The sequence below is a fragment of the Leptosomus discolor genome, chromosome 8 (genome assembly GCF_034619465.1).
Source record: "Leptosomus discolor isolate bLepDis1 chromosome 8, bLepDis1.hap2, whole genome shotgun sequence".
Classification (NCBI taxonomy): Eukaryota; Metazoa; Chordata; class Aves; order Leptosomiformes; family Leptosomidae; genus Leptosomus; species Leptosomus discolor.
This window is the reverse complement of record NC_141398.1, coordinates 56,228,966-56,301,054: the sequence shown is the minus strand read 5'-3', so window position 1 is coordinate 56,301,054 and position 72,089 is coordinate 56,228,966. Positions and strand designations below refer to the sequence as shown.

At 38.3% G+C, this 72,089-nt stretch overlaps 1 protein-coding gene across 1 annotated transcript; it reads right to left on the bottom strand.

Annotated features, from left to right (window-relative positions):
• Positions 1–22,973: 22,973 nt before the first annotated feature.
• CDYL2 (chromodomain Y like 2) lies at positions 22,974–53,583 on the bottom strand. The gene is made up of 7 exons (XM_009946952.2): positions 53,308–53,583; positions 46,564–47,158; positions 38,351–38,568; positions 31,150–31,322; positions 26,298–26,508; positions 25,427–25,570; positions 22,974–23,158 (listed from the first exon to the last, which is right to left on the bottom strand). The coding sequence occupies exons 1-7, from the start codon at positions 53,581–53,583 to the stop codon at positions 23,000–23,002; spliced, it is 1,776 nt and encodes a 591-aa protein (XP_009945254.2). The 3' UTR covers positions 22,974–22,999.
• Positions 53,584–72,089: the final 18,506 nt, after the last annotated feature.

The following is a 72,089-nucleotide window of genomic DNA, read 5'->3' as shown; positions in this document are numbered from 1 at the left end:
ATCTGGTGTCTTAATTCTTAATCAGACATTAAGAATCCATGGCATTGTTTTAACAGGAAAGATGAATTCAAATTATAACCAAGTGTGAGCTCTTATTTCTTTTTCTCCAGTCCTCCCACATGAGGTTTTGGAGGAAACCTGGGTATGAATGAGTGCGAAGTCTCTCCACAGGGCTGAACCATTCAACCAGAAGTTAAGTGAAGCTACTGTTTGCCTCTGCGCTGGAGCGGCAGTTGTTGGGCTGAGTATCCCCATCAGCCCTCTGACACTTCCATCCACAGCAAACCTGTTCCATTTTTTAAAGCTTGGGAGCAACGTCCTTAAACAGCAATAAATGAAGCATGTTCCTTTATGCGGCATGGGCTATGGGGGTATAGCATTCACTGCTTAAGCTTTGAATTCTTGATCCTGTTAGAAGGCAAACCAGTAGCCAGTCTGTTATGAAAATTCTTATGAAAACTGTTGTTGCAAGAGTTCAGCACACGCAACATAAAATACGCTTAAGGCAGGTAAAAAAATTGACAGATTTTCTTAGATCTTCATCATCCTCTTTGTTGTCATTCTTTTGTTCTTGATTTTCTTTTTCAGAAAATGTCTACTGCACAGAGCTTGGAAATTAAAACTTGGATAAATGATTATAAAGTACAGCAGAAACTGATGTATTAAAAATGATGGAAGCAAGTATCTTTTACTAAAGCAGAGTCTTTTGTGCAGATCAGAGCAGCTGAGGTTGGTTATTTAGCCTTTCAGAGAGCTGGTTTATATTTTATGATGGGAGATTAGAAGCATTATTGAAATGTGATAAAAATCAGCTGCATGTTCTGAAATTAGTGACGCTGTTTCATCTGGCTGCTTTGTTTTTCGTAGGGTTCAGTACCTTCTGCAGTGTAGTGCACACTAGAGGACCTTCAAAATGAAAGCATCCTAGATTTGCTATTTGTGTCATAACCAAGGGAAAAAATATTTCCATACAAGTATACAAAGATTCTCCGTGGATACAAATTATCGCAGCTCCATTGATTTTAGTAGATCATGGTATATAATGTACAAGTTGGGGATCTTGTTCTAATAATATTCCTTACAATATTTGATGCTATGAATATTAATGTCTATCTTTCTTGAAGCCATGATAAACTAAACAACTTGCAAATATCTACATAAAAAAAAACCAACACCAAAACATGGTTATTTCAGCAGTTTGTGAGAGGAGAAATAGCCAATCCAAGTACTGTATTTGAGCTTCACGCTTTGTTCATGCTCTGAAAATGACAAAAGTCTTAGCTGGGATCATATATTGGTTTTAAAACTGAGTAACCTAGTTTGAGAAATTGATGTGATCTCAGCTTCCTGCTGTGTTCACTCACACCTGTAAGAGCATATTGAGTGTCAATGTGCTTGGATAGATTAGTGTTATTTTTGGCAGATGATACAGACTGGTAAAACTCTAGTATTGTTTCTTACAGATCAGTAAGAAACAAGAAATTGGGTTAGCAATTTTTTTTTTTATATGATGTGTTTTGACTTTTGTTGTATAAAAATGTTATGACAAAGTACTGTAGTTACTCTCAAATAAACTATCTTCTATAATGTCATGCTCATCTACACGACCTTTCAAATTCTGAAGTAAAAAGTAAAGAATGAAATAAGTGAAATATGTAAACTGAGCTGCCCTCGTGATCTTGTAAATACCACAAACAGCTCCGATTCTTCTCAGTATATCTGTTTGAATATTGGTGCCTCCTCGTAGATCTGATGAAGTGCGACTGTAACAAGAGGCTTTGGGTTCATTCTAAGTACTGCCAAAAAGACCGTGAGATTGGAATACAGGAAGCTTTAGGGCATGTCAGAAAGAGGAAGTAAAAATCTTATATTACATGAGGACTAAGGAGGCTAAAAAAAAAAATTCAGTTGAATTTTATGTGTGGTTATAGGCTTTGCTACAGTAATCCCTGCACATGAATGCATGCATTCACAGCTGTTTTTTAATGTACATAAGCAGTGCACTTTTTCCGTTCTGCATTGTGCTGCTGCCTCCTCCTTTCAGCAGTAGTGAAAACTGTTCTTGCAAATGCTGGTAGTACCCATGTACAAAGACTGTAGTAAGGAAGCTGGGGCTTTAGGTAATAAATACGTGCTTATCCAGTAGTGTGTGTGTTTTCTAAAGTACTTAGAGTTCAAAAAGAGTAAGTTATTTTTGGAATTTTCAGTGTTGCTTTGTGGTTAATTTCTTCTCCGTAACAGCAAGAATTCATCTGTAGTTCTTGCCTCACATGTAGCGAAATGAAAGGAACAGTAAAATAAGCTCTGTTAAGCAAAGTGTTGTCATTGAGGGAGATCTGCTATGTAAAGTTCTCTGCAGCCTATTTTGCCATGCTCAGAAGATGAGTGAATTTCAATATGTGCATGCCTGCATCAAAAAGCTGAAACTTTGATTGCTGGTTTCCAGTTTATTGTAGGTTTGTATGTCGGCTGGGTTTAATGTCGTGTGTGGTATCCCTTCCGTAAACGTTTTATGCAAATTGCTGAAAGCACGTTGTCAGATTTGCTAGAAAGGTAGCAATTTCGAGAGTGAAATTCATGAATGAACTTCCTGTACATTAAAATGGCCAGCAACCTGGTATTGTGTTCTTGTCTGATTTTTCAGGTAACTTATGCACGACATTCACCCTCAACCATGTAGACAAGAAGATTAATTCCTTCAGAGGCTTTCTTGTAGAATATGGTTTTTTTTGGTAATCGTCAGGGTTTTTCAAAACAGTCTGAGAGATGTGTGAGTACTATCCCCATTTTACAGGTAAAAAACTGAAGCAAAGGAAAATGAGTGGTGGTTCATACTAATGCTGATTGCCTGAACTGAGACACTTAAAGTTTCCTTTTTTCAACCACCATGTGGTACCTATACTGTATGATCAGGGAGCAGTGTCCATTGCAGCTAGTCAGTATTCAGAAATGTACCCAAGGGTCTCCAGTCAGAAGCTCTGAAATTGTGGAATAAGTTTGATTCAAAAGATTTTCCAGCTATGAGAAAGTAAAGCAGAGATGAGGATGAAATCCCATTCCACTGTGCAATATTCAGGTGTCCTAACACGAGACTGTCTTCCTTTTGCTTGCCTTTCTCTTCCCACTGCCTGCCATTTTGTTTCAAATCTGCTTGCAAACTTCAGCAATAACATGGGAGCCTTTTTCTCTAAACAAACCAAGCCCAGCACGTGTCCGTTCTGAGCAACAGGGAGTGTGGAAAAGAGGAAGATGGAATTACATCATCTAGGGCCATATGATACTACATAATGTATGGGATGTTTCCCCAAATGCTAGTTCTGCTGGCACCTCACATAGCACCTCCCAAGTTCTTCCCTTTCGCTTTCCCCTGCAAAGTCTTATCCTGCCAAATGCGTTTTAGTTCTCTTCCCTGTTTATCTGCTGTTCTCCTCCATCTAGACAGACTACTGGCAGGGACGTTTAAAGTCTGGCGCAGACGTTATCGACTGAACGCAGAGCTGCTGTGTGGGGCTTTGCCTTGGTGGGGCTGCGAGGCCAGGAGGATTTCTGTAGCCTAGCTGTAGCTTACTGAGCTGCTGCCACCAACACCCAACCATGTCTGTGTGCGATAGGCCTCATGTAATAGTTTGTTGACTTAAAGTACAAAGCAAATGACCAGGCTGAGTACCGTTCCTAAATGGAATCAGGGTAACCTTGTGTAACCTCTTACTACTTTTTCTGATAAAAACTTTTAAATAGACGGGCTTGCTCTGTGAGATGATACCTCGTTCTGGTGGCTCGCCCTGGAACAAGAACATTTGATGTTAAACAAAGGTGCTCTTAGAGTGTGGAAGACAAGTTTATTTCAAGATGTCAAAACCCCAGTCTTCACTGCCAAGTCTGTGTGGTTATATGTTGTTGTACGGTCTCGTACATAAAACATGCTATGTGTTGGCTCTGCATATGTGTATCAAATAAGAGAGCTTAGTTTAAGCTTTGGCTATACTTCTATCCCTCTACTTTCTTCAGTGCGTAAGAATAACTAGGCATCCTATCATTTTGTTGTTAACAGCAAGTTCTCTACCCACTCTGAGGTTTTACTGTAGGTTGTGACCATAGGAAAAAAATACAGTGTTTCTGTGGCCACTGTATAGCATTGATGGAAAAACTGTATTGAAGCTTTACTCAGTGACACAGAGAGAGAATTTTTCTATACAAATGTCCTTTGGCAATTATTGCTGACAGATGTAACAATAGAAAATAATGATATTTTAATGGAAGTTAATATTTCAAATATATTGATTACACTGTGGCACTAGTGACTTTCTGCAGTTGTCCACAGAGCATCCCAAAGGCATATTTAAGGTGCATTAAGCAAGAACTATTTAGTGTTTATTTTAAAACACTTATGAAAGGTAGAGCACAATAGAAGAGAACCTTGTCCACGATCTGTGGTTTCATTGGCAGTATGTTCAACAGACAGTCTTGTAGTTTGTGTTTCCCTTTTCTGGAACAAATTGCCTTTACTTGTGCACTTGCAAAATGGGCAAGTACAGGTGAGCATCTGTAGTCCTCATGTTTTAATTTGTGGACATTTCTGCTTGTGTGTATAAGCTGGGAGCTGCAAACTAAAACTCAGAGATTTATGTGCCCAGTTTTGAAGACATATATGCAGTTTTGATGGTATCAATACTTTTAAAGGTAACGGAGAAAAGAGGGGTGAAGTTGTTGAAATATGTTATTGGAAGGGTAGAAACGTTGAGGGCTGTGAATAGCTTTACTTTCTTTCCTCCATGTGGGTTACGTGTGTCGTAATAAAAGACCAAGTGTATGTTGGGATGAATGAGTAATTGAATGAACTGTCATATCTCTCCCACTCGCCAGCTTGTGGCATCCACAGTTAGAGACCGTTAGCAGTGATCTCAGCTGCAGGGCAGTAGATGTGAAGTTCACAGCTAATCTAGCACACTCACAGTTAAAAATGTTTGCTTATGGCTTCAAAGGCATCACTGTGAACTCTCACACTGGGATGCCAGTAGACCTCATAAAAAGTTACTGTTCGTGAATGTGCAAACACAAAAGGGAAAAGGCTCAGTAAATAAAACGGCACTTCAGTCTTGCTAGTAATTCTCAAGATATTCAGTGTTTGGTTTATGCAGTTGATATTTTCAGGTGTGTTCTTCTCAAGTGTAACTTCCCTCATAGGTCATAGCAAAAAACCTGAAGCTTTTCAGTTCAAGAGTTAAAATAGCTTGATTCAGCAAGGGAGCAAAGTTTTGAGGTTTAGAATCACAGTCTGGATGGAGTAAGTAATTTCTTCTAAAAGCAACCTTCCCCGGGTGTGATGTATTTTAAAGTGTGTTTGGTAATGAATGCTATAGTTAAATTTAGACTTGCACAGTAAGCCTGTTTTATAAACTCATTTCTTTTCAGCAGATTTTTTTTCATCTTAGAAGATGATTTTGTATGATTTTAGATTTTGAGGAAGACGGCAAAATCTGTCTTCTCTTCTCTCCACGCTTCATATCTACGCTCAGACCATATAATAATTTCTGAGTGTTTTTAGTATTCATCAGGGTCACAAACCAAACCACACTACTGATCTCTCTGGACATTTTGTTTGCCCAGGCTTCACCCCCTTTCAGTCTTGGGGCCTCCCTCCTTGTCCCTGCTTTCGTTGCTCTCTCCCCAGGGAGGCCTCTCTCTGTCTTGGATACGTTTCTTCTAAACTGGGAACTGATTTTACCCTTCTGTGAAAGAAAAACTGTAGAGAGCTTAGAAATTCCTTAGCTATGTAAAAATGCAAGCCAAGGTTTAGAATGCCTTCAGTGATATAACTGATGTCACTTGATTCTCTGAAGTTTCCTGACAAGGACAGGGAAATGGGGTCTTCGTATGCCAATAGTAAAATAAAATGTTTTAGGAAATCTCTGCTTCCCTGTATGCTTTTTTTTTTTTTCCTTCTTACTTTGAGAGGCACATCTAATATTGTTGAGAAGTACTAAAGGGCAAAAAGAAACTTACTCTGTATGATTCAGCCTGAAAAATTGTGTGATATTTTAAATTCATGATCCCTGAAAGTGGAGACTGCACTCATTTAGTGTTCCATTAATAAGAAAATATGTAGGTTTTATATATCTCAAATGAGCACATAGTTCATATGTTTAAGGTAATGCTTTCAGTGTTCATGTGTATATACATTGAAAAAACAAAAAGAATTTTATCCGTTAACATTAACAATATTTCATGAACAGAAGTTTGATTGATTTAATACTGATATTTTCTAATTTCCTGCTCTTCTGAGAATCACTTTTAAACAGGATATTGATTCTGTTGACAAAAAAAGAGGCAGTTTATTAATATAAAATTGGAGTTGTGCCCAGATAGAAATATGTACTCTCTTGCAGCTCTCTGCCTTATATTGGAGCTAAATGCTGAGGTTCACCTACCATCCACAAATAGTATCTGTCTTTACAGTAAAGGACTTTTGGGACTTCTTTCTCTTTTTAATTTTTCTTTCTGTGTATCCTTGGTAGATTTCCTGTAGAGATTGCATGAGTGCTACCTGCTGAGGGTCTGGTCCAGTGCAAATTAAGAGGTCTTCTCAGTAGCAGGTCCAAAGCTCTAATCCTGACCGGTGGAAATTGGCCTGTGTTTTATCACTGGTCTCAGTCCCTGTAGAGTTATGCCCTTTCCAAAGAGATTTGTTGATAGCATTCATGCAATATATATTATTTATTTACAAATATACTTGTTCAGTGACTAATTTCTTAGCATGTTGCATTTACTGAACTGTGGCGCTGGAAATTTGAGTTTATCTCCTGTGAGGATGAATGGTTAGTCTGTGTGAAGATGTTTGTTTTTCAGAGAAACCTTAGTATCTCAGAAAAAGACACTTCACACCGAGTGGAGCGCATGTATAGAACAAAAATCTGTCTCCATTCCCCTCTGGTATCTAAGCTTTTAAAAAAGCTTATGTTTTTATTGTCTCTCTCTTGGCTTGATCAGTTGAGCACAGTTTTGGAGTTTAGCGTGATAATTTAGATGGAAAGGGAAGCTGATGGTGGAGTGAGGTGCTTCATTGATGCAATCTGGTTTAGGGGATTTCAGTGAAAAGTACCCAAATATCCTTGCAGATTGTGACCAAAAGCAGTTCATGTGTCACACCACATGTTTTGCTGGAGCGGAGAATTGAACCTGGATTTTGTATAGCTTAACCTACCACCTTAACCTGCTTACTGGTTTTCTCTGTACGAGCTGGCTGATTCCTTTGAATTCATTTGACCTTCATTTGAAGTACAAGCTGATTCATTTGAATGATTTGAATATACTGATTCATTTAGAAAAGCACATATGACCACGAGAAAAATAAATGGTAGATTGCAACAAACTTATATTGCAAAGAAGGGAGAGCAAATTTGCTCTGCTGTGATGTGTCTGAGTTTGGCTGTATTGACTGGAGTTTAATTTGGGGAAAAAATAAATTTCTTGTAAATATGATTAAACAATGCAATAGAGCATCTGATATTTTTCTGGTAAATGACTGGTCATGTACGAAAACCTCTCAGTCTTCCACCCTCACAAATCATTTAAATTCCATCATTCCTTGGGGTTTTAAAATTACTTCCAGTATTTTTAAAAGGGGCGGTTGACTAGAGATGAGTAAGCAACCCTTCTCTTGAGATAAAATAGACTCTTTGGTTTGCAGTCCCTAATTAATTTGTCTTGCTATCAGTCACGGCAGAGGTATCTTTATATTTTTTGAATCAAATGTTGTTCATAACAATGAACTTGAAAATCAGTCATGTCATAGCCACTAACTGCTCGTTTGCTTGTTAATCTCATTGTGCGCTCTGAGAACACTCAATTCCCAGTATCCTTACATTTCTGTGGTTATTTTAACAGTTGTTGTTTACAAACTTGGAAATACTGTGTACGTTAATCAGTGCACCACTACATCCCTCATGGTTAGGGTAGTTCGTATCTCCCTTCAGATCACTAAAAGCTCTCATATCTAATACCTTTCACTATGCGGGCTGACAACAAATCCATAGAGGCATTGAGTAATTCCAAGCCTCAGTTTTGAGAGAAACATTTTATTTTCCCTAATTACCTTTATGAAAAAATGTACTCAGCCATCCTCTGTTCTTGTAGTAAAGCACCATTTTCAACTTCTTTTTTTTTGTGCTTACCTCCTTAGTTTCTAAGCCCTGCATTCATGAAGTTGTTTCACAGTTCTCCTGGAGTTGTAAGGATTTGTGTCAGCTGCTAACCTGTGCTTCTTCCTCTTGTCTTCTGTCTCATTGTCTCTTGATCCCCAACCTCAAAACCCATTTTTAAATCTCATACAAACTTACTGTGTCTCTTTCTGCTTCGTATTGATCCCGGAGACCTCCCTCTAATGTGATGATTGAAATAAATGAGACTGTGCAAAGGCTAGGTAGAGTCTGATGAGCAAAACTGGCATATCTCCCATCTCTGGGCTTGATCCTATTTCCATTCAAGCTGGTAAAAAAATCTCTCATTGATTTTAGTACAGCAAGGTCAATATTAAATTTCCATGTATCTGTATTTATAACTCTTCATTTCTGATGGTGAATTTTCTGCCTTCCGGGGCAGGAGCTATGTCTTTGTCTGTGTTACCACAGCAGCATCTTGGCAACTGAGCCAAATCTGGATTTGGGATCTCATCTCTATTGTAATACCAACATCAAAGAGTGGGAAAGAAAAAGAGAAGGGAAAAGGTTTTGGGTGTTACTGATCACCTTGCTGCTGCATTGGAACCAGTGAATTTGCCCACTCTGGGTTCAGTTTTATGAATTCTTAAGTGAGAGTTTTCCTTTTTGCTTGGCTATACTATCCATGTATGAACACTGTGTCTGATCTCTAACTGTGTGTATACCTATTATCATGAATCTTTTGTCAGTTTGTAGTGACAATGCAGTATAATGCTCCTACTGTTTTGGTTTTCTTTTAATTACATGACTTAGTGTAATTTACTAATCAGTCTGGGAAGGTTCCCTGAATTTAACTTACACTGCTGCATGACATGTAATATCTTGCTTTGTAGCTAAGCAGTGTATAATACCACATGGAATAAAAGGAGACACAATTGTCCTAAAAATATAACACAGAATTCTGCAGAAAATGAACTTCTGGATTCTGGGGGCTTGTCTCGCAAATCAAAGCTTCCTTCTGTAAAAATTGAAGAACTGAGTCTGTGGACTAAATGTATATATATAAAATTTAGGTCTTGCATTGGCCAGCGTTGCAATGTCTGAGTCTTAAGGTTTACGTGATGCACAGCAAGTTAGGTGCTGAAGTACCTAAACGGGTTAGAGCAGAGGATCCACAACCAAGCTGGAAACCTCAAGAAAAATGTAAGAAGGCCAATGAAGAGATGTTATCTACTTCTATCTGGTATCATGTTTTTTGCAGAATATGGAATGTGGGAGGTGTAGCTGTAATGCCCTCATCTACTTCATGGGTTTGAATCTACCTCCTGCAATATCCAAAAGTACATCCCAAGTGACGAACAGGATACTTAGAAGGGAAGGAAGGCTTTCTCAGTGCCTCCCATTGAATCCGTTCTACTTTGCAAAGAGCAGGTTTCAGTAGGCCAGTGAGAGAGGGCAAGCATGTTGCTGTGACTTACTGGTCAAGGCACTTGTCTGGGAGGATGGGAAGGATGTTCCTGTCCTGCTTCAGCCGTGCCGCTTTGTGGATCAACACAACACCTGGAAAACAAGCTTCTGTGCATATTGTGCAAGGGGAGTCCTGACTAGTGTGTGGTGACTAAGTACAAATGGGTTTGAGCAAAAGCAAGGTGCAGAATTGAGCAGCAGCAGATGCAATGTAATCTTTATTTCTTGGCTAGTGCTGCTGCTCAGCGGTGTCCTTGATGACTCAGTTACATGGTGAAATCAGCTTTCTGAATCCAAAGAAAAAAGGGGCTTTTATGACAAGGGAAGGTTCTTTCTTGGGAATCTGTTCACAAAGTAGAACATTAACCCGCTGCAAATCACACTGCCATAATATAAATGTCATCTTCCTTAATGTTCAAAGCACAGGTTTTACACAGTGAAAATTGGGAGGTCTTGCAGAATAGAAATGAGAACATTTTAGAGCATTAATTGACTTACAGGGTGAGAACCTCACCCCAAGCATGTGGGTTTGGCTTTTTGTTCTTGGTTGGTTATAATTCTTTTTATATCAGTTGAAGATGACCTATTTTTCTAGTCGTAAGATTTAAATCTCTAACAAATGTACCATTCTTGTCAAGTGAACAAGACCTTCCTCCTGTTTTAAAAAGATAGCTGTTTTCACGCGTATAACCTGTGGTCAGCTGCTTTAATTAAAAAACCAAAACTGTGATTTAGTGGTTTTGTAGATCACGTGCAAGTCATACACAGGCAAAAAAATCCAAGCCTCTGCAAATCCAGTATCTCAGCCCACCTCTATTTTGTAAGGTGATATGAAGACTTGTTTTCAAGAAAGAATGTTTTTAAACATATGGCAGTTACACGTTAAGAATGTGACTGTCCGAAAGCTATGTTACTGAGCACATGCTCAAAGTGCTACCTCAGTGGACATACTGGAGTCAGCCAGCGCTCACAAAAGCAGGCACTTTTGTATTTTAAAAGGGATTATTGGCACAATTCTAAGTGAACAAAGACTTTGCCTGAACACTGAGAGAAGGCTTGCCAGCAAAGACACAAAAGACAGGTTCTCAAAAGCAGCTATGTAAATTTGGTACCTAATTTCCATTGATGCAAATTTTGAAAAAATCACATGAGAAGATGCCCTGTTTTCTTTGACTTGGAAGGAGCCCCGTCGCTGCCATGGTGTGTAGTACAGTCGTTCCACAGGCCTTCTTAAAAACAAGTGGAATTATGGCCTCAGGAAGTCTGAGGGTTTTAATGGTGCAGAGATGTACCATGTTAGTTTGCAAATCATAAAATAATTTAGGTTGGAAAGGCCTGCCAAGCTTAGTTCAACACAGAGTAAAAATAAAATTAAGTTTTCAAAATGATTGTGTCTATTTATAAACTATTTGTCATTATGGTAAGTATATGAATGTTACTTAGATTTGACTTAAGAACAAACAGTGCCTTTTCTGGAACTGGGACCCGTGTTCGCAGCAGCCTATTGTTAATTAGTCTAAAAGACACCAATGGCTATTGCTGAGGAATATAAAGATTTACAAAGAATATAAAGATGCAAGCAACTTTGGGACATGTTAGACTGTCAGCTATTAGTGCATTTATAACACAAGTGGAGAACTACTATCATCAGTAAGAGGAGCTGTTAGAAAATCAAAATTTCCCTGTACTTGGTGTTATTGGTTGTTATCTTCTGAAGTTAATAATATAAATTATATCTAAATTATAAACATTTTCCTCACCAGTACATTTTATTTCATTTCTGCTATGATGGCAGTTTTGTGGGGCTGCATTTCAACTTTATCCTTATGCTTTTTTCCCCTGAGCCTTCATCTTCATTGACACATTTTTCAGTTTTAAAAACTTACATTTTCTTTTGGTTGAAATTCATCCTGGCTGTGCTGAGTTTCTCTTGCCTACTGCACTTTTTGCTTACACACACAAATTATACCTGTCTCACCGTACATAGCCACAGCAAAATATTGTGGTGCCTCTTCCACCAGGTTCAGTTTTGAATGGCATGCCCAACCCTTTGCCATGTGCTTCTGGGGACAGGTTTCTGCTGTGTCACCCGTTGTGTGTTCAGCGTGTATTGTGTGCTTCCTGACAGCTCTTCCTTGTTTTCGTGGTGTTTTTTCATTATGACTGTGCAGAAGAGCTGCTGGCCTCACTGCTACTGTGTGTTTATTTGCTGTTGTATGTGTTAAGAATATGGATTTTTTTTTTCATTTATGATGTAATTTCAGTCCATTTATGGTGGCATGTCTTTGTGCTTGTGGTGGTCTTTTACAGGGCTTTGGATAGTTCACATTTTAATTTTTTTTTTTTCTTTTAACTTCTGTAGGTTCTGTTAGAGTAACTTAAAGTGTGCTTTTAAATAAAAGCCCCTCCTCTGTGATTTACGCCCTAAGTTTCATAGCTTGCCTGTATGCTGGCCGCTGTACAGTGGACATTGGAATCCTTTCTGGTTTTTAATGGATTTGCACAGTGCATGGAAACTGAATGCAGTCTATTGCAGAATGGTTTTTGCACTCTTTTTTAGTAATTACATATCATTATAGTGCTATTTAAATGCAACCTGACTAAACATTTTATTAGTACTTTACTACTTAATTAACAGCTATTGCTGAAAACAGTCCCCATACTGAGACTTATTCCACTTAAGCATCCATCCTGATGAAACATAACGCCCCATTTGAAGGAGTATATGACATTCTGTGGAATGTTTTTTCTTGGTTGTTTTTGAAAGCGAGCCACTTATTTAGTGCTGAGTATCTGAAATTATTTAAAACAGCCTCTGCTTATGCTTTCTGCATAAAAATTGCAGAAACTGTATAAATAAAATTCTCAACAATAATTCACATTCTTATCTGAGTGAAGAGCCTTCATGGAACAAGCCACAGAGTTGTAAAGTGTTCAGATTTTTATGCTGCTAAATCAACAATTGTATTGGTCTTGTGGTGCCACTGCATGTGTCATTTCATTCGGTCTTTTACTCTCCTGATTTGTTCAGTATGTTGCAAGCAGTGCAAACTGAGGTAACCTGTAGATGTTAGCATTTCCCAGGGATGTACACACAGAAGAACAAAAAGGTGTTTGGGTATGGGAGTGTGAGAACCAGCAAATATTTCTCTGTTTGTGACTGGAATTTTTTTTTAGACAGTTTTTGATGTGGAGTGCCGGGTCTATAAAACAGTGCTCTAGAGAGTTCTGGAGCTCTGCAGGATTTCTGGGAATTAGTGCTTGGATAATGATGGAAGATTACTTAGAGCTTTCTGCATACGGGAAAGATGTGTCATGATTTCCTTCCATAAACTGCAAGCTTAATACTGCAAGCTGACAATCTTTTACATTCCTCTTTCTTTATGAATTTCAGATGGAGGATGGATGAATTTAAGAGCATACATTGGGAACTGGCTTTCAACACTGAAGTTCTGCAGGACTTGATTCTCTTCTCACACTTGTGAAAGTCAAGTGTGAGCCATGACAGAATTATTCACAGTGAGTGATACCAGTTTCTCATCAAAGTTATTCTTTGGTCATACTTCTGTATTTCCAGCCCGTAAGATCAGGTGGAGGGGAATGCGGTGTTTGAAGAGATAACCTCCTTCTTGCTGCTGCTGCCTGTTCCTCTGTGGGAGGTTGCCATCTTTCAAGTGTCCTAGATTTTTGTCAACCATTTCAGCTCAAATTTATCTTCTTTGGTGCAGATGCGGCCATCTAATCTGCAGCCCTGTAGCTAACATCTGGCAGAAGGACAGGGCTGAAGGTTGGGGTAAAAGTAGTCTTTTCAACCACTCCAGCAGGGTTTGGCAGGGCTCGTCGCTTAATGCCATAGGTGATGGTTTTGTCTGAACTTTGGGCTTAGGACTTTACAGTGGGAGAAAAATTCTTTCATAGCTCTGTGCAGGGAAACCAGCTACGAGTATTTCCACCCTGGTCATACATTAGATGTCTGTACAAACCAATTCTTATGTCTGTAGTTTCACAACCCAGGCTTAATCCAGGGCAGGACAAACAGTAACGTTGAATGGATATTACTGGCTGTGAGTTGAGTTCCTGTAGGAGACGGCTCAAGCCGTGAAGTTCAGTGGGGCAAGATGTGTGAAAAAAATTACTCATTTGTGTAGGCATTTGTAGGATTGAGCAGCATGAGGTATGGCAGGGCTAGCTGTTCTCAGCCTTTAACTGGAAGCTGTATCTGTTTGTTAACAGGGGTAAGCTGTTAAGTTCATAGCTGGGCTATAATTACTGCTAGCTAACACTGTGAAGGTAACAACTAGAGTTTTTTTGGGTTTTTTTCCTCCTTTCCCCTCCTCCACAGGTGTCCAATGTGGTTATTTACACCTGTGAAGAGTAAGTAAGAAAGTAGGTATAAAATGCTGCCATTCTGGTTTGGCAGTGTTTAACAACCTTCTAAATGAGTGTTTAAATTTTCAGGTGGAAGACTAGGTCCTTTTTCAAATTAAAAAAAAAATTTAAATCCTCATTCTTTTTTAATCTTTTTTTGCTATCCTGAATAGAATATCTATGGTGATGATACAAGGTGGTGCTTCAGTGGGGAATTTCTTAAGAGGGATTAATTTAAAAATGATTTAGGAAATCTCATGATTTCATCAAACACTCCACAAGAACGCTGTAAAGCAAAGTAGCATGCACAGATACTCCTTTGGGAATATGACAGATCATTTGAACCGTATTTGCATTAGGAAAATGTACTCCTTTTTATATCTGTGCAAGCATTATCAATTCTAATGCTCTCATGAAACCCTTCTGCACTCAGCCTTGCCAGGATTATCAGTGGGATTTTTGTCAGAGTAAGGATCGTAGGCCTGGACTGATACGTTTTCATGAATCTCTTTCTCATCAGTTTGCTGAATGCTATTTTCTTAAGCATTTGTCTTCATTTACAATTTGAGAGCTTCTGTAAGTTGGAGGAAAATTGAGAGGTTGCCTGTACTAATGGAGAAAAAATTCCAGTAATTTTTTTTCTTTTTATGGAGTGTTTTGGGTCATTCTCTTCATAAGAAAAGTGTTCTCTGGAGTGAGGGTTAAATGCATTCTTGATACTTGATTCCCTACCCTGCCTGCTGACTCACCATTTTGTTGGCACACAGCCATGGTACAGTTGTGGAGTGTGTTTACCAAGTGCTTGAATCGCAAATGGAGTGCTGTTGGATTTGTTCAAGCTTGAGATGGCTGGAAAAGTTTTAGCCTTTCAAATCAGCTATATTTTACAGGCTACTTCTTTAAAGCTCAGTTTAATCTTTCAATAGATTTTTAGAGAAAGTGGATTTATTTAAGAAACATCATTTAGTGAGGGACAGTGTCTTCGTGTTCCAACTAGTTACAGCCATGTATGGAAGATGAATCCTACCAGGTCTAGTGTGTTTTGGGATATTCCTTTCCAACTAGCATCACATTAGCATCCAGGAAAATAAGTATCTGTTTTATCCTGTTACACATAAATACATGAAAAATGCAATGTTCTGTTTTCCTGGTCTGATTAACCTTGGCACAGCATGGTGCAGGGGATGGTATAATGATCATCTTGTCTATTACTTTTTTCAGATGGACCTGGTCAGGGGCATAAGGAACTCGCAGGCTGCTTTATAGTTAATAACTTACATTGCTTCAGATGTTATTCCAGGGAGCGGCCCTGTGCAAAGGAGTGATGAAAGGTCATTATGGCAGGAAAACCCACAGAGGGCTGGACCACTGATATTATTAAGGCTTGCTTTCAGAAGTAAAGGGAGGATCAGGGTCGAGCAGTTGTCGACTCCAGCCATTGGGCATGCTTCTGCCGATCAGCAAAGCTGTGCTCATCTGACCTTTACCCTTGAAACAGCAGGGAATCCCTTGGCAGCTCAGCTGGCAGGAGTTTTGAGTTGTTGCTCATTATGAGCCTAATGGGCAAAAAGTGGACTTGGAGGGAATTGTTTGCGGGAGTCTAAGTCCCTGACAAACAACTCGCCCCAGCTGCGTACAAAATAAACAAGTGAGAGGCTAAGATAATGCAGATCTTGAATAATTAGGCATGGGAAGAGTTTTCCGTGAATGCCTTTATCCATTTAATGAACCTCTTGTAGAAAGTGAATACCCTAGAGCTGGGTAGGCAGCATGTGTAATCGCTAACCAGAAGGCTGGAAGGACAGCAGTATGAAATTGCTGATCTTTTTGGAGTAATAGAAATTGTAGCACGCACTTACAGACACATCAGAAACACATTTCTGGATGACTGTGAATAACTTACTTCTAGATGATAGTAATTAACTTAATTCTAACAAGTCAAGATTGCCGCTTAGTGTTTAAATAATTTTTCATTATAGAAGCTCTAATGGTAGATGCAGCTTTTTATCTAACATCATAGGAGACAGTGGCAGCTCAGTAGCCCCTGTTTCAAACAAGACTCTTAGTTGCAAAGAGCATTTTCACTTTTCTCTTTATAGTTCTTCACCAACATATTTCTCTCTACGACCAACGTATGAAATAAGTTTCACAGATGTTACATGGTCACCCAGAATCCAAGCTGATAAATGTGACTGAAGAGTTGAGGAAGGTTAAAACACAGCAGAGCATGTCTTTTTACTACCAAGTCAGTGATAAAATTGAAAATGTTGAATTGTATTCAAAATTTCTTAGACACTGCTGTTCAATTTTGAATGAAGGATATGGAACCCTGCCTCCTGTGCTATGTCTTTCTGATCAGTGCCACATTATTTTAGATGGCACAAGATATTCCCTGTACTATTGTGGTGAAACGGTTTGCTGTGGTATCTGTCAACCACTGGGGCTGACCTAGAAGCAACTGAAGTCAGTAGGAGGATCTTCATTGATGTCGCTGGCTTTTGACTTTGATCCACTGAATTTGTTCAAGTGACACCAGTGCCAGGAAGTGATAAAGGAGAGATGATAGAGTTTAGCTTAGGATTTTTAAAGTTACTAAATGATAAACTGTTTCCTTTTCCCAATTAAAATTTCCTTCTTTCTCCTGTAGTACTTTTGACAGTTCCAGGTGAAAATTACTGTGTCAAGCCAGATGGGTTTAATAATTGGAATTCAACAGAGTTTTTAATGGTTCCATTTTTATTACACATCTGTAAGGAGCAAATTTTGTAAAACCAAGGAAAGAGTATAAATTAAAGCAAAGCGATGCTAGCACAATTCAAATGGTTTGAATTCTAGAGTGGGCTGTTAGTCTGGTTTTCTTAGTAATTGGAAACTCTCTCCATGCTATGACTGTAGATTGGCGTTAAGGATGTCAGACTTCAGTCACGAACAGATGCCTTATGTTTTATTAAATTTTATAATCTTCTATAGAGGTTTCATGAAAAATAAGGTACCAGGGAGAGGTGAATTTCTTAAGTTAATAGGCCCAGAATTTCACCCTCTGACTTTTTCCTCCTCAACCAAACTGCCCCCTAGTTCAACTTCTGAGACTTGATTTGCTTTGAACTCCTACAGTCTTTAAAATGGTGTCCATCTGGTTTTCTCACGTGCTTTCATTTGCTGTTCATTTCAGAACTTCTCCTTGTTCTTTCCATACGCAGTATTGTTTCTGTTATTCAAAACTGAAAATGAGAAACGGCATGTCTTAGTTTATGTAGAGCTTTGACCTGTTTGAGTACTTTTTATATCTTAACTGGGATTAATACCTGCCTGTTCTTTTATACATGCAATGCAAAAACTAGTCTTTTGTCTGCTTAAATTTGGACACATTCTTTATATCTACTTAATGGGCTCCTCTTCCATGTAGTTTGTTCAGATATTAATTTACAGCAACAAGGACTAACATTTATCTTGCTTTAAAAAACCTTGACTTGACAAAATATTTGGGTGGATTTTTAAATTTTAAATAATTTTTGCTTTCCTTTAAAAACGAGTTATTTAAAATAAAATGCACATGTTGACAATCCATGTTAAGACCAAAACTTATCAATAAAACTGTTGGACAAGAAAGGTGTCATACTCTGTTCATCATGTGCACATTGCTTACAGTCCAGTGTGAGCTACGGTAAGTTAATTCCTGACAAGAGTCACCGTAATAAATAATTGGATTTGTTGATGATGAAGCAAGGCTAAATTGCTCAATCCTCTGCTCTAAATAGCTGCCCACAGTTTTTACTAAATGTCTTGTCAGTTTAAAGCTGACCAGTATAATTGCTAGAACATAATGTTGTCCTTTGAATCAAGTGTAGGTCATTTTTGCAGACCTTGTTGTGGAGGTGGTTTGGGTAACACCATCTCCCTGTGAAGATACTCTTCCTTTTCTGCCCCAGATAGAAGTTATTTACAGTAACTCTTCTAATCATGGGAAACACGTGATTGGAAACAGCATTCATGGATGCTACAGCCAAACGATCACCTTGTATAGGAGAGACCCCATGGAAGGATGGCCATCTATAACCATGTAGGAGAACCACAGGGTGATCCGGCTTCACATTGCACCAAGCGGGTACTGGGCTGAACCTTGGCCTCCCTGGCAAATACCACTTCAAAATGAAATTCCCTCACGTGGAGCCGCAATACTGTATGCAGTAGTTGGTTCTGGGCAGATACACTGTAGCTGACGTGCACATTATCAAATAGTGGAAGTGACAACTGTGGGGAAGGTGTCCTAGAAGTGTATTTATAAGACAATTTTTGGTGGTTTTCTTGGATTTGATCATGAAATGATAAATGGGATGGATCATGATGAAAGATTTCTGAGAGTTCTTGCTGCAGTGCCTTTTAGTGCCCTGGGTTTTGCCATTTGAAAAAAAAAAAAATTTAAGTTTAATTTCTCTTCTAAGAACACTGCTGTATGCCTGCTTTCTTTTAAAAGACAGGAGTCCACGTACAGTTTTATCATGTATAATACAAGAGTCTGTGGCTACTACTTATCACATTCATTCATTTTCATATGTAAAACTGAAAATCACTGCATTGAAATGAAGTTTCAATGTTTTTATTCAAAGCAGCTTCTCACAATGTATAAATACTGCATATTAACACACATGAAAAATACAACTTCTAAGGCACCCAGAAATGTGTCCATACACTAGTTACAGGACCATCAACAAATAAATTGTGTACAATTTGATCTAGACAGTCAATATTTGATATATCAGAAGATACAAGTCCCTCAGTACTGTACCAGTTTCAGAAAATATTTACAACACTGTGATATAGGGGTGCCTGTACCCTTATAATATTATAATATGTACTAATCATTACAAATATTAGAAACTGTTTTAGTCTGTTCCATGGTGTTCTGACAAAATAACTTAAGGGCCTAATTTGCAAAGTTCTACAATTAATTATTTGTGCAAGTTCTGAAAATAAATTTACATTGACATAATTTGTGAATTTTTGGTTCTTTGCTTCATCTCAGAGGTTTGGTAATAAGCCTTACCAATAGACATGCCATCCTAGCTGAATGTCACTCCTTTCCCAATAGGTCAGCGGGTACACCTTTTCCCCTTACACTTGACATGGATGAGAATGCAGTGTTTGTAGCAGAAAGAGACTATTTGATCTTCAGTACAAACGTCAAACTAGTTCACTGGTGAAGGAACTAATGCTTTGTTAGAATAATGCAATTCTTTGGTCCTTTGTTTTTATGGAAGGCATAATATTTTTATTCACTAAAAATCGAAATCCTGTCTGTGAGTAAGCAAGCTAGTGAATGACTTTCAGTGTAGTATTTAAAGTAGCAGTAAAGAGATTTAATATGGCTTAAAACATACGGTTAATTGGGCAGACACAGATAACACATCTAGGATACCGAGTACCCAAATGTACTATGATTAAGATTGTCTATAAGTCTCTTATGTAAACTTCTTTAGTGTCTCCTAAAGAGCGCTGGCTTTAGCCAGATTTGACTTTTATAGACCCAGCCACACAAAGCCTGAGATTAAACTGCTGTGGTTGGGAGCACAAATGCACAGTTTATATATAACAAAGCCCATGCTGACAAGTCTACCTATGTTGTTCAGAAGAAACAACCCGTATTACCCTTTTCACAAGAAAAACTTAAGGCCCTGTACTCTGATTTGCTAACTTTCTTACAGCAATTATTTGGGGAAGTCCTTAGCACTACATAAGCAATTATGTAGCTTTAAAGATTTCTTGTACCTAATGGTAAGGCTTATTCACAAATGCAATACATTTATAAATCACATTTAAAATGGTAAAGGCTGGCAAAATAATAATAATAATAAAAAACCAAAATAAAACAAACCTCAACCAAAATTGTCTGTTTATCCCTAACATTAAAAGAGCATTTTATTCTAATGAAAAACTATTGGCACAAAAACCATTATATTATAGATTAAAAGAACAGTTAATAGTAGTGAAAAAGATTGCCTAAAACGCATACCCTAACCTACCACAGAAATATAAAAGTTTATATTCTGAAAATATATACTGTATTAAAGTTTGTAAGCTTATTCATTTGAACAGAAATGTACTGAAATTGTAAACTAAGCAACACTTATCTACAGCAAAAATATACATGCAGGACAACACAAAATAAATTGCTTACCTTTAATATCTACAAATGCAAAACTGTAGATTTTTAAAGATTGTACAAAACAATTTACACAAGAATAAAATAACATACTTAACAACAAATTGCATTTATAATCTTAAATACTGTGAATATTAGTAAAGGTACCCAGACTAATATGTACAGTACATCTAGATATCTGAATACCTAGTAAGGACAGAAACACAAGAGAAAATTGATTCTGATCTTTAAATACTGGAAAAGAAGCTTTTGACATATTGTTATTACTCTTTTTTGAAGGGAAAATAGATTCCATGAAAACTAGATTGTAACTGTATAGATATGAATAATTAAAAATGTTAACTACGGTTAGCACTTGCTTTAATGGAAAAATAATTATAGAAAATGTATTTCAACCATTCCTTTGTCATAAAAAATGCTAAGATACAGATATCTGAAAATTCAGATGAAATGATGAAGATTAAATGTCTAACAACTTACGATTCTTCTCTCTTTGAAAATCTCATATGGAAAGCATACCTTCACATTGCTGAGCAATTTTTCTATATTTATCTACAAAACCCAAGCATAGTATTGAAATAAACTTCCTAATATCTTATTAACACATGACTAGGAGTTATGGCTCTCTGGACGGGAATAAAGGAAATAAAGGAAATTGAGGAATCATGGTACTTTCCATTGCTTTTTATTTTTTTTTTCCTTTTTTTTTTTTTTCTGAAGTCATATGCTGGAGGCCTGGTTGTGCAAACACGTATGCATGTGAGTGGTTTTCACTTGAGTAATCCCTCTCGTTTTAACGGGCCTGCCACACAGGTGGTGGCTCGCCTGCGCACACTGGCCTGGTAGGGGGTCCAGTGGCGTTGATCCGACCAAGTCACTGCACGTGTGCTCTGTGGCACTGCTGGCAGGTCGTGGAAATAAGCAAGTATTGTTATAAACAAGTGGTGCATCTATCACTTCAAACAGCTGTTGAAAGAGTTCTGTTTCAGACATTTTAAAATAAAGTTACCTGTTTTGATAAGGGTTTTTTTTTGAAAACATTTAAAACAGGCTAATTAGACACCAGATTTTCTCTTTTTAATGAAGAATTTCCATGAGAACGTCTGCTTTTAGGGTAATGATTTCCTTAAAATTCAGTGGTACAATTAGGCCATTAGCACTACTAATTATTTGTGGAAAAAGAAATGTTATATTAATGTGTTGAAGGCTACTGTTCACTGTAATCACCTTTCGTTAACTTTACAAAGGCTTTGTTGAAACTGTTCATGGAAATACCAGGAGGGAGAAAACCTAGCAGCCTCATTTGCAGAGGTTTAAACCATAAGCAAGTCACTGAGCTCAAGGATGGAAAGCAAGTGAACAAATTACAAAGCAAACAAATGTGCAAAGCTTCTGCTTTGAGAGGTTTTGATTTGGGCATACTAAGACGGCAGGTGAAGTCACAGAGCATGCTCATGTTATTTCCATATTAATTGCCTTACTAGGAAGAAAGAACTGAGAGAGATCCAGTGTTCAGAAGTCAGTCAGTGTCACTGAAAAGTACTAGGATCACCTTCTAAAATAGCAGATTGGATTTTTGTTGTTTATTGTGGACTGCTTTTATGGATAGCCCTAAGTTCTTGTAACAGATGGTGGGGTGGCCAGATGTGGAGAGCTGGGAAAAGCAAAACAAAACTTCTCCCTCCACTTAGTTCAACACCTAGCACCTTGTATAAACTGTTGGCCCACACCCAAAGGCCTCCAGAGCAGAAATTATCTCACACCTGAGGAATCAGGCAACTAGACTAAGGCTCATAAGGATTTGCTTTTAGACTTCAGACCAAAAGGGGATGTTTAAACCTGAAAAACAGTACGATGCCACGTCACGGCACCACTCACCCTGTTACTGCTATCTGGCTAACAGGAATATAGTAAACTTAAATAAAGCATCTTGTTGGCAAGCCCTTCAGTGCTCCTCAAGAAGGCAGAAAGTGAAGAGAGACTTAAGGGGGCCTCACTGTTTCAGAACCCACTTTTTTTCCCTTAACCCTGGCAAATGAATCTACTTCATACATTTTTTTTGTACAATTTTACACATAGAGGAGCCTGCATGTGGCTATTTCTTTTACTGTCCACGGCGTTCTATGTGTTTTCTATATATTTTTTATTTTTCTACACAATTTGCTGCTAAAAATGTCTTTGCATTCTCATGTGATGCCATTAATTCAGTCAAGGGAAGTATGAAAATAAGATCTGTGATCAATAAAAAGCTGAATATGAACACAAAATAAATAAGTTAAATAAATTCAACAAAGAAAAAAGTCCTAGTAGTTTTTTGTAAAACTAACTTTACATATTATACATATAAATTATCAGATTTTTCCATTACTCTGTTAGAACTTAGAAAAAAATAATTAAAATATTTCTAAAGTATGATGTTTGGGTCTACAAAATACTGTGCTGACCCAGTTTTTAGATTGAGCCCTCTGTGTCAGCCCAGATGTGTTGCAACAGCAAGAATAAGTTAAGAAGGACAGACAAAATAAATCATTACAGATGTGTGCCTTACTGGGCCTCAGTGGTGCTTCTCAGCACATGGAATGTATACTTTTATCTGGATGAGCAATGTGAAAGATGCAGCCCTCTGCAGAGATTATGTGCACTGAACAAGCCTGCCTACGTCTCGGTTACACGAAATCAAACCAGCTACAAGCAGCTGTGTAGCTCACAAGGAAATCGACACAACCATAGGTATTAGGATACACCGTCACAAATTCCTCATTGATGCATTGCCTCTGCTTTTCGAACACAGGTAACGTTTGACTCTGTTCACAAGTGGAGCATTTGCTTTTTAAGTTGGGCCAAGACATCAGACTTCATAAATTTTGTCTTGCAAGTAGCTGAATAATGAATCCAGTCCTTTGGAAGAACTCCACAGCTGCTTTAACATCTGACACTCTTTCTCATTCACATCTTCAAGTCCGGATTTCAGGAAGCTCCGCATGAGGCATTTGGACTCTTCCAATACCTAAAGTCAAAATATCACTCAGTATTTTATTTTTAATCTGAAAAAATTATTATGGATAATGGAGTGAACAGCATTTTTACACTACTGGCTCTGTTTTACCATCTAAATAACTCCTTTGGGCGCAGAAATTAGATTTGATTTACAGCCATAACTCCACTTGCTGATAGTCAGCATCTTTAAGCTTTAAGGACTTCTGAGGTTTATGCGTTAGTGCCAACATTTTTAAAAGGAATGAGGGATTCTGAAGTGCCTCAGTTTATTGAAGGGCTGCCATGAAGCACTAGAAGGAGCTGAACTCCCTCCTCTTGAAAATGTGATCCCTTGAAATGAAAATGTGTGCGGCGTGATATATTGGCTGCCTGTTTTCTGGAAGGTAGTCTTTAAGGTTATAGAGGCTGGAAACCCAAATGTGGATGTCCATCATCTTTAACAATTCTCCCTCATGCATCATTTCCTTATCAAACAGGAATTAATAGGAAAGGGCCTTTACTGCAAATACCTTTTCAAGTTTCTTTACTTAGATTTTTATAAAGGTGAAATATTTTATCCAAAAAGGGTGTTAAGCAAAACAAGCACCCTTTCACTGTGTTCTGGAGTTAGATTTGCTTACCTTATACAAGTAGTTGTAACAAATCACCTAAGGTTTTTGCAATGGAAAACCCAATCTCAAGCCCTTAGTAACTGCTGCAAGTTCTTAAAGGCATGAACAGCCGGTCCATGGTTGCTCCCACAGTTCAGCTCGTTTTTCCCAGACCCGTTTTTAAACACATTGAGATTGCATCCTTTGAAATTCTTTTTCAAATGTGTAAGACCAGTATGTATCTCACAGGGAACCCAACTAGTCAAACAAAACCATTAATAATTCATACATTACTGACTTTTGGAGGGCAGAAGATTTAATGTAAACTAATACAATGTTATGGTGAGGGAGAGGCATCCTCTCCACTCAGCTTTGTCAACAGCTATGTGTTAAGCCCAGTAATCTGTTTGAGGTTGCAACACTGCTGCTCCAAAGTAGTATTTCTCTTTAACTCAAGTTAATTGGTGTTAACTGCAAATCACGGGGCCTCTGTATTTTTTTTTTTTTGGTCTCTTTGTGAACAAGTACCCACAGTGAACTTGGATGAGCTCATCATATTCATTGTTTTTGTGACTTCAGCCTGATTTGCATTTAGGATCTCAGAGAGTAAATCTAGGCTTTGACAGTTTTAACTCTCATCTTTGTCCACAAGTTAGCACCAGTCTTTCTAACAGGTCTCAAGAGAAAATTTCATTGACAGCCAATAACAGTGAAGGAAGGAAGAATTCACAGTAAGGCCCAGAGGTTTTCCCAACTCATATAATACACGTTCTATCAGCATGATCAAATAAGCTTATGCTACAGTTCCAGAGAGTTTCATTCTGAATGTCTTTCTTTAGTGAGATCTAATCTACACTTGATTTAATTAAAAATCTCCTGTGTCTCTACCTTCTCTTTTACAATGGATCTTTTAAATGAAACCGAGGGATGCTAAGACAGTTTCAGGCATAGGAAGTATAGCAAGAAACTGCAACAATTTACACTTTAGTTAGTGCAGATTTATTGCAGCCAGTATCGCTTTCTTCACTTCATTTTTTTTTTAAACAAGGACATGCCCAGAAGAAGAGTGTATATCTGCCTGAAGGGAAAAAACCTTGGGAAGTAAAAATAGGAAAGGATTTTCTTGCAACTTTTAGGTACACAAAAGGAAAGTTATAATACACTGTGACCAGAATGTGTTCAACTCCCTCTGTGTCTGGATCTCACCTCTCCTTCACAGCAGAGGTTAGCTGGCACTGTCCCACCCTTCTGGTGCACTGTGTAGAACGTTTTGCAGAATCGGGAACTATACAGAAGGCAAACTCAGCTGAAACATAGCAGGCCAGGACAACGTGAAAGGCAAGTATATTTTCTTACTGGCTCTACAGAGATTTCCCAGTACAGTTGTATGGTTTCAGACTCTTCCACCTTCATGAAGGAAACCTATGCCAAAATTGCCTTTCAAAATCTGGGGCAAGGAGGTTCCACTCATTCTGAATAAATGTAAAGATGGAGAGAGAAAATAACCCTCCCTGCCACTGAAAAAGAGAAACTCCATGAGCTCACAGATCCCTATCCAGATTTGCTGTTGTTAGCCTTCTTTCATAGGTATGGTTGTGGAAACTGAGGACCCACCATGTGACGAGCCTTGGGAGCACACCTTACCTCTGTGAAATGTAATTTAATCACAAAGGAGTTTGATTTCTTACCACTGCACTGCAGGATGCCATTTCTTTCACTCGTAACATCACTTCTTGGCTAAATGTTGTTGGCCAAAATACTTGTGACACTAGTCCTCTGCTGCAGGCTTCCTGTGCGGTCAGCTTTCTCCCACAGAACAACATTTCATTTGCCTGTGAAACCAAAAGATTACTTGTGATCTTGTGTTATAATTCCCTTAAAAAATTTTCCATACTTGCCTGCTCTTTTCAAGATTAAATTTACAAACAGTCTTCTGTATCTTTCCATACTGCAAAATACTTTCAAAGGAGTTTCAGTAGCTATTTAAAGATTGTGCAGGTGGCCAGAGCACAGCATGGGTTTCATTTAAGAGAAATGTGCTGGCACGCATGATGAATCTATATTGCTGATTTTACAAGAGTAACTGTCAGTGATGCTGTGCCAAGAGTCATGGAACCTACTATGAAATACTTTGTGGGGCAAATTCTGCTTTCTATACTGGTAAAAATGAAGCAAGCTTACTGGAATTACTATGGATTGTCTTTAGAGCGCAGAGAGCAGTATCTTGCCCTGTTACTGCACAATCCCAGCACAACACAGACAAGTACTCTGCAACATTATTCTGCTAATCCATTTCTTCCCTTTTCTACCACGATCTTGACAATCTTTACTTTTTCAACCTCTTTTCAATCTTTCTTGTGTACAGCACGTGTAAAATATTGAATTCTGAGGTCATTTTGTGGTAAGAAATTGGTAGGGATTAGATGAACTTTCCACAGGTTTCATTTCCATTCATGACAATTAAGAGAAACAGTTGTTTTCTGTTTTACTGTTTAGAGACAGAAAGAAGAACATGAATTTAAGAAAGGTTCTTCAGCAATTTGGGGTGGAAAACCTTACCAGTGCAACACCCAGAATTTGCGGGAATGTGTATGATGAGCAGCCAGCTGGAGTGAGTCGGATTGTTGCATATGGTGTCTGAAACCATGCCTTCTCACTTGCCCAAACGATATCACATAGTGGTAAAATAGAAGCTCCTAACCCAAGAGCAGGGCCGTTGATAGCAACCACAATTGGCTTCTTAAATTGAATAAAAGCTTTTACAAAATCCCTAAAATAAAAAATAAAAGAAAGATCTTGAATACAGAAGTAACACTTAGATAAATACCCAAGCTTAAAGCACTTAATCTGAAAACAAATTAGAACCACAGATGAACACAATAAATGCCATGGCCCAGTTTTATGAGGTCAGAATTGCAAGATACTTTCTAGTTTGCACATGGAAAATTTTGCTTATATTTAGTTATTTAATCTTTCTGAGTACCTGGGATATGAAATCGTTTTGTATATGTTGTGTATGAACTGATTAATTGGAAGGCACTGACTGTTGTACTTCTTACAGAATGGTTTGGTTAGGTTTAGTTTTACTTCTGGACCAGTAACTCATGAGTTTGTACACATAGCGCTTCTCAGTTTGCTCCACAATGGCTAGTATGGATTCTGACGATCAGGTTTGGCTAATTTGATGAGCATATTATAGCATGAAAGACAGGAAACTCACAGGTTTTCATTTATTTTTTTCAAAAAGTTTTCTTAAGATGCTGTGTCAAAGGTGACTGCAAGTCCCATCAATGGATTGGGAGACAGCAAAAGTTCGTGGCACACCAGTGGAAAGAACAAGACCAACAAAGGGGAGTAAGAGAGAGAGAAATGTTTGAACAGGGAAAGAATTAAGCAAGTGATCTGTTGGGTCTTCATTGCCAAGGTCGTCGGCAAAGACATAACAAAGTAGATTCCCTTGCCTGCCTACAACAGTAAACGTGAAGCAATGGGAAGTAACGGGGAAGTAAATGTGATCAGATTCATGTGGATGAATGATCTAGAACATGTTAAATTCCGTGCAATGAGGAGATATTTTAAATACGTTACCTACCAGCAACTGTGGAAAGACATCTGTGGAATGGAACAGTCTATACACCAATTAGGAAAAAGCATGGCTGTAATTGTGGGCACATTATGGGCTCCAGCAGCTCAGTGCACAGCAGGTATATGGAGGCAAACAAGATGGTCAATTACTTTAGAAAAGAGACATGCCTAATCAAATTCAAAACAGAAGAGGAGATTCTGTTCCTGCACTGGGTATTTATTAGATCCAGAGTGCATGTTTGCTGACAGATTTTAGAAAAGAACATTTTGTCAAATGTGCCTTTTGATGAGTTGCAGCTCTCCCACTGAGGTCAAAAAGACCTGGACTTCTGTATCTGGGAACTGGAGGTGTGCCTTGCAGGTTAGAGTGCTGATTTGGCAAAAAATGGAAATCACCCCAAAGATAAGTATTTTATTGGACTGAAGTGCAAGGGCGTTGGCTGCATTTTAAATGAAAACGAAGAGTCTGACGTGACGTAGCGTTCAATGTTCAATGAATGGGTTCTTCTTTTCAGGCTATCTAGTAAGGAGTTGACTTTTGACCATGGGAAAATAGAGACTTGTGGGAATTGGCGCAGCTCAGTTCATACAGTGAGTAAAAAACCAGAAGACCAGAGGCAAGACAGAGTGAAATAAGAAACATCTTATTTGTCTGCTCAAGACCATTTCTCTCTAGAGGATAGCAGGGTTAAGGAGAGTTGTGGTTCATTTTTGATTGCAGAAGCAATGCTGTTCCCTTATCTCCTTATTTCTGCAGTTGTTTATGGTTGAGTAATGACTGTGGATCACTGCACCTCATTACTTCCAAAATTTTGATAACCTTAGTAGTTAAACAAGTAAGCCTTCCAAGCAGGACTACAGATGGGAACAGGGATGTGATGAATCATAGGTAAAAAGAACAAACTATGGATAAATGGCAGCAGCAGATCTGAGGACCATGTTGAGGCAGAAGAAGACAGGGTTGTGGAGAAAAGCAGGAAGCATGTGGTGATAAATGGGACTGGAAGTGAATACGGAAAAGCAATTAGGGATGTGGAGAGGAAATGTTTAGATGACAGGGAGGAAGAACAAAGCAGAACATATTAATGGAGGGGAAAGGTTGAAGGAAATCTGAAATCTTCATATGAGCGAGCAAGGAAGGGAGGACCTGAAGATGGTGAAGGAGTGGAACTGAACATTGAGAAGACACAATGTCTCTGTCTTGAGGGAAGGATGGGGAGCCAAGAATGGTACAATGGATGGGTATGGAATATGCCACCTATAGGATGGAGTGGAAGGGTAAAATATTGGGAGCTTGTGAGGGGAGAAAGTGCCTGCATTTGTCTACAGAAGCTGCACGTTCCAGCACTTTGCTTATCTGTGTCCCCGTTTGGTATGTTCTTTGTTCCAGTGAATCATTTTTGTTTCCATGTCTCTGAACCGTAAGTTCACAAATGTAGTTTCTGGGCTAGAAGATCCTTGTTTCAATTCAAGGAGTCTTTGAAAAGTGTTTTTAAAATTGTAACTGTTGTTTCACAGCAGAGCCAGAAGCTCAAAGACAGGAAAAAGTGTCACATGCAGAAGGCTTTTGGGTTTGCTATAGGAGATTTGGGAAGTTGACCACTGAATACACTTTGGGATGCTCAGATGTCTCTGCATGGTTGTAGAGGTCTTGTTGCAGGGCAGGGCTCTCAAGTACGTCAAAGGCTATAAAGAAGTTGAGCAAGTAAAGTCGTCCTTCTTTGTTTTCTTCTGAGCACACCCAGAATTTTATGTATCAGGTCACATAACAATGCCCGACTGATGATGTGAGCCCGATGCTGTGAATGCCTTCCAGTGAGTCTTTCGATGGCAGGGCTCTGTCTGTCTGCCTCTTGCAGTGCAGTCTGTCTGTCTGCCTTTTCCCTGATCCAGGAGTGCAATGCCAGACACGGGACTGGATGATGGCAGTTCAGTACCTGGAGAGAAGCTACAGTGCCACACATCTGTGAGCTGCAAACCCCCAAGGCAGCGGATGAGGACAGGGGCCAAATGGATAAATCATTGATGTGAGATGAGACTTGATGGGTATTTAAACTTCAGTTTTAACTTGTGGTCAGTATACTAGATCCATACTTTAGAAAGTGGAAACACTTTCCACCACTAATCAAGATTTTAATTTAATTTTGATACAAGTCTAATGATGTAAAGCAGTGGAGGCAAAGGCATCCGTTAATGTGTTTCAGGACATCCTAACCACTGAAAAAGCGAAGTGTACATTTTTCTCTACCCTTATGACAGTATATTTTCCATGAGTTGAGTCCGTTGTTCACAGAAAGCACAGAGAGCGCTAAATGGAAAACGTAGCGTATTGTTTCCAGAAGTACAACAAAAATCTATTTCCAGGGGCCTGAAGCCGACATTCTTGACAAGGAGCAGTACATTATACCAGTATTTCAAGAGTGTTCTGTGAGTCCAAGGATGGAAAAACTGAGTGTCGTAGTCTGGCTTATACTAATTTAAATGTTGAATTGATAAGTATACCTGTATATTAAATGTGTGTAGATAAATGTATACATATATAACAATACCTGTCTACATAATATTTACATGAATAATACTATATTTGTATCTTCTAATGGAGTGTGAGTGTGTCTGTGTTTTCAAACAACAATAGTGATTTTCTTCCCTCACATTTTTTTTGGTGCCACATTATTAAAAATCCCTCACATTAAAAGAAATAATAAATTAGGATGTGTCCTTCAAAGGGTTTTTCATTTTTAATATATCACTATATGATATTCAAGCATAGCTAGGGTCTTAAAAACATGTCATAATTTATTGTATTTAAGCAGCACATTTTAAATTCTTTCAAAATAATTACTACTTTGTGAATTTCAGAAGTATTAAACTGAGAATCTAAACTGATCTGCTGTAGCTATAACCAAGATAATTGGTAGTTAATACATGTCATGTAATAACTAAACCTGATCTTATGTTATACTTAATATATCCAAAATATAGATCTGTTGTAAACCAAATTCTTTAATATTCCTTCATAGAATTGTTGCACAAAGTTTTAAAGCTCTCTGAAGAATGATATTTATTTGTAGGAAGGGGGGGAAAGAAAAGGGACCAAACTCTCTCCTGGTACAGACCGGTGAAATACCATTGGCTTTAGTGGAGTAATGTTGATTTATACTGGAAGATCTGCCAAGTATGTATAAAGTATACCTTGTGGGTAATGGAAATATTGGTGATGTATTGTGCAGATTGATTTGTAGACTGCATGTCATAGACCCTGCATTTCTATTAAGGTAATGTGATATATATAAGGAAAGTCACATTTTAGTTATGAAAATAAAACTACATTTACATATATATTAAGTAATTTAAGTTTAAGAAACAGAGTGGAGACCCTTCTAATAAGGTTCTGAAATACAGTGGCAGACTGCTGTTCCAACAGAAATGAGTAAGCCATGGGTTCGCATTTGTACTGAAATTCATTAAAATGATGAACATGAAAACAAATAAAATATCTGCCTTTCAGGAACCACTTTAGGACATGAAGCAATAGCTAATTTGGAAAAACAACAACAAAGTTGTATTTGAATTTGGAGGAATAATTTGAAATATTAAATACAGAGAAGTGGAATAAAATAAATCCCTATGGATATTAGCACTGGAATAAATGTGCTTTCTTTTCTATTAAGGAAAGGTCCAAGGTTTTTCTTACTAAAGAAATTTGTAGAACTATAATTAGAATGCAATCAACACTTAAATATACAACATTTTTGGACCTGATAAATATCTTTATAATCACACACTGCATTTCATAATTTAGAGATCATAGGTAAGCTTGGGTCACCTTATAGCTTCTGCAATCCTAGTGCTTTCCTTTCTTCTGTCATTGGATAACCTGCCAATTAAATATGAGTAATCTAGGCCACTACAGAATACACTTCCCACTGCGCTGAGAAGTAAGAGTTTACTGTCATCAGCTGATGCATTGCACAATGCTCTCCGAACTTCCTTCATGATCTGTGGATAAAGAAAAGTAAACAATTCGACATGCATGCCGTTGCAATATCAATTCCCTAGTTTTACAAACCTTATTGATTTTGAGAGACTTACATTTTGGGCACTATTAATACTTACATCAATTATATATATTAATATAATTTTAATATACTTAGAATGAGAACACTGAGAGTTTTCTCTTTGGAGGTGCTTTGTAGATGCTTACTAATTCAAAGAGGTTTTAGAACTTGGCTGTTCCTTGCTTATTCTATGGGAAATTCTAGCTAGCTTATGCTATTTGATTGCAATTTAATAATTTCAAATATCAGGTTTTTATTTTCATCATGTATATTCAAGGTACATCACTGTATCCTAAGTAACATGGTTATCACAACAATAGCCTGTTAACCTCAACAGGTTGTAAGCAAAATCCATAAACACCAGTTTTCAGTTTTTCAACTGCTTTGGTTTATGTTACTTCAACCAGAGCAAGGCAGGACAAGAGGACATCATATACATCAACATGACAAATATATTATTCACTTTTCTGTGGTCAGTGATATTGTTAAAGTCTACAAAAGTTAGAGCACTTGAAAGCCACTTGAAAGACAGACATTTTTACACTCTGATTTACAACTGGATCAAGCTGTTAATTGCAACGTAAATCAAACATAATCAAAATCTGTATAGAATTGAGTTGCTGGTATTGTAAGAAAATGGCCTTTCATCTGAGCAGGATTGGTTTTCTAATTATTTTAAAAAGGAATTATTATGTCATAAACTTCTGATAGGTAACTTCTTGTTTGGTCACAATTCAGCGTAGTTTGTAAGCTGTCTTTGTTTTCAGCAATTGCAGATTCCCTTCTTCTCTTTAGTGATTTGCTCCTCACTTCAAGGGCCATGATTTCATCTAGCGTGACACCTCCTATGCTTAAACATACTCATGTGTCAAAGTATTTCCTACAGACAGGGTCCTGTTGAGTCAAATCTTTCTCTTTTGTACTGAAAGATTTGCTGTTAGTGTAGAGTTAGGTAAAAGACAGCAAAATGTGGTTGGCAGATTAAATGTGGTTTCCAGGTGAGAGAAAAACAAGCTTTTTAGCTCGTGATTATTTTTGTTCACTACTTGCTCTTTCCAATGTCCCTACACACAGAACAGAAGTTTACCACTCTAGGTAGCCTTTTGAGACCAAGCTTGACCTTGTATATTCAAACCATGCAGTGCAATGCTATCTGCCTGCTTTCCATCCATTTTTGCTTAAAAATGGTTGTTACTGGCTGCTGAGACTGGGACATGAGAAAGCAGCTGGTGAACTTTTAGATGCTTCACTTTTTCAAGTGCACTTCAGAACGCCTGTAATACTGAGTATGTGACAGTGGGTGTAAGTGAAAGTAATTAAAAGCAGCAGAATTTGGAATTGTATCTGAAATTCTTGTGCAGGTACAAAAATGTCATCAGTGATTTTACAAGTACTGTTTATTCTCAGAGTCTCAGAGGCTGTCTCAGCTCTCAGCTGGTAAAAACAGCAAACCTGCAGATTTTGTAAAGGAAACAAAGGGAAAAAAAGCACTAAAATGCCTGTTCAAAGTTAAAAAAGAAACTTTAGAAGGTGGTAGATGTTAGAATAAAAAAAGATATGTATTTTGATTTTCCTAGTTCCACATGAATGTAGGATCATCCTCTTGGTTTATTTCAAATGTTCCCAAAATCTGCTCTTTCTTAGGGAGGATGTATAAATACTATCAGGGAATACCACTCAAACATTTTTATATACAATCAGGAGTGTTGCTTTAAATATGATGCCACGATATGATACTCCACTCAGCAAGTTTCTTTACCATTCCCTTCCTCCAGTGATATTTGCATATGTACAATCCCTTTGATGTCACCACTGCTATGCTTCAAACACATCATTACCATTACAAACTTAGGTCTTTTTTAGCTTACTCCTCATTGATTTGGATGGTTAAAGCCATCTAAAAGTATATCAAAATTTTGAGCAGAGGTTATACTACTTGTTGGAAAACCCAATATTCTGCTATCACTGTTTTTTCAATGGTTTGGAGAGGGCGATATTAGAAGTCCATTATTAGGAACTGATTTCTCAGATATGGTTTAAAATGGGAAGGCTTTGGCAGTATTTTGGATAGGATGTCTGAGGAGAAGTGGAAATTTAGTTCCACTGCTCCACTAGTTTTTGCCAAAAGAAAACAGCGTCAGAAACAGGAAACCATAATGTATCAGTGTTTTCAGGCACCAAAAAGTTTTTTTTTTTTTAAAAATATCTGTAAGTTTGTCATTAACTTTATCATCAAAAGGTGCTCAGAGACTCATTGGACTACACCAATGCCAGCAACGTCAATTCTCACTCCCTTGTTCTATGCCACGGCTCCTTTGCTGGTGCAGTCCAAAATTCACCTGGTCACCTTGTCACTCAGCCTAGTCATAGCCAACCTGCTGTCCAGGGTCGCTTCCGAACGCCTGGCATCACGGCTTTTCTCGCTGGTTATCTGGGTCTGGGTATTTCGCTACAGATGTTCATATGATTATAGGAAAGCTACTGACAACACAATAAAGATAAAAACGATGGTTTGTCTGCAGGGTGGGGGAACTGTGTATGGAATTGCAGTACTGTAAAGTAACTATAATTTTAGTTCAGAACTGCTGGTTTTAAGCACAAATTTCCATTTAATGCGGTAACGAATTCAGTTTGCAAATATAGAGATACTATGTCTCTTGAGTGACATTTCTTTGTCAGATTCCATAGTCTCTTTCTCTCTTCCATAGTCCCTAAACCTTCCCTCATTTTGGTATAACTATGGCATTTGTCCAATTAAATTTTACTTTCTTTAATGGACCAGATATTATACTATGATTTGCAGGGCTCCATAGCAGTATTCTCCAGTTCCATGCCTTTTTTTTTTTAATTAGCTTTATAATTGTCTTTTAGTTAATTTTCAGTTGTGGGGACAATATTTCCATTTGAATGCATTTGACTAAAATTTCTGAGGAAGTATTTACGGTGTGGGCCAGTTATTTAGCTTATGTTAATTGATCAAACTATAAATTTATACCAGGCCTAAAACTTCACTTACTGTTGTATTGAAACCCAAATATATAATAAAATTATCACTTTCTCAAAAGCTGCTTATTTTCTTAATCCTGTCAAGAAAATGAGCTGGTTAGTTCTTTAACAGGACACCTTATGTTGCAAAATAAACATAAAATGTTTAAAAACTTCATTAAACTTCTAAGAGCTTATTTTAATGCCTTTCACTGGACGTAGGAAATTTTAAAAAGTATTTGGTGCCCTTTACTTTCAATATTGCTTAGGTTCTGGGGAAATCAGAGAGCTGGGAATTTATCACCATAATTACACAAAGTATCTTGAACAGAAGTCTCTTGTTCGTTTAAATAGAAATATTAGTTTAGAAGGTTAACTTCTCTGAATCTCTAAGGATTCACTGTTGATATTCTTAAAGTAAATATTCTGTAAATATTACCGTAAAACACAATTTTGAAGCCATTCAGTTGTTCTTAGAATCTCTTCCATGCTTCTACCTTTTTACGTAAATACACTTTTTGTTACTTACTGACTCTTTGTGCAAACAGTCTCCGAGTCCTTTCTGTTTGATAAATAACGGACTTAGGAACCTTAGGCTGGCTTCAGGCAGAAGTACTGGCCAAAAAGCCAATTTGTCTTCGTATGACAGCAAAAAATACAGATAACAGTAAACTTGTACCGGCCTATTTGTTTTTTGTTTTTTTTTTGAAGTCAGAAGAAGTTTTAAGTCAGTTTTAAGGCGGCAAACGAGTGCTCCAAAATGCACCTGGTAGAACTTCAAACCCTGTAATTCTCATGGCTAGAAATCTGGAACCCGATTCTTTTGTATAAGAAGTGCACTCGAGGTAGTTGTAACAGTCTGCAGTGGAAACATTAGCTGTTTAGGATGTTTTGCTTTTAGTGCAGGGGAATATTAATTCCTAGCTCTATTAATAGTGTAAAGTAAAAACAGTGGACAGATCCATTTAATCTTAAGTTTGAAACAGAATGTGGATCCTTGAAACGTGCTGAGTTAAAACAGCAACATCATCACTGGAGAAAGAACTTCAGAAGCAGCAAAAGACCCATGAGAGAAAATGCCCTAATGGAATTTATAATGACGAAATATTTTACATATCTATTTTAAAAATGAATTTTAAAAGTAGCAAGCCTAAGCCACTGAAATAAAATCAAGCTGTGCTGTTCCATGACACTGGCTTGGAAGTTTTATAAGGTCTTGTAAAACATAAGAAAGAATTTCTATAGAGCCCTGAACATTTTTGCAGAAAAAACTCAATTACTTAGAGTGGCACTGAGCCAACTCCAATCAGCGCAAACGCTGCGGTAAGGAGCATCGGCACATTTCATGCTAAAATTACCTGCACAAACTCACAGGTGTGATGTAGTTACCAAAAACATAAGTTGAAGATTCAGGTAGACTTGTCTAAGCTCTTTTTCTTTCTTTCTTTCTTTCTTTCTTTTTTTTTTTTCTAAGTTTGTTGTTACTTAATTAAACTGGCATACATAGCAGAGGCCAATGGTTGAACAAAATTATTAAATTTCATCTGAAGATTAAGATAAAGCACAAAGGGAAGCAGGGCTGTTTAGGCGTGAGAGTGATTTTGTATAAGCTTAATTTTATAATGATTGTGCGCAGTGCACACCTTTTCTTTTTTCCCTAACACAGATGGCCAAGAATTACCAGACCACTACTTTATCCACATCAAGTAGACCTGCTCTGCGATAATGAATCATTTACTATTTGGCAAACATAATTTACAGAATGTCTAATAAAGCTTGAAGTTAGCCTTTCTTTTGACAAAATGAAACACACTTTCTTCATTTTGTAGGAATTTTGTGTTTGTATTTTCTATTCACTGGTGATAAAAGGTGTCAAAACTGCAAGTGTTGCAAACGTCCCTAAAATACTCTGTCAGTTTGTCTCATCTATGGCTACGGGTGACAAACTGCAGGGACAGGTCATTCAACATATTCATCCTCTCAGTTCCCTGGATTTTTGCTGCAATCGCCAGCAAGGATGTGGAATTGCCAATATTGGAGGTGCTGGATTTTGTGGTGTGAATGATCATGGGCTGCAGCCTGGACCGAGGCCAAAGAAGTCGTTTCATGTTTGCCAGGAAGCAGCCTTCAGAGGGCAAGAGCTTTCAACTGCTCTCAGCCTGGATGAGTTTTAAACAGACGCTCTCAATGTGGAGAACTCATTACCTTGATTAATTCCTGACCATCCAGATCCTGGTCAGTAATGTAGTTTTCTAAAACGTATTTCCTGGTTTTCGAGTGAGCTTCAATAAAGGTTCTAGAAATAGTCTGTGCCAGTGATGCAAGAAGAGGACTATTATATGCTTATCATTTATTCTTCCACAGAGGTGGGTTCCCAGCATATTGAAAATTTTCAAAGAATGAAATGGATTGGTTTGGCAGACCTGAAGAGCCTGAATTAATTCACTGGTTAGAGCATTTGAACACTGCTGATGTGGAACAGCACAGCCAGCGACGTAAAGGTATGTCTGTTCAGCCTGAACATCGTAAGTCCTGATTTCATACTTTTTTAGGCCCTTGAGCTCTTCGTTTAAATTACCTACAGTGTCAATTAGTGGTAATTAATACATGGATGGAATGATGGTTTTGATGCAATCTCATGCGTTTTAAGGAATCGGTATTAAAAGCAGGTGTTTGGTGTTCTCTGTTAACTACCAAGCCAGTCCTTTTAAATATTATATAGTCTAAGAACTAGGAGTGATAAATGTATGTACCATCAGCTTTCACTATCTAGTGTCATTCTGTATATTAATGTCCACGTGTAGGTGTGCATTTGGGAAGGGGAGTCAAATTTAGGGCCCATCATACCTGCCAGTGGTTTTATCTGAAGCTCATTATAAGTAATTAATTTCAAAGTTATTCAGTTTCTTATTGAATAAAATACTTCCTCAAAGCTACAACCTACTTTTCCCTCAAATGGTGCTCAAACTGATATTTCATATACTCTTATCTTGCAGTTACTGTGTAAGTCAGAGCCGCACTGGCGTGTCTGGAGGGCAGAAAAGAGAGATCTGCCACACCACGGGCAGCTCGTGGAGGAACTCTGTCTGCAGAATGCTCAGACCAGACAAAATTGTGCTGGGAGGCAGCTCCTGTTGCTTCCTCTCTGATCTATGGTAACCCCCTTCCAACAGGCCGTTACTGCCCTTGTGGAACAGGGCTCAGGCGTGTTCTCTGCTCTCCAGGACATGCATCCTGGTGCAGACATTTATTGATGCCCCTTTTGTTCCGACACGGGAAGGGCATACCAGGGCACTACCCCCCACCTATGCTGGGATCACAGGGAATGGAAGGAAAAGCTTCTCAGCCCTTCCAGTGACCCATCTATGTACTGGGGTAGTATAAGCTACAAGTCCAAGTCTGACCTCAAGTGTATAATGTTTGGAACAAGGGAATTCATCAATATATTTTATATGTTGTACGACTTTATGCAATTCTGCTGCAAATAGAGTCCCTAATTGGTTAAGATTTCATAAATACGGACTCATAAAGCGATTCGGAGAAAAAGCAATTAGGGATCAAGATAAACTTTTAGAATTACTGTTTCAGGATATAGCCTGAAATTCTCTGTATGCGACAACTGGAGTACTATTTAAATTAATAAAATGAAAAAAGACCAGATTTCTCCTAAGGACAGAAAATATCAGTAACTTCAACATGTGAAAAACTGCTTCACACAACTCCATGCTGGAAATACTGATTCTGCCATTTCTTTCTTTACTTCTAATTTTTGGTTGCAGACATGTAAATTAAAAACTAATTTCCATTGCATTCTTTTTGATAGGATTCCCAAGTGTGAAAAAGTTAGATATATCTGAACTCCGTATTTATTTTCTAAGATAATAATTTAGGAAAGAAATACATAAAATCCAGTTCAAGTGCAGTGTTTCCAAGATAACCCACATATTAGGATGGCTTTCTTTGGCTTTATGGCTACATGCTTACCTCTGGGGTCAGTGCATTGTTATCTGAAGTCTGACTCGACAGCAAAATATGTGTGAAACCATCTTCTTTCCGGACTACAATGTCCCTGAACCGGCAGTTACTTTCGTTTTGACGCACGCTGTATCTTAGTCTCTTATCGAAGACATAATCTTTCTCCCCATCTAGTTTCCTTTTCACAGTGCTGTGTAGATTCAGGTTTCCATTGGCCAGAGAAGAACCTTTCAAATGGAAAGAATCAAAGCATAATTAGGTCTATGCCTTCAAAGAAATGGCATGATACTTTCCCTTAGCTTAAACATAGCTCAGTATTTACCATAGCCTCTATGTGATAAAGTTGTTAAATCAAAAATATGCCTGGCTACTCACATGTGGCCTCAAGCCATTCTTATTATGCTCTATTCCAACATGCAGTACTTTCTGTTCTCTGATCAGACAACCTCTAGATCCAATGAATTGTAGCATGTAGGACTGCTAGTCTTAATGGGATTCAGTTCTGCTTTGAAAAGTAAAGCAATTGTATCATAGTCTTTCATAGGAATTTGGGGGGATCCCTGAATTCATAGGAAGATTCCAATTCACCTTTGGAAAAACTTGACATGACAGGTTTAGTCGAGATCCCGTCTTTCACAGTTACATTTTCTTCCTTTTATGATGACCAAAAAGTCATTATCAGTTTCAAATGACAATCAGAATAAATGCACATCTGTGTGTGACAGTAAGTGAGGGGAGTTCTTCCTAAGCTGACACAACCGGTATTCTCCTCCGCATACCCTTGTGGTTAGCGTTAGAAGAGGCAGTTAGCCATCCTCTTTGCTCTGATCCCACCCTTTTGCTCATTACATTGCACAGGAACCATAATTACTGACTTTTGACTAATGGGTATGATATTAATGCTGAACTTTGTACACAGAAAATATTAATGCCGATGCCATTTTGGAGGGCATCCAGCAGTAGGAAAAAAAGGAACTATGACAAGAAAGATGTAGTTTCTCCTTAAAAACAAATGAGAGCAATAGTATGTCAGTTTTAAAAGACAGTTTATTCTGACTTACACTGTGTATGAACTGTAAACTATTACTTTGCCTATGTTTACAGTTCCTCTGTCATAGGCAATATATTGTGACTGGTAAGAATGCCGAGCCAGGATGCTGAAAATATCTTTACAAGATTTTTATGCAATACTCTTTTTCTAATTACAAGTGTTTCACACTATTGCCATTAAAAGTAAACCAGAGACAGGTTGTTGAGGAACAGAGATTAAAGTCACTCTGTTCATTGAAATGGTCTCCAAATCTGGTTTTGGTTTAAATAGACATGAGCCCACAGTACGCCATATTTAAGAAAGGCCAAGAAAGAGCTGAATGAAAACACCTTTGTTTGTTCCGTTCTTTACCCCTGCCAAAGCCAACCTGTTCCAGCTTCTGGTATCAAATAGCTAGGAATTTTTAAAGGGCAGATGACACAAGTGGTAGAACATAGATTTAAATTTTATAGTTTAAATGACCACCATCCAATTAAAAATGCTCTGTTGGAACAGAATGGAATGGTGAATTCGTAACCGATTACTCTTGAAACCAAAACCACTTTCCCTTCTTTTGGATTTGCTACGTTTCAACTTGATGTTTATGTAGGTAATGGAATGGTCTGATACCTCTCAGTTGGCAACGGCCTGTGGAGTTGTTTACGGTGTGTGAAATGCCTGTATATACACTGCAGTTACAACAGTGATGTTAAAATATATAGAGTGCTTAATAGTATTTAACTGGTGCATCATTTGGCCTCATCATGTACTGTGCGCATGTGTATACACATATATCTACACACAGAAATGCAGTTTGTTAAAAAGTCTGCTATGGTAGTCCATCATAACACTCTTTTTAATTGCTAAATTAAGAGATACCATCTAAAGCATCGCCTATATTATATTGAACAGGGGATTTAAGTGGTGCAATGCAGACACTGATAAATTAGATTAGATCATTAATTTGAAAAAAAACAGTCTGAAGCCAGCAGAATTTGAAATTTGTTTTCTTGATAAGAATTATCTACAATGTAGACATCAACATGTGCTTGAACTTTAAAAATAATTAATAATTTCTTATGATATTCTTTTTTTCTTCTTTTTCATAAGGTTTTGCTACTGCATATATTTTGACATGTATTCTTACAAACAGAAATCAACTTGTGAAATTGCCAATGGAAAATTAATATCACTGGGAATAACGTACTGAAACAAATTAATTGACTGAGGCAGACACTTAAATATTGCATTTTTATCTACTCAATCCTTACTATTGCTTGACCCAGCAATAAGCTACTAAGATGTGAAGAGTTAAATCTCCCAAAAAAGTGTAAAGAACTTATAAAATCAGAGGCACAAATGAACACTGAATGGAAGATGTGTCAGACTAACTGTACTGATTATGTATCTAGTGTTGAAGATTATGCCACATCTATTTTAAATACAGATGGTAAGAGAATAGTAGAAGATTAATTCACACAGATAATCCAGCTCAACAAAAAGCCTCATAGTAATAATTTTATTTTAATTTTTTGTGGTATTCTTCTTTGAGTAATGTATTTAGTTTGTAAATTAAATACATGATGTAAGAAACTATAGATCTTATCACAATATTTTAACTATCTGCATGCCAGCTGACAGAAATTTAACCAGAGAAAAGAAAGATCTAAATTAAATATGAGGGAAATATAAATGGAAAAGTGTCATATCCAAGAACAGATGATTAACAGAACAATGTATAGTGAGTAAATGGTTGTTTCAGTGTATACAGTGCATCCCTGTAATCTTGTTTAATCTGATAAACTAGAGAAAAAGATCAGCAAAATCTAAAGACAACAGTCCTGTGAAACCAGGCCAATTTAGCATGTCTGTTGCATGGATGTGATGGAGCTACTGAAGGTTTGCTCTGGAGCCACCAAAGCATCCGGCGTGTCTCGGCACCGGGGTTAATAGTTAGCACCTGCTTAACGCACACAGGGTAACAGTCTCTTAACACGTCAAGGTAAAAAATGACCGTGACGCAGGAAAAAGAGACATTCTCAAAGCAGTCTATACTGCATGTGAAACAAATTAATGATGTCACAAATTAACTAAGGAAGCTTTAGGTGCCTCTAAGTGTGGTTACTGGCTTAGTAGCAAGTATTTGATGCTCAGTGTAAGCACAAAAAGAAAACAGAACAGGAGAAAATATTCCTTCCTTTAGTGGGAGTTTAATCAAATTATTAACTTGTTTTTAATCAGCAGTAGAGCTTGTGGGATACCTAAAACCACACTGGTATTTAGAAGAAGTTTCAATATTTTGTAAGGGAACTTAAGATATTCCCAGACCACTGGTGCACCTATTAATCCTTCTTGAAGCATGGCAGTAAAGGATGCTATTTAAGGAGAACACGCAAGCTTGGCCACTTTCTGCAGTCCTTTCCCCTAGCGTCATCCCTAAGTGTTGTATAGGAATATGAAAGGATCCATCCTTCCTGTTTCCTCCAGTATTTGCTTGTGGACCTTTCCATGGATTTCTCTAATCCCCTTTTGAGCCTGTTGATACTGTCTTTCCCCACAGCTTCCTGTGGTATGAGTCTGAGAAGTTGTGTAGCCACTACACAGAGAAGAATTTTCTTTCATCTGACTTTTATCTGATGTTCTACCAGTTTCAGTGAATGGTGCCTAGTTCTGCTATTGAGGGATTTAGTGAACAACAGTTCCGCATTCCCCAGTCTTCCCAATAGCCTTTCTCTGTCTCCTTTCTGTCTTTCTTGTGGGTACTGGTTAATACTGTACATACTTAAAAGCAGCGTTTGTTGATAATTTACTAATAATTTCAGACTTTGCCAGCTAAGGGAGCATCTGTAAGATATCTAAAAGCAATGAGTTTTTATCCAAACTGAGAAAGCAAGCATATTTGGTTGTCTTTTACTGCCAGTATTGCTCCAGAACAAATAAAACAGAACAAGCTAAAAAAATGAAGAGGAAGCAGTGACTAAGTTCATAGAGAGTATTTAAATTAAGGGCACCATAAGACTACAAAGATTTTTTGTAATGCAGAAAAACAGTGGTTAGTGATACATGACAAGTAAAAATTCTTCAGCAGATGGTACAGAAATAGACGGATGAAAAAGGAAAGAGAAAATTAAAAGGGGATGTTTTTTGATGTTGTCAAGAAACTTGACAAAACAATCACTCTCAATTACAATATCTGGAGAGAAACAGAAGTGTCATAACAGAAGACAACAAATATCATCAGAAAGAACAGTATTGTTAGCTCCTGGGAGCATCAGTGGATATTCTCCCACAGAGTTTTTCAACACTTTCCAATTTGCAGACCCTTAAATAACTGTCAGTAAAGATGACTCTACTCTCCTTATGACAGGATGTGTAGAAGGTAGAAGAGAGGTTTTGGTAAGAAAGCAACTCCAAGTTCAGCAAGGTTCCAGGCCTCCATTAGGGTGCCCGTATGATTTTGTGCATACATCTGTAGGTATACAGTCCTCTTTCTGGGGAATACAGCTTACTGGTGAGAGTTTTATCTATAGGTTGAGCAGGAAACACTGGTACCCAAGTGGAGGTATACACAAAACCAAACACAGACTGGTGTAACTCCATTCAAGGAGTCATCAAAAACTAGTTTTCAAATAACTGGCATACCACAAACAAGATAGGTATTTTTTGATTACTTATAGTTTATAAATTACTAATTATATTTCTTGGTTCAATACACTGGTAGTTAAACATTATCGTAATATGAAAGAATACTGCTTTGAGTTGACGGGTTTTGGAGGCCTTCAACCATAGGCCAACACTGGTAGCAGAGCTGGGCCTACAGCTGGGTTTTCAAATTGTGGGGAATTTTTGAGTTTTCCAAATCTAGGCTTCATCTCAAGACCAACTTAAAATTTCTGCATACATTTTCTGTACACTCTTACACTTAGCTGGCATTCATTTGTGCTCCACATAGACAATCTCAAAGCTGACACAACTGGCTGCTTCATCAGATTCTGCACAAGGCTGCCTGGGAGCCACAGCTTCTGGAAGCCAAACCCAGGTCCTCCAGGCACCCTCTTTGTTCTACATATAGTGTCTGGGAGCCCTGCGAGCGTTGATGGGGCATGCCGGGCTGTCGACTTCCAGACTCTGTGGCAGACTGCCTGAAACCTCTGGCATAGCTGGCTGCCTCAAAGCTAAACTTGGGAGTCCTGCCAAGCAGACTGCCACATTGCTCCTGGTCTCAAGGGACAAAGCCTTGGGACCTTGGCTCAGATTTGGAGAAAGTTTTGAAACCCAAGATGTTTGGAACAAAACTTCTGTTATTCAACAAATTGGCATTTTTCTCTGAAACTTTCTTCATTTGTAATTCGTAAAATTTCAGACTACTTTTAGTGTGACTTCTATCCTGATTAAAATGAGTTTGTGATGCTAACAGGACACATGGCAGAATCACACTGACATCTTCTGTGCTACTTCCCTGTGAACATGAATATCGAGAGAGCTCAGAAAATTGTTGGACTTGGTGAAGATTAGTGCAAGTTTATTTGACGTGACATTTCAAATGACGCAAAATCCTGTATCAGGACTGTGACTTCTCTCAAGCTTGTCAGGAAACACTAGGAAAAAAGTGACTATTTTTATTTTGACCCTTCTTCATGAGATTCTGTCTGCTCTTACTTTGGTAGTCTCATCTCTCCTCTTTATAGTTTTCTCCACTGTGCATGCACTGGGTATCACAAAGCAAGACTGGAGGAATTTCTGACCTTGGGAGTGCTGCTGAGTATGGGTTTTTCAGACAAGAACCAGATAGAGATTTAAAGATCTCTTGCTTTTGCCTACAGGGAGGTCAGAATGCAAGGGAGAAAGGAGAGCAAAATACAGAACAGACATGATGGCTCTGGAGAATGCAAAAACCACCATAAAGAAATGTTTTAAAGGAGCTGCATACACTAGCTGTTAGGCCAGGAGCCCTCTGTACATGGCAGAACACCTGGCTGCTTAGGCAAAGCAGCTTTCTACTGAAATAGAGCTCTCTTACAGATTATTCAGATTATTCAAATAAGGGCTGGTGGATGCCATTGATTAGCTCTTGTTGGGACACATGAAAGGCTCATTTGACCTTACAGATCTCTGTGTCCCTTTAGTTCTTCATTAAAAAACCCCCTAAATTCTAAAATATGGGAATTAATGCATTTTAAAGATGCTTTTTGTATCAGAACTTTGCCAATGAATAACATAAAACAAATGATTAAAAAAACTTCATTAGAAACAGTAAGAAAGCAAAGAAACAATCTTTGTGCACATTTGTAATTAGTTATGCTTCTTTTTAAAGAAGCAGATGATAACTTTTTAAGCAGTCTTATATGGGCTCGAACTCATCAAAATACAAAAGCCTGCACTTTCAATTTTACCTGTCATTGACATCATCTGGGCTACTTATGCATTTAAAGCTGACCATACATTTTGCTGGTTTGGGAGTCCTTAACAAGCTATTTGATACCTGGATTGAAAGATCCCAGTAGCTATAGGATGTAACCAGTAAGACTAGGCAAGGTCAGTTCTGCTTCCCAAATCAAGTAGCATTTGCTAAGTTGCCGGTAGGGTGGAAAATGGAAAGCAGGCTGATATAATTTATGTTGACTTCTGAAGAGTTTTTGGCAGGGCAATTCACAAGAAGCTGTTAAGGAAATGAGTGCCATCATGGGCTACAGAAGTGGCTAATAAATAATTGGAACAAATGGTTACTTCTCATCATGTCAAATGATTAGTAGTTGGCTGCCCCAAGGACCTGCAGAAGGATTAGTTTATTTAACACATGTATTAATGAACTGGGAAGAGAAGTATGAGAGGAAAATTTGAAGGGAATACAAAATAAGTAGAGTAAAAGCTAGAAAAGATTTTGAAGAGCTTCACTGAGTCATAAGAAAAAGGTGAATTGGCAACCGTAAAGCAGATTAAATGCATAATGAAAAGAATCATACATATAGCTGTGTTCTAAATTAACTGTAACCAGCAAGGAAAAAAAACCTAAGAGCAACTGTGTATCACTCAGTGAAACCCTTTATCCAGTGTGTAACAGCAGAAAAAATAACTCTCAAAAGGTTGTATCGCCACTGTATCAGTAAGCAGTAGGAAATCATTTGGAACAGCGCCTGCTGTTTTTAAAAGGTATTAAAAAAAAACCCCACACACCAAAGGCACAAGAGGATACTAAAAACTACCAGGAATCTGGAAAGACTTCCACCAGGCAGGAAGGCTAAAAAGGCTGGGGCTGCCTACTGATTGACAGGACGTCTTCCACTTTATCCCTTCGTATAAGGACAAGAGCTTATTCAATGAAAGTAAATGTAAAAAAAACCCCAACCATACAAAACCCCAAACCCCAAAACGTGATCAAATAAAATGTGTTAACTCCTGGAAATCACTGCCACAAAGCACCATTGAGGCGTTAAGTTTGGTAGGATTAAAAAAAAAGATTGGACACATATAGATAATGACACGCTACTTAGTTGCATTAAGCTGAATAGTATTTATAGAGGACATAAACCTTTATTATTTGAGTACTAAGCCAGTCAGTAACTATGAGGATTAGAAAGAAACTTCTCCTGTTTCTTCTCATTCACTTCAAGGCTGTTTGTACCTTCCTGTAAAGTGTGTCTTGCGACTTCTGATATATCCAGGCACTGTCAAGAGACAAGGACCTGGCAGTTCTGAGTACTCCTGAATGTGACGAGCATTAATACTGAGGAATTTGAATGTTGTTCAGCCATACTTACCAGGATACTTTAGCAAGAGTGCTATTAATTGGGTTTCTAAAGTAATCCTGATCTTTCTAGACATTGGGTCTGAGCACATGTAACTGAGAAGTGATTGGTTACTTGGTGAGACACAAAACCAAAGCTGCAGCATTAAACGTACCTCAGATGTCATGCCTACACCATGCCTTGTCATCATTTCCCCACAAGGACTTTATACTGCAAAGGCATGTAACAAAGCACACACTGCTCCATGTCACTCCATGGGAAATGGAAGAAGCCAACTGATTAAAAAATGGTACAATATATGGGGAAAGAGTCTGAAACTGGTTTATGTGCTTCTCACCATGTCACTGGTGTAGCATGGCAATGTTTTTTCCACAAGTGGACTCCCTGTTTGCAGTTCCTGCAATTAACACTGCCCTCCCCCACCACCAAGACTTTAAATCACATACCGATTCCATTCACAACAGGTGAATCATTACTGACTTCCAACACGCTGGGCAAATTTTGTTCTCCTTCATGATCATTTAAGTCCATGTTTTGCTGTTGTGAGCCATTGCCAAAATGTCTAGAATCTTTTTCATGGCTGCCATCTCCATTCTGCAGACCATTATGTGGCTTTTTCAGTGGCATGATCTGTAAACCGCTGGGAGTAGTTCGGTAAGTCACAGTTTTAGCAGCCCTGTCATTAGCAGATGCTGGCTTTGCTGTGTATCCTCTTTTCTGTTTTTGAAGAGATGGATTAATTCTCTTCCTTTTGTGTGTTGACCCTTTAGACTTCCCAGATTCAGAAGGTCTATGTGATATTTTCTCCACAGATGACCCTCGGCTTTCCCGTAAGAATTTTGGAGCGCTGGCCTGTTTCCCATGTCTTGATCGCTTTTCCCTAGTAACATGTAGTCCATTGAACTCATCAATAAATTCCTCGCAATGTAATAAATGATGTTCAGGTTCCCAGGTGTCTTCATTGCTTCCATAGCCTTTCCACCTGATGAGATATTCCCATTTGCCCTTCTTGTTCTTCCTTTTGTCTACAATCCTCTCTACCTAAAAGAAAAAAAAAAAAAAAACAAAACATTAGAAAGAAAAATAGTTTGGTCATGAAAATGATGTTTTTCATTTACAGCTAGGGACTCCCTGACACTGTAAAGGTGCCTTAGTATTCATGAGGTTCTCCTGAAACATAGTGTCTAAAATATGAACTGACTCTAACATGGAAAGCCTACCCAGGCTAGCCAAAATGTACCGACTCATTTTACAGATTTAAATTCACCTTATTTTCATGGGATGCCATCCCACAGGGTATTCCCATTGGAACCTGTATACACCATGCTGACTGCTGATGAGAACCTACATGGGGTGTGTAGAAACCGCTTGACGTAACGTTTAGGAACCAGTGTTACATATTTCTGTTCCACAAAGAATTCCCATGAACAGACCTGGCAATACAGGAGAGGAATGCAGTAGCCCCAGCAGTATTTTGACAGCAAGGTCATTTCCCCTTCTGAAAACATTCAGAATAGACATAAACATCTGATCAAATCTGATCTGGGAATGTGCAATAGCCACAATATGAAGAAACAAGAGATAGCCTGAAGATCATTAATGAAAGCATGATTTCTTTGAAAATCTGGTTGTAAAATGAGACTGTTACACTCCCCGGCTACCTCTTGTTTGAAAGAGCTAAATAAAACATCGTTCACTGTATTGTCAGTTACTGATCATTCTCCTGCATCCACATGTGCGTTATGTCCCTATAAATATCCCCATACTTCTTTGTGTCTTGAAGCTGTCGAACAGAGAACTGATTTAACAAATTACAATATTTTACACCAATGATCTTATTTGCAGTAGTGTACATCCACTTTGCTACTTCCAACTTATAAAAATTTGTATTTTTTATGAATGCAATATTCGAGTAAATACAGAAAATTTGTGAGTGCACCAATTTAAAAACAAAAAAAAGCAAATGAAAGGCATGAAGGCAGGATCCTTACACAGAAGTAATAAATTTCATGAACCTATGGTAGAGAATGTCAGTTTAAGGAAAATTTCTGCATCAAGGGATAAGGGACTATATTGGGACTGCAAGCTGAATGTGAATTAACAGTATCCTGCTATTGTGGGAAAGGGACTGTACAACCGAAGAAATCTTTGTGCTATCTCAGCACTGGCAAGATCTCAACTAAAAGGAGAGAGCATATGAAAACCCAAGCACAATCAGTGGACAGCGAGTCATGGGTTTAAATTTCATCAAGTGAAATTTAGATCAAGTCATTAAGAAAAAAGTTGTAATGGTAGTAAGAATTAAGCATTAGACTAGGTTACGTGGGGAAGGTATGGCGGGTTTTTAGAACAGTTTTTGTTAGACATCATCTGCCATGAAAAGTCATTGCTGGAAAATTGGGTGATGATAAGAAAACCTTTGGAAGTCTCTCCCAAGTTTTATTTTTTGATTCTTTAATTTTAAAATTTTTTCTAATGTGGCTTATGAGGCATAAAGATGCCACTAATGAAAAAAAAAAATCATTATCATTAACCAAAAGCACTATTGTTAATTTAGAAAAATAAATAAGTGGATAGCTGATGTAATAGCTTTCATTGCTCTTCAAAGAAAAACCATCTCATGTGAAGAACAACAGTGAAATCTGTATGGAGAATTTAACCTTGAGGAAGGGCAATCACAGCAGTGTAAGTAATTGTTCTTTTCAGGTCCCCTGTTAGAGCAAACCAATGGATTAATTCTGTCTGTTCACTGGCTGGAACTGTACATTCATAGAAATCTTGGTGGGTTCCCCAAAGGAGTCTAAATGTAATTAGCAACTAAACATTATACTTCTATCTCAGTTCATTTACATGGGAACTGTGCTAAGATATCTGTGTCTGAGTCATAGTGGACAGCTTTCCCCCATCTCCGGGGCACTCAACTGCAGCATCCCAAACAGCTCGTTCCTGTGCTCTGTCTTATCAAGTATCTGCATAGAACGCCGCAGAAGCAAATCAAGGCATCCTCTTTACTCTGAATTTAGCACAGTCCCCTTCAGGATTGCTCAGTGTGGCAAAACAATTAACTGAAGCTCAGTCTAGGCAAGTTTGAGATCATTCATCTGAAAAGAGGGAAAAGTCCTCACAAAAAAATGAACTGGCTTTTTTTTTTTTTGTCCTCATTTGGGATATGTGGCTTTCAATTGTCAAACTAATAGATGTATTATGATCTTGTTGATTTTATAGAGAGCAGCTGTCCAAATTATCCCTGGCTTTAAAATACTTCTCATCTTCCTATCTGGGACTAGCCAGAAAGACTGTACATCAAACTGTGGAACTCTGTAGTGGCCTGTGGGTTGTCTGTGGATTTGTTACTTTAATTACTGCAGCTCACTATACCAAGGAGCAAAACATATATATATATATATATATGTCCTGGGGAAAAAATTAAATTGCTGCTAAACTCAGTAGACCACAGCTATCATTACTGCAGAGAATTTGGTTTAGTGCTATTCTGTCTGTACTAGCTGAACAATACAGGCATTCCCCTCCCCTTTTAATTCGGGAGTTTGGACTCAGAACACAAACTCTGTGTCAGGTGGATGCTACCTTGGAGTAACTTGACTGTCTTTCGAGGGATTACAGCAGTTGCATTCCGCCCCTTGCTCACTGAAGGAAGAACCTCAGAAAGCACTGACAAATACCTTCCCATTTCAGAGTCACATACAAACCCCATCTCTTCAACCTCACTTTTTTTCACTCATGCACATCCCTTCAAATTTAACTATACCGATTTCTCATTTTCACGTTGTTGCTCTACTACAAGGAGGAAAAGTGAAGGGAAGAGGTTAGAGCATTTTTTAATATGGAAAACACTCAAGTATTTTGGTGATGAGACATTAAGCATTTTGATTGAAAGGATAAAAGGAGAAAACAGGAGTGGGCTTTGTTCCTGGGAAACAAAATACTGGCAATGGAGAATGTGATTAACCAGTTCAACACATCATGAAGGGAGAATAAAAGTATTTATGAAATTGGGTCAAATTTAATAAATGGTTTCAGAAAAAACATGCAGAAAGCAAATATATTTGGGAAAGACTAAGCATTTCATTACAGCATTGTCAGAACAAAACTATCAGTGTTTCACTTCAAATTTAACTAACAAAACTGAAATAAAGAGGGACTAAATAAACTGAAGACAAAATGTTTTGTTGCTTGTCAACCCTCTTTTCAGTTTATTGTTTTGCTGGGGAGAAAATGAAAAAAATGTGGGCTGATCCAAAATTAGTTGTTTTCCTTGATTTTTTTAGTTCAGCCATCTTACCCACTGGCTTGACTAATGATGCATAAAAAGTCTGAGTAGATATTTGCCTTGTCCTCATTACTGCCTCATTGTTCATCACTGAATGCATCTGAGGGTAGCATCGAACATACTTGACCTCTCAATGTGGTCCCTTTTCTTTCTTGGGGCTTTAAGTTCTTCATTGGTATTTATCCCCTTCAGAGTGCCACTGTGTTCCTTCGCTGCCTACACTGAGGTGCTTCAGTGTAGGCATAAATATCAGCTTTTTACCAGACCTGGTACTGTCTGTCCCATTTTCCTTCTATTCACAGTCCATAGTAATAACAAACATCACTATTTTTTTATTTTTTTCTATTTTTTTAAATGATGCACATTTGTTTTAACAGGCAGTATATAAAGTAATAATCCTTCTGCATTTACTTAAGGTTACACAAATTCATATGAGTTTTCTTAATGAGAAATAATTCTGTGACAGCTAGTGATTAACAGAAATAAACTTTCATTCCTTCCCTAGAATAAGCAATACACAGTTCTGAGAACATGCAGAAAATATTTAAGGCTTCAATGGCTGATTTTCCATTTTCCCCCTCAGTTCTGTCTTTAATGAGAACCGAATAACATCTGCCCAAAAGTGACCTTACAGTTTGCCAAATCCTTGAATTCACTATATTTTGTTTCGAAAACTAAGTAGTTACATGTAATAAAAGTGCAATGACTGCAAACACAAGTTTGCAGGGTATCACAGTTCAGAGAGTGTTGGAACTGACATATACCATTACTTGCCTGGATTCTCTCTCTCCCTGCCCCTCCGGGCTAATTCTGGATGAATTGAGGTGCTGATAAGTTACCATCCAAATATGTTTAAACAGAACAAATAGAATGCGACCATGGCATCTGTGCCAATGCATTTGCAACACACTTTTTAGCTTCCAACTAGCCTCAAACCTAGCTCTATACACACCTGCACAAACTAGGATGAAAGTCATAAATAGAAGCCTTTTGAAAAAACAATCGTATTCTAAACTTAATGTGAAATAAAAAAATACTAATCAATTACAGTAAAAATATGTAGAGCTTCACAAACTTAGTGTTGCGATCCAGCGACAAAGTGCTTATATACGCACACACACACGTTTTCCTTCACAGAAGACTCAGGGTCAAAATCACTCATTTAACAGCACGGTGTTATTGTCCGCTTATCAGGTAATTGCTATTGAATTATTTCTACAGAGATAACTGTAAAGTCGGAACAGACTATACTCATCTCACAGTTCACAGGAGCTCTAAAGAGCATAAATAAAAATCCTTATGCTCCCAGCAGATCAGTAAACTTCCAGAAAGGTTTGGAAGATTGTGTATATACTTAGTGATTTCCAAAATCATGTCATCTCCCCTTCTTGCCATGCGTATCTATGTAAACAATTTAAACTGTAATCTGTGATGCTCAGATGGTCTCTGTTAGTGTACTGTACAGAGCAGCAGACCAATTTCATGACATACACTAGAAAAACTGCTTTTCATTACTATAAATTACAGTACTTGTACTGGTTTATGTGTTTTTTTCATTGGAGGTCTTTGTCCCATGTTGTGCCTCAGGGTGTTGGAAGCGTATGTGAAGAAAGTGCCAAGGAAAGAAAGGCAGTAAGATTTCTGAGAGAGATAAAGGCCATCTGATTCAACATGTTTCTCTTTCAAAAATTCATTATTGCCCTAACTTCCTCCTTTTTGTTACCTTTGCTTTAAGAAATAATATATTTCGTTAGTTGTAAACCACTTGCTTGCTTGCATTTGTTAACTTATTTGTGTTTCTCTTGTATTTGTATTTAATTTCTCAAAATCTAGTAACTGGAGCATTTGTTCCAGATGCACGAAAAAAATGGCACTGTATCTTCTGAAGCAGTCAGTATTCACATTAGAAAATGGATGGATGCTGGGTCTCTCTTTAGAATCTGACCCAGAGTTTAAAAACAGCGTAGGTCCAATCAACATGCCAGCTACGAAACCCCTCCCGGTAGTAAATTTGTGTAGTTACCTGGAAGGTCAAAATGAAAGCGAAAGGGCTAGGTAGTCATAAAAATCAAAGGGAGGACATTCCACATCTGAATTATTCACAGGCAAAACATCAAATGACATCTTCCCAGAAAGTTCAGTGAACACCTTGTTAATGTCAAGAAGACGCTGCTTTTTATTCTCTTCCATTTTCCTCTTTTGAAGCATATGGATTTTTAATTTTCTACAGTCTTCTTAGAATCAGAAGAGGCATTAAACTTGCTAGGAAAATCCTGAAAGTTCTGCATTTTCACTGGAAAAAGCCTATCAGCCTTATATTATACATGGTTGCAGACCACTGCGTTAGGTATATGTGTCCTCCAACACATAGATATCAAGACTTACGGCAGAACAAATACATGCTGTAAAAACTCCTGCTGCTCCCTGTACGTAAGCCTGCACCTTTGATCTTGCTCTCCTGCTAGACAGTAACACCGTGGAGGCTTCATGCTATGTGATTCCATGGTCCAGGTTTACACAGAAAACCAGAAGCGCCCTGCGAGTTAGTTGATTTTTACAGTAGTGATGCGGCAATTAGAAATTACGGCTAAAAGTGGTTTCACGTTCCTAAGACTGTTCTGGATGCTGCATTTTGCCTGAGTGAGTACACACTGTTAGCTACCTTCCCGGGCACCCAGGAATTTTAAAGAAACAGAAGGATAAGCCTCGCTCCCTGCTTACGCAAGCAACATGACTTCCTCTTTGCGTAAGGGGTCTTCTGGCAGAAGGAGCTTGCCTTTATTACCAGTTTAGATCAAGTGAAGCCCCTGGCTGATAGCCTGCAGAAAAAAGCCAACCACAGCTTCCATGTAGACTCGTATCTCTAGTGACCTTATGCACTTTTTCTTGGAAGTCCCACCTTTCTCTGAAATTCAGTCTCATTGAAACTGAAATTCTGGTCTGGTCTGTCAGCTGGTCTTTTCTGGCTCTTCTGAAAACTGCCCTGGTGCCACATCTCCAGTTCCACCCAACCACTGTCTTTTCCCCCCTTGATGCCATCTGTCTGTCTGTGCCTCTTGCTGACTCTACTAACAGAAGCCAGTTGCGTGCCCTTGTCTTCTCTCATTTTGTTTACGGCAGCTTTCTCCTGGTCTGAACTTACAGTGCTCCAGTCTCCCAGTCTGTTAAAAACCATCTCCCTCTCCCAGTATAAGTTTAGGGATGTAATCTAAACCACTTTCTTTTGTTAGGATATGTAAGTGTATGTGTGTTAAAAACACCTGTGGTGGAAGTGCCACAATCATTGTGTTTCTTTGATCAAATAGGAATAAAAATATACACAAGAATCCTGCATTGGAAGAAGGGCATTTTTGTATAGACTGATACTGTCCCTTGGGAAAGGACTGGAAAAGGAAAATTGACAGATGACAGGGATTAGGAAGGGACTTCTTCGTCAACATGTGTAGTCCTTGTTGTTGTAGGCAATTACATCATATAAACCCTTTCATATTGGGTATGTTCATGATACAGAGCATATTTCTGTCTGGGTTTGTTGTTGCACAGCAAACCGCTGCTCATTCTTAAATGTAAAAAATATTTTAGGTTTTCATTTGAAAAGCAAGGCAGTTTTAACAGGTACAAGAAAAGTGCACTAAAAAATAAAGATACTCTTTAGCAGTAGGTTAAGGTCGTCTTGATAATGTTCTTCACCTGGAGGAAGAGCAGGATTTTTTCCTTTGCAGTCCAAGTATGCACCCATGTGCCATCAAAAGATGGTTATATAACGTGGGGGAGACCTCTGTAGGTCTGTGTCTCTATAAATGGTTTAAATCTATTTCACTTACTTACAAACATTAATCAATACATACAACATATGTGGAAATCCAAAGAACACAGGGGGTTCTATTTATTTTAAAGCATAACAGTGCATTTCATTTATCATACCCATCTACTTTTATACAATAAATCAGTTCATTATTCTAGTTCAGTGTTCTAGTTCATATTTCTTAAGGGAAGGAAAGCAAGAAGCAGGGCATACCAAATTCTTGATGTCCTTTATGTCAAAAAGTGGTCAGTCCTGAACACACCCTCCACAAACTTGCTGGCGCCATTTATTTCAGAATGGATCTGCTAGAATGCTATCTAGAACATTTGAATTTGATGAGAAACACTTTTATTTCAGTACTAAAGTACAGCTGGTAATTTTTACTATACTGCTAAATTTGTTTTGTACATTATAGTGCACACTTCAAATTTGGAAACAACAGATATTTTCCTGGTTTGTGGAGCAACAAAGTAAAAAATAAATGCTGTTCTATTTACTATCATAAGAGAGTTTGAAAAACACAGTTAGTGTATGCTGCTAATCTAAGAGAATTGAGACATGGATGAAGTTTGCTTTAAGCAGAACTGTTCTTGTACAGTCTATTTATGTGACAAGCACAGATGACTAAAACATGAATAAGAAATTTAAATTCAAGAAGACAAAATATTTTGCTCAGCTCTACAAAGAGCTGGCTGTTTTGGACACATGTATGGCTCCCAACTTTCTCATACTGCGGACTGCTTCCTCAAATGTACCGAAATTCAAACTGCTGAATTCAGTGGGATTCTCCCGTTTTATACTGTCTGAGGGTATGTGTATGGGAAATGTGTGTGTTTGCTAGAAAAGCAGAGTTCAGCACAAGGTAGTAAGGACCTGATTCTGCCTATGCTTCCTTTACAGCACTACAAGTCAGCAGAGTTATTCCCAATTTACTTAGATGCAAGTAAAATCAAAGTAGGAATCCCTGGGATTTGAACCATGAGGTTTTTTCCTTTTATTTTAAAAGCAGTTTATAGGAAAAAGAGCAGGACTTGAAGAGACTTCTGAGCAAGCCAGTGTTTATGTGAACATATCACAGTTCTTTCAGTAAAACTGCCTGGAATTTGTTAAAAATAATCATGTTTCCAAACAGATGTGGAAATGTGTAAGCAGTAGTTAAAAAATAAAAAGATGACCATCACTAAAGGTGCTTTTCACCAACATGAAAGCAAGTCCAGAAATGCAGGAAGCAATTATTAATTTATATAAAAGCTGCACCTGAAATCATTAGAAAAAATGAATCCTGTTTTCTTTTATGTTCATTTGCAGTTTGTTCTCCTTTACCTTGTTCAGTTCTAGCTTATTTTAGTACTCTGTTGTACAGTTTTCTTTTTCTTCCCCATATGGGCTTCATTCAGATTCAACTCAAGGCCAGGACTTCAGTTCAACACTTTTACATCCATCCCAAAGCTTAGCCAGAAGTGAAGATTCCACATTAAACAAATACAAAGGTTCAGCTATAATAAAGTATAAATAAATATTTGAACCACTCTGCTGGAGTACCACTCAGTGACTCATAGCTTTACAAATGCTACTGCTACGACTGTCATAAAATAAACCACATGTTCTTGTGTGGTAGGTAGAAAAATATATTCTTAGCCCTTTTACAGCAAAGTGGTAAACTTGAGCACAAAGAAGTGAAAGCCTAGGTTTTGGGGAGCTGTTCATCACTCCATGGTTTCCACAGGTGTAGAGGACTTAGGATTTCAACAGGAGCATGAGCTTCAGCTGTTCAGAGAGGCTTTACCAACTCAGGGTGACAACGGACAATTGTCCAAGGGCAGCTTGCTGGCTTTGCAAAGCTCACATGCCAGGAAGATGAGACACAACAGGAGGGTACAGCATACTGAGGGGGCTACAAGGTGACACTAGGTCAGTCTAAGTGTCCATTGTACAACACACTCTCCTTACCTAAGTTTTTGAAGTTAATTTTACAGTGATCTTTGAAAAAAGGACAATGCAATAGCTTTGCAGATATTTTCAAGGAACATGCCCCATATTGAAATGATAGCTTGGTAAAAATTAGGGCTCTGTGTTGGAAAACAGGACACATGGACAATTAGAGCCTGTATTAGGTGGTTACTCCAAGGTATGTGGTGCGGAATAGCCATTTTTGGGTATGGTGTTTAAAGAATCTCCAGTGACAGTATGTGTTTTCTAGCTACTGCACACAGGGAGATGCAAGTATTTTTGAAATAATCAATACATATCTGACAGAGCAGCAAGTCAAAAAGAATTCAAAGCTTACAGGCCTGAACATGAAGGAGGATGGTAATCTATCCCCCATCACTGAGCTAGGAGGGAGAAGAAAATGAAGAACTCTGTCCGTGTTGTCTTAATGGCTAGTCAGGGATAAGGAGATGTCAGAAGGATAAATTATGCTTCCTATCCAAACTAGAATAGGAGGCAACTGGTTTGGAGCATCCATATAGCAAAGGTAGTAACAGTCAAATTTGTGAATAATACCATGCAGGGATAGGTTTTATAAGGAAAGGGCTAAAAATAGATAACTTTGTACAATATAGAATGTTGAGGGACGATCCTTTGAGTGAAAAGCTGAAGTAGCAGTTTGTAAAGTAGTGGGATAATAAGAGAAGTCATGAAACAAACACAAAGGTTTCTTTCAGAATTCAGTAGAATTCTTCATTTTCTTGGTTACACAAATGAAGCTAATGTGATGGCAGAATACAGGAGTGAGCGGAAAAGAAAGGTAGAACAGAAAAAAGGAATAAAGAAATGTGCTTTGGGCAACTATAATGGCATGATAGGAGTACAGAATTTTACAAGTATCCAGGATACCAGCGCAACGTCACAGAAAAAAGGCACATAAAATTTCAAAAATTATCTGTGAAGGAGTAATTGTCAAAAAGGAAGAATAATACATCATTATCCTCTCAGAAATAGCATTCAGATGAGCAGGGTCAGTAGGCCAAGTTCTGGCCTCAATTATTGCACTGGTTTTCAGTGCAGATTTAATTTGTGTGCGAGATCTGAATTCTGTCCAGTGTAAAACGAACTTACTACTGATGCCTGGAAGGAACAAACTATCGTATGGACAGTAGTAAAGGCAGTTATGAAAGCTGTCAGCGTCGTCAGTCAGATGCATTTTAAATGACCTGAGAGTGCAGCTAGTGCGAAATCTGCGTGTAAAAGTGGGGACAGCGTTCTAAACGTGGGGATGCAAAGGCATAAAAGCATATTCACTGATTTAACATAAAAGTGTGTTTTGGAGCAATTAGCTGGACTCTGTGTGAGGAGGACGTTTGCTTACAGTGTGGACGAAAGGCACTAACACATCCGTGCTTGCACAAATGTCTGCAGTGAGTCAGGCTGACTGCACCGCACTGCGCGGCAGGCTCTGGCCGCATGCTACTGTGAAACTCCTCTGGCAATGGCAGAGTCCCCCGGGAGCTGCTATCAGAGCGGCGTGCCGCAGAGGAGACAATCACAGGCTACCCTTCTGCTGTCCTCAGGCCCTAGATCCTCTTGAAAGCTGACTTCGGCAACAGATGGTCACCATTCCTTGACCCCAGTGAGTCCTGTTTCAGCCTTGGTAATTCACACAAGCTAAGGAAGTGTTAATTGATGAGTCCCCGAGTTCTTTCAGACTGTCATTATTCCTGATGATAGGGTTTCAGCCAAGTGTTGGCACTACTTCCAGCCGTAGGGGTTGCTATAGACTGGAATCCATTACTCCTTTCAGGGAGGTCCCAAGCAACAACACTGGGGTTCTCTGGTGGAGAGGTACCATCCTGCTCAAAATGCCTTCCAGAACACTCCAAGGGTTACTGTGGAGGCATGTGCCACATCTCCATGCTGACAGCTATCTTCTCTTTCTGTTGATAGATCATGCAGTGTCAGGGTGAGACTGGAACTCTGATGAAGCTGAAGAACCATTTAGAAATGTCTGTGCTCGAAGCAGTATTGAATATGTAAGTAGTGAATATATTACAGAGGAAATTTTCCATGTATTTGTTAGTCAAATTCCTAACTCGGCGGTTGCGTTAATACCTCAGCTGCTCCTGGATGCATTTACAGCAATGATGTGGCAAAGGGCTTTGTTCCACGTGCCTCCGTAGAATGGGGCACTATATTTTTATAAATGTAGGGTTTCTGAGTTTTATTCCCTACATTTGTCTCACTGGGATTAGGCTAGTGTACGTTCTCTCCGTGGCACTATGCCAGTCACAAACCGAAGCTGTGGAAGGCTGCAGCTGTCTGCTTGTTATTAATTGAGGGTTAGTGCAGAGACCAACATACATTGGTGCTCCAACACCCGTACTGCTTTCCAGATACTTCATGAATGGAAGCTTAAATTCACACTTTAGTATAAGAAACTTCTGAGCCACATTTAATACTAAGATCCCACTTGCAAATGGTTTATGAAATTACAAAAAGGAGTTTTAACAAATGGCCAGTGAGTTGTTAGAGACTCTTATGAATCTCGCACCTAATTAGTCTTCTAATTCTAATGAGTCCATGATAATCTTCTGATGTCCTCGCTGTCATCCCTAGCACAAACTATACATGCTGGAACAGATGTCCAGAGAGGCTGTGGAATAGCCACCCTGGGAGATACTCAGAACTTGACGGAACAAGACCCTGTTCGTGCTGCTTTAAGCAAGGGGTTGGATCAGATGATCTCCGAAGTCCCTTCCAACTTACATTATTCTATGATTCTACAAGACATAAATTTTACCTAAAATATTCACTAATAATTTACTAAGTCTTTACTAATTCTTTTCCACTTGGAAAAGCAGCTCCATTCGGAAAACTGAATTCTATGCAATCTGTGGAAACAGCTGTATGAACGGACTCAGTTAAGCTGAATTTAGATCTACCAGGCAGCCAGAAAGGAATTTCCCACATGCAGCTCTGAACCTCCTTCTTTCCTTGACCTGATACCATCAGGGTTTGTTGACTCTCAGGTCATACGGCAAGAGCAATCTACTCTCTGAGATGTACAAGGCAGAGGTGGGTTGGAGGACCAAGGTCAGCTGATCACAAGGTTAAAAAGATTTTCTTAGTCATTAAGTGGACATTTTTTTAACACTGACATACATTGTGAAGTAATGATTCAGTGTCTGTATGAACATTCAGTATTTATAGTATAAGCAGAACAAGGGATGTCCCAAGTTGCAGTGTGAACATACAACACGCTCCATGACAGCGGCTATATATTTGCTCTTCGTCCATTCTGAAGGAATTAAAGACATGGGCAAGCTGGATATGTTACAAACCTTTGCCACACAGATAAGAGGAATCATGCTAATAAAAATACACTTGTAGTTCTTGTACCTATCCTGGAGGTTTGTGCAGAGATCGTAACAGAATGCTTCGCAGGACAGGACGCTTAGATGGGCCTTGAAATTTTTTGTTTCTAGTCCTCCTCACCACCTCAGCTCTTCTCTTCATTTTTATGTGCCTTACCTGAAAAGAACACCCTCTCTGCAAAGTGATTTCAGAGCTGGTGTTCAAAATGGGAAGGGTGCAGTCTACAAAATGAAAATTTTGATAAAGAAAATCTGTTTTGAAGCCTAGTAAGCAACATAAAAACAGGAAAAAAACCACCAAGATTAACTTGTGCTGAATATCTGCATCTAGTGTTTGTGCTAGCTGCTCCTTGTATTTAGCAGTTTTGTAGTAGATTATGCAGTGTAATGTCCTGACAAGACCACGAGGTTCCTAGCATACTCAGGAGCAGTAAGAGACTCATAAGATGAATATACATTTCCGTTTGCTTGGAAAAAGAATACATGTGGATTAGATGGCTCTGGAATTACGTAAGGAGTTTCTGATCACATGTCAACCTTTCTTCTTCTCCAAAGAGCAGTTGTGTACAGAGGCATACACAGAAAAAATAATGTAGAAATAAACAGCAACACACATGATGGAGGAGTGTTATATTCTTACTACTTCAACAGAAATAACGATAAATATTGGGGAAAGTATTGCTTTTATTATGCTTACCAGCTGTAGCCTAAAGAAGGAACATAAACCTCATCCTTTTGGAAGATTTGTAGGGTTATTAACTAAACTTGATAAGGTATTTTATGTTTTGATGTTTTGAAGATTTCAAGATGATATACACATAGTTAAAGTTTTTAGTTTAATTCCAAGGAAACAAGAAACTTCAGGTGATCATGGAAGAAGGATTTAAACAAACTGACAGTTTGTAAATAACCAGCGAATTTCCCTAGAGAGTATGTATTTCCCCAATTACTACTCTGAAACGGTATTTTCATAGTTACAAAGCATCAAGCAAATCTATCCTACTAAATGGATACTAATGATCATTACTATTATTTAACAGCATAACAGGTGGAGCTCGGAGCAGTGAGCACTTTCCTTTAATATGTAGTGTGCCATAACGTTTTACTTGTTCTTAAAATTAAATGGTCAGAATATGTTAATCACAAAATTTAGTGTAGAGTGTCTGTCAGATCAGTGCTAACGATTGCTTCGTGTGCCCCAAAGACAAAGATGTTTGTTTTCCAGTATAAAAATTTGGTGTTATTCTGGAAAAGACCTTGCCCTTGGCTGCTGAATGTCACATGCAGTATTCAGAATATGCGCTGTGCAGTACAGGGCAAATACAACACATGCAGTACCGTATGCTACATTATCTTCACAATTTCTGCTGTGTTGATTCCATTAATGTGCACATTTACAAATAGTCAGTGCAGATCTTAAAAGGCAAGTTCACACCTGTGAATTACTTCTGAAGGGAATCTGAGATATTTTACAACATGAGTAAGGATATATGCTAGTTAGATGACAGCCACTGGGGAAAAATGAATGGAACGTTCTTCAGTTTCTCTCTAAATAGCTAGAAAAAGTCTTCCAAAGGTGACAGTAAAGGAGAACAAAGTGTATGAATCACCTGTACATCTCCTACATTTTGATGGAAATTTTTCTTACTCAGATGAGCACTCTGAAGTGTTTAGTAACTTCCTCTGATGGCCATATAATATGAAATAATTTTTAGTCAAGATAATAAAAATGTCTGAAATCTTTCCACTTTCAATTGGTGTTGTACATCCTTATTTTTTTAAACCCTTCATAATACTATATGTATTAACACTGGAGAGTCCTGTCTAAGTTAATCAATAAGCCGCTTCAGTTTTGTAAGGAATATAATTGCATTTTTCCTTCAACATAAAAATCTATTTGGCTTTAGTCTTTTAATGGTCGATATTTAGAGAGTAAAGAGATCTTTCAAGCCCTCTTCTACCCCAGAGTTTGTATTTTAGGATCTAGGTTCTTTCCCCTGTCTAATGCCTGTCTAGTTACAGGACTCGTAAGTCAGCAATATGAAAACTAATTATGTAAGTAATTGTGGGCATTGTTCAATGAATGGCACATGCTGCGTGTACAGTGAGAAAATTTATAATTCTAAAGACTTAAGAGTCTGAAATAGTTTGTTATTTGCAACAGTATAAAGTACGGAAAATTTCTGCTACAGGAGAGTGATATGCACTTTATGCTTTAGTCACACACTAGAACTTGTTCTTGAACAGTTGGTCACCATGCCTTTCTCAAAACTATAGGTTTTTAACCACTGCTTAAAATAAAAGGCTCATAATATCCTGTTCATCAGATGTTGTAATAGTAATGGTGAAAGAGACTCTGCATGTTTGAGCTTGAGCTTTCGAGCCTGTCAGGTGTTTATTGTGTAGTATAGTCTAAAAATGAAAAATACGAAACTATTAAAATAATAGTGACCTTCCAGGGAGAATGACATAGGATACCACAAAATTTTCTTCACGGTGATGAAAATTTTCTTTTTTTGACAAGTGATTAGTTTGTGATTATAAAACTGTCAGGGATTTAGTGTTTTGATAACATTTTGAAAGAAAACATAAAATACAGATCTAGAGTAAGTTTTATATACTACAGCACTGAAGAAGTACCAATGCCACTTCCACTGAAGAGAAACCTATGTTTCTTTTCAGTATGATGGCCCAGCCTTGGTTAGTTAGCTGTCACGACATTACTTACATGCCCACAGATTCACAGATTTGAAGGCCAGAAGGGACAATTATTAATTGGCCTGTCTTGGGTTACACAGGAATGTTTTTCATTCGGCAGTTCCACACCAGGTCCCAAATTTGGGTTTAGTGAAACAACATCTATTAGAAAATCATCGCATCTTAATTGGAAGTGATTCACAGAAAGTGCACCGTTGCTGTTAGTGAATCTTTCTAAGTGTAACAGATCAAATGCTATAACCTTAATGTTAAAACGTGCATCTCATTTCTAATGCGTGAGGGGTAAACTTCCAGCTACTGGCACCTTTTATATCTCTGTTAGCTATTTTCATTTTCCAAACCTTAAATCCTGCAAAGTAGTCTGCAGCTAACTGAACAGATGGTCTCCATATTTCTTTAAATTTTGTAAAATTTGGGTGCTAATGTGATGGCTCTGTCTAAAATTTTGTAGCTGCTTCAGAAGCCATATTCTAAAATGTCATCGTGTTAGGGTTCATCACTTTTGTTTAAAGTTCAAATTCATGTTATTTCATATAATTTTGAGGGAGAACATTTTTATGAAGTGCAGGACTATAACAACTGCATTCACTAGGTCAATGTAAGTCACTTATTTTCTTTGTTTTATTGCTTAGAAAAATAATGCATCTCTTAAAGATGGCAGAATTTTGACTAAAGAAAAAGGAAAAATTAAATGTAAAGGAAGATGTGCAGTGTTCAGTTCTGTGCCCCAATTTTATTCCTGCTATGCAAAGGGTTTACTACTTATTGTCTTAAATCTGTACCCATGTGTTCAGTCATATGGACAAAAAGAACAGTCTTCCCCTGTGCTATACTGGATCATTGCATACTACTATATAATTACCCACATCTGTCTCCAAACTGCTTTCCATCCACATAAATCTGTACCCTTTCTGAAACAGGACAACAATATCCTCATTTGTTTGTGAAAAATTCAAGTGCTAAACATTTCTTTGAATTTATTTAGAGTCATAATACTACATAAGTGCAAAACCTTAAAAAAGAAGTAATATACGAAAGTTATGCATACTGTAAAAATCTTAATGATCTACCTTTAAAAACCGACATTTTCAGTGTTTGGGTTTTTTAAAACCACATGCTATGAATTCAAAAATACTAATTAAACAAATTAAGCCAGAACACTTTAGGAATGTTCTGAGAGCAGGCATATAAAGCACTAATCAAATGTAAGGAAAGAGTTTAAATACTTGGAGCTTACTGGTTTGTATCTTTTTTTAACATAGTAAAGTACATTCAAATCTTTTCATCCAAAGGACTAGTACTGTTTGGATACATGTGCCTGAAAATAAGAAAGGAATTGGTTTTGCTGACCTGAGAAACCACTCACTAGGCACAAGTGATTCACCATAACCTGTGTTGTGGGAAGTGAAGAAGTAACAGCATTTTCTTCTCAACCTCAACCTTCTTATTAAATACTTTGTTGGGACTGTTGAGGTGTGTAGAAGAACTGCTGTCACTCTAGAGCAGACAGTGAACCAAAAACTACATGATTTTCTCCGATAAAATTCACGACCACTGAATCAATTTCTACTAAAATAACCCAGTTCTGCATTTCAGAGATCAGGTAACTCCATGGGGTAAATTCAGTCAGTAGTTTGCATTGGTGGTACGTGAGCTTACTGGTCCAGGGCAGCCGAGTATGAATGAGATTTTCATTCACTGATGAAAGCACGTAAGCTACACTTCCCTGTCCTTAGAACACGTTTGTAGCCTAGATGGAAGCTGTACATATTGAGCTTAATTTTGAAGCCAAGTTTTCTGTGGACTCAGCTGTGGGCAACTCGTCTTACTTTCCATCTTTCCTACACATGGAGGCATCAGAGAGAGGTGGTGGGGTGCCCGAGAGCCGGGGATGGGCAGCGGGGCTTGCTGGGCTGCCGGATGACTTCCCAAAGACAAGGCCAGCAACATCCAGGGAAATTCCAGTAGCGGCACAAAGGGATGAGATGAGATGGAGTGGGATGGGAAAAGCACAGAAAAGGGCTGAGCAAAGAGGAAGCGCCTTTGAGCCTTCAGAGGAGAGCAAGTAGTTTGGGATTAGGAATGATCTTGAAATCACTGTACATATTGCCACTGGTGAAGAAAGTGACTGCCTTATCCAGATGTCACATGGGAGATTTACTACTTTCTTGAGCTACACACACACAAAACATGAGTAGCACAGATTTATCATAAGGAAAGGTAGAGCAATCCTGTTGTGTTTGAGGATGCCTTAATTTTCCTGAAAGAGAGCCACAATCTTTTGCACCATGACCGTTCTGGAAACTTGTGTACGTTTTCACTTAAGGGCCAGACCCTGAGGTATGTTTTGGTTTTAGATACCTGAAAACCTTTACAAAGGGCTTCAGAAAAAGAGTGAAAGATAGCTTCACCAAATAGTAGGATAGGAGATAGCATTATTTTTTTTTAATATACATAAATTATGTTCCTGTAAGTGACAGCAGAACCTAGCATATCAGACATTTCCCTAATCATCTGAGTCAAAAGCTACAGATTGTCCTAGGAGAAGTCACAAAGCATTACACCACCGGTAGATCCTGGTATGTTATTTAAACTCATAGCTATGCACAGCCAAATCTCTCCAGCACTGTAATGAGCAAGGTCAACTTGGTTAGTTGAAGTTCTGTTTTTTAAATTACTTTTACAAAAATATTTAGCCCTAGGGCTTTTAATTTTCTTGGTATATCTACCATATTTCTCAGCTTTTGGTATTAAAGCACACTGGAATAATTTTATAAAAGTAAATTTTTAGGGTTTGTGTGTTCCAAAGTACACGGTCCAAGAATATATAATTTACAATACACGGCCATTAATAAAACTGTATTTTCCGTAGCCAGAAAACAGGTGTGATGATAGTACTGCTCTTTTAAAATAATACCAGTTCATCACCCTGCGTAATTTTTAGGTTTCTACGGTGAATGTTCTTTCTGCAGAGGAGGCCTGAGAGTTTGCTGGCTGACTGAGTCTTTCCTCCAGTGCATTTTCAGTTCTAACCACTATGGGAGGTAGGGGTTAGAAATCCTTTCCAGAAGCAACCTTTAACTTTAGGAAGAGAGGGTGAGAATCCTGCTCACTGTAAGACAGAGTCTGATCCAGATATCAGTTTCTTTTGATGACAGTGATTGTATGACATGGCTGACTGGGATGTGGAGTTCATAGACATGACTGTAGAGTTAAGAACTTAGGAGATCTCCTTCCACCCTGCTTTGCTAAATTGCGCTGCAATGAATTTTGCCCTTTGAAGGTCAGTGTCCATAATGCACATGAAATGAATCCTTGCCATCTTGTTTTACAAGAACAATATTAACATTCATGAACGATTCAGCTTTAACCATGTGATGAGTTTGGTTAACAGAAATGCCAACTCCTTATCTTACTGGGTACTAATTTCACAAAGCAAATCAGTTTGTTTCTACATGAGGATGGACCTCCTGGACTTCTGTGAACGTCTGTGAACATGGTGACCTGGGGCAGTGGAAGCCATTTGCAGTACAATGTCATTTAAGCTCCATTCAGAGAAGCCTGATCAACTTGACGCTGAAAACAGCTGCTAAAGCGGCTGAGCTACTTACACTAGGGTTGCTGATGTTGCTGAAATTGGTGCAGCATAGAACTGGTGCAGTTTTTTAGAGCTCCATAGTGTACAAGTCTCAAAGGTCAGACTGAGAGCACTGCTTTGCAGGACTGAGAACTCCAAAGAAACTCTCAGTCCTATATAGGATTTATTAAGCTCATTAAAATAACACTCAGTCCTAAATGAGCCACAGCTTTACTTCCTCTCTGTTGTGGCTCTTGAAACTCAGAGTGTGTGATTCCGTCACACAATAGCAGCAAGAAGCCACAGATCGAAAGCAGCTGCCACCATGTTTGCAAAGGGGAACGTGTTTCTGGCAGTCTGCAGTTTCTGTCCCAGAAGTGCTGCAGCTACCAGTTTACCCCATTCAGAGATGTCTCTGTTTGAGTCAGAGGTTCAAGTAACCTTCTCAGAAATGGGGCTAAAGACCAGTCACTTCAAAAGGAAAAAAAAACACCAACAAAACTGACTGTAGAACAGCCTTGGTTCATCCTGTCTCCCCTCAGTTACACTGCAACTGTCACTGCAAAACCCTGTTGCACACTGTACAATCAGAAGAGGAATGAAAAGGTAGGTCTTGCTATCGGTTCTTCTGTGAGATCTAAGGCTTATCACACAGTTCCTCGGCTAACCCTGAGGCTTACTACTCAAGTACTTTCCAAATCTTGAATAAGTGATATATCAAATACTACATATCTGTAGGCAATCCCCAGATATCCCCTCGATGCCTGTATGCATTTAAATACACATCCAAAACACACCTTTATGATTCTCAGTACTAAACAACATCCTCAGTGCGTAACCCTGCGCTTTGAAAGATCAACTGCCATTAGACTGCAACTTTTGATTACTGGAGATGCTTCTGATCTTGGAATGGCTGCCTTTTGGTGGTAATAACAGCGACAGCAGCTGGACATGAAGTTAATAAAGATCTTTAGGGAAAGTTCTGTTAGAGCTGTTCTGAGCTGCACAAAAAACTAGAATTAATAAGGGAATCTAGAAATTTTACATAAGTGCTATCTTAAGACAGAAATTATTTCCATTACCTAAGGAATTCTGCCTTATGGCTTGAGGATAAAACAGCATTAACGAATGTTATCCTTGGTTTGTGAACTGTACTTTGGACACATATCTTGAAATGGACTGTAGAAAATCAAGGGCTGTATACTCTGAGACATAACAACACTGCACATTGAATATCCAAAATAAAAGAGTAGTTTATACATCTTAATTGATCACCAATCCAGACTTTTTCCCCTGTATACTAAATAGGCTACAAAAGCAGCAGCTAATAGCAGAGGAGGAGAACTGCATCATTCCTGGTACACATAGAAGGTCCAGTTCATGTTAAAAGGAGACCTGCCTTTGTCTCCTAAACACAGCAGGTGGTCAGCGGTATTTGACATCAGTGGATGAAGCACAAAAAATAACACCAGCACAGTTGCAGAACAATTCAAATCACAGCCCACAGTAGCTTGTCCATAAGTGGTAACCATGCACACACTGCAATACTTGATACCGCTTCTAAGAGTGACAAATGTGGTATCACTGGCACTCACTAGAAATACTGTAAGTAATGTCATGTCAGAAAGCCAGAGCATCGGATGGTCAAACAGTGCAGAAAAAAGATCTAGCATCCTTTGTGGTGCTGATGACAAAGCTAGGGGACATGTTATTCAATTGGGAGAAACAGCAGTCTTCCATCAATTCTTCTAGCAGTTCCTTGAAGCTTTCTGAGGCAGCAAGAACAACAGTTCATACAAGATCTTGAACTACAACCGGCATTCCACAGGTTGAGCCATGCTGTTCTTTGATGAAAGTGCATTCTGTCAGTGTAATGAAAGATTGATGAGCATAATAATCCAAAGCTTGTGATGTGTACAATGAAAAAAAAAAAGAGGGTGTCTTCCTTGGAGCCTGGAGTTTTTGTTATCTTGATCCACTTGATAAATGCAATACAACATACTGTTTGCACAGGCCTTAGTCAGCAGAGAGATGACAAGGCCACCTTGACACTCCTACTTTAATCTGTCATCTGATGCAAGTGCATGCCAGTGCATGGGAAAGGCACTGGAAGTCATTTGCTGCTGGTGAGAAGGCAGCGGGGATGATGGCAGGAGGGCGGTGGATGAGTCTCCTTCCAGTGGTCTTTGCTGACTGAGGACACGGGAGGAGCAGAGCACTCTGATACTCCTTAGCTGCCATCAGGTCACACAGGCAGCCTGCCCGCCACGTAGGCTGATGGTGTATTTATACTCCAGCTTCCCTCAAGGTATCAACACATCAGTATTATGTACAAAATGCTACAGCAGGTCCTAAACCAAAGGAAAGTCTGAGAAAGGAGCTGATCCAATCACCTGGGCTCTGAAGGCATTGCTCAGCCCTGTGATGCCGAACAATTTTGCTCCGAGACCCACGATTCCCACAGTTATTTGACAATTGCCATTCTTGACACCAAGAGGCAAATAAAATGCAGCAGTGAGAAGGCCATAAAAACTGGCCAAGGGCCTCACCCTTTTTATTTTATTAAGAACCATGAGCGTTTCTGTCGGTGTAAAGTAAAAGAGCCACTATTTCCCCGTGTATGTAAAAATACATTACCAAACACACTTTTCTCCGGCATTTCTGTTGCATCTTTTGTGTCTCATCAGTGCACTGATGATTAGGGCTTCTATTGTACGTAAGCCATTATCAGGCCATAAAGGTAAGTAACGGGAACATTCAGTGTTACTAAGTTTTGCAGCCTGAATTGTCTATTTTTTATTTAATTGCCTGTCTCACACGGGTGTTTTATATATAAAGACAGAAAAGCAGTAAATTTGCATTTCCACTGTAAAAACTAAAAATAAATAGACAAAAAAAAATAATTTCACCTCTTTTGCTGCCAAAGAGCAGAAGCTGACACCCTTTGCTTCTTTCAGTTTCCTGTTTCTTTTATCACCGTTTCCATATGAATGTGTATTTTGCTGACTACAGAAATGCTGTGTACTATTATGTATTAATCTGCAGCATATAGTAGTATTAGGTATATAATAATGACTTAGATAAAACATTGTCAAGTTCCTCATCATCTCTACTGTCTCCTTTTCTGACTGTTACAGTACATCAGTTCTGACGTTTCAGCACAGAAGAAAATTATGAGCCAGTGGTAATGTTTAATTACACAAGAGTGGAAGCTGCTTTTCAACTTTTCACATTCTTGGTTTGTGAAAAGCTTGAGTTTGTGCACCCAGCCTTTACTACAGTCTCGCTTCCAGTTACTGCAGTCCTATCGCCAAGTTCTAATTGCCCCTCATCGGCCAGTATTTATTCCTTCAAGAACTTCCACGTTATTTCCCCTGGAGTCATGTGAAGGCATTTTAGTACTTAAATGTAGATTTCTCTTTAATTCCTAGTACTTAATTTGGATTCCAGCAAGCCTCCATCCTCCTCCCCATATGGATTTTGATATTTGAGTCATTTTCCTATTAAATATGAAGCTATACTCTTATGTCGTACCATTGCTGAACCTAAATGATTGCTACTTCCTCTGCTTAGGTAGAGATAAGTTCAATCACTTCTCATCAAAGAGGGTCTTCTCATGCTGTGTCATCCTAAATTCACGCATTCACATTTGCACTGGAGTCTCATATTGCTCCCTTACATTAATCACCAAAAAATATTGTGAACAACATCTTTGCAGTCTAAGAGGCTCAGAATCCATTTACAAGCCCCGTAAGCATTACTGTGCATTTTCTTCCCATGTGAATCATACTTAGCAGGAATTCCTCAGTACCTTTCCTGTCAGATTTCCTATGCTAACCCATCTGAAACCTATTGCAAAAATATTTCTGAAAGACAAATTCATCAGATGTATTAATGTGATAATGTGATTTTATATTTTGTAAAACAGTCCTTCCTCCAAAAAGGGAAATGATTTAACCGTTTCAAAAATATTATTAGAGCAAATTTCAACTGCATAACATTTAAAGGAAAGTCCATTAGCATCGTCAAACCAATTTTACAAAGTAGTCTTTAAAAAAAAATATATACTGTCACACTTTATTTTGTAATATCTCTTATTACTAAGACTAATAAGACACACAAGCAAAGCTGTCTCCTTTCTAGTTCGCCTGATCTGAGCACTGTTCACAATACCACTGCTCACTGCAGTGACTGCAGAGTGATGTCAAAAAAAAAGTTCATTTTGTATGTGTGAAAGAATTTGACAAGTTGAGGTGGCCAGTCAGAAAATAGCCTGTTTATAGTTCAGTATATTAATAATCACCATTTCTGGAAAAAAAACCCAACACAATAGCAACTTGTTGATGGGTTTGTTAAAAGTTAGTGGCTTTTTACTGCATATTCATGTAAGGCCTTTTAAAGATTGATAAATTTGTATTAACAACCCTGTACAGCATTAAGGAAGCCTACGAAGACCATCCAAAAATGTAAATACAGAAAAGTTGCAGATAAACCCTTTTAGATGCTGAAATATTTTTCTCATGGAAGTAGGAAAAAGCTGGTTTTGTTCATCAGAAACATTTTATTACATTAATACAGCTTTCTAATAATACTGACTTGATCAACTGCCTCATTCCATGCATTTACTCAAATGTTTTCTAGTTTATCTTTATCCCTTTTGCCCCAGTTATTAGCCAGAGCTCTGACAACGAGCCAAAACTTCATTTTTGTTATGCATGTTTGATTCAACATTGCTTCATCACCTCCTCCCTTCTTCTACTCTTTTGTTTGCTTCTACCACCTGTTGCATCTTGTTAGAAGTCCAGACTGTGAGGTCTCGAAATCAGAAACTGACTTTTCCTGTGTCAGAAACTGAACCCACTGTTGTGATTTGCCCTTTAGTTTGCAAGGATACTAACTGGCAACGATTAGCATTAGACTACAGACTACGTACGGCTTGTAAGGCAAGTATGTCTGTGATCTCTGCGGTCCGTATCAACACCTTAGTCAATACCTATGTTTGTTTAACGACTGTAGTAAGTAGAAGTCTAAGAACTGCCATATGAGGTCAGACTAAAGGTCCACTTAGCTCCACATGTTGCATATTCTAATAGAAATTAGTACTGGATCCTTAGGAAACAGCATCTGTAGAGGAAGTGCTGCCCTTGCTCTACCCTCCTACCATCTGATGATTAGCAGTTTAAAGACTTTTTTGTGCTGAAAGGTATAAAGGGATCTATCCTCCAAGAAGCTGTTTTACCATTCTTTGAAATCGTTTACAGTTCTGACTTCCACAACACCCCATAGCAATGAGTTCCAAGATTTAAATATTGTGAAGAAGTACTTCCTTTGTCTCAGTCATTTGCCTAATCATTTCATTTGCTGCATGCCTTTTCTTGTGCAACGAGAAATAGCATTCATCACTGCACTAACTAATCATCCCCCATTTGTCTTTTCCATACCATTCATACCTTCCTCGATCACTTCTTCTGCCAGCCAGAAAGTTGCCATAAGGTGTCTTTTCACTGACAGCCATTCCATACAGTGCAACACCTTGTTGGCCCTTCTCTGCATCATTTCCAGCTCTGTGTTCTTCCTGAAGTGGGTGCACTACTGCAGATGTGGAAGCACAATGGTATTCCCCAGTGACATGACGATGACTATCTTCTGTTTCATTCTCAATCGCTTTTTTAATACCCCAAATTCTCTTTGCATGAGGTTTACCTCTGAGAAGCAGTAGTCTGGTCCCATGGACCAAACACTTCTTAGGAGCTGGAAAACATTTTAGGGTTTGGTTTCATCTGAAGGGAGTGTGGTTACCGCTCTCCAAGACAGTTCTGCGATGCAAACGGAGGTGTGGTAAATGGCGATCACAGGGAGATTCACTTCAAAAGCATGCACCTGATCCAAATTAAAATACTAATGTAGACACACCCAAAAACTTTCCACAACGATTCCAAGATCTCTCCTGAATAGTAACGGCTTCTTCGGGGCGCATTGTTATGCATGTATAGTCAGGATTATCTTTCCTTTGATCATTAGCTTGCATTTATAAACACTGTATTTCAGCTGCTCTCATCCAGCTTTTCACTGTCAACCTTTCTCTTGACAATGCTAATAATAATCTATAAGTTATCAGCAGTAAATGCCATTCTTTTCAAATAATTGATGATTCTGTTGTCCCAGTACTGATGTTTGGACACTCTACCATAACTACTCTTTGTTGCTTCCTTTCCGTGCACCAGATAGTCTAAGAGATGACCAGCCCTTCTGGACCACAGCTTTGTTTC

Coding starts and splice junctions, on each gene's coding strand:
- CDYL2 (XM_009946952.2), bottom strand. CDS start 53,583: ATGGTTTTTAACAGACTGGGAGACTGGAGCACTGTAAGTTCAGACCAG. Junction 47,159..53,307: donor AGACTGAATTTCAGAGAAAG/GTGGGACTTCCA, acceptor TTTTTCTTTTAG/GTAGAGAGGATTGTAGACAA. Junction 38,569..46,563: donor ACCTGTTGTGAATGGAATCG/GTATGTGATTTA, acceptor TCCATTTGAAAG/GTTCTTCTCTGGCCAATGGA.